The sequence below is a fragment of the Capsella rubella genome, unplaced genomic scaffold (assembly GCF_000375325.1).
Source record: "Capsella rubella cultivar Monte Gargano unplaced genomic scaffold, Caprub1_0 scaffold_6, whole genome shotgun sequence".
Taxonomy (NCBI): Eukaryota; Viridiplantae; Streptophyta; class Magnoliopsida; order Brassicales; family Brassicaceae; genus Capsella; species Capsella rubella.
This window is the reverse complement of record NW_006238918.1, coordinates 11141982-11214070: the sequence shown is the minus strand read 5'-3', so window position 1 is coordinate 11214070 and position 72089 is coordinate 11141982. Positions and strand designations below refer to the sequence as shown.

At 35.4% G+C, this 72089-nt stretch overlaps 4 protein-coding genes, 1 long non-coding RNA gene, 1 other non-coding gene and 1 pseudogene across 7 annotated transcripts; 3 read left to right on the top strand and 4 right to left on the bottom strand.

The window, feature by feature from the left end:
- The first annotated feature begins 25035 nt into the window (after positions 1-25035).
- LOC17881606 (bidirectional sugar transporter SWEET8) lies at positions 25036-48016 on the top strand. 2 transcript variants are annotated; one of them, XM_023780048.1, is made up of 8 exons: positions 25036-25121; positions 25331-25517; positions 46627-46661; positions 46832-46868; positions 46989-47205; positions 47294-47455; positions 47562-47663; positions 47774-48016. In XM_023780048.1, exons 5-8 carry the CDS (start codon positions 47062-47064, stop codon positions 47903-47905), a joined length of 540 nt encoding a protein of 179 aa, XP_023635816.1. In that variant the 5' UTR covers positions 25036-25121; positions 25331-25517; positions 46627-46661; positions 46832-46868; positions 46989-47061; the 3' UTR covers positions 47906-48016. The 2 variants fall into 2 exon arrangements, 1 of the variants encoding a protein (XP_023635816.1); XR_002833198.1 differs by lacking the exons at positions 46627-46661; positions 46832-46868; positions 46989-47205; ... (1 more) ...; positions 47562-47663; positions 47774-48016 and adding an exon at positions 27844-28118.
- LOC17881309 (replication protein A 70 kDa DNA-binding subunit E) lies at positions 28251-30144 on the bottom strand. Its single transcript, XM_023780285.1, has 7 exons — positions 29998-30144; positions 29648-29915; positions 29477-29573; positions 29273-29397; positions 29109-29193; positions 28374-28497; positions 28251-28292 (listed from the first exon to the last, which is right to left on the bottom strand). Exons 1-7 carry the CDS (start codon positions 30142-30144, stop codon positions 28251-28253), a joined length of 888 nt encoding a protein of 295 aa, XP_023636053.1.
- On the bottom strand, positions 41693-43382 carry LOC111829966 (annotated as a pseudogene).
- LOC17881393 lies at positions 43700-45683 on the bottom strand. The gene is made up of 6 exons (XM_023780284.1): positions 45523-45683; positions 45332-45440; positions 45188-45276; positions 44843-45071; positions 44273-44768; positions 43700-44001 (listed from the first exon to the last, which is right to left on the bottom strand). Exons 1-6 carry the CDS (start codon positions 45681-45683, stop codon positions 43700-43702), a joined length of 1386 nt encoding a protein of 461 aa, XP_023636052.1.
- A 1078-nt stretch (positions 48017-49094) lies between the features above and the next one.
- On the bottom strand, positions 49095-52376 carry LOC17881478 (protein EI24 homolog). The gene is made up of 11 exons (XM_006289559.2): positions 52152-52376; positions 51999-52064; positions 51400-51514; positions 51176-51228; positions 50796-50930; positions 50637-50700; positions 50455-50540; positions 50269-50351; positions 50040-50116; positions 49801-49916; positions 49095-49577 (listed from the first exon to the last, which is right to left on the bottom strand). The coding sequence occupies exons 1-11, from the start codon at positions 52241-52243 to the stop codon at positions 49511-49513; spliced, it is 954 nt and encodes a 317-aa protein (XP_006289621.1). The 5' UTR covers positions 52244-52376; the 3' UTR covers positions 49095-49510.
- A 372-nt stretch (positions 52377-52748) lies between these two features.
- Positions 52749-53506, top strand: LOC111830150. Its single transcript, XR_002833517.1, has 2 exons — positions 52749-53008; positions 53240-53506. It is a non-coding gene; the product is annotated as an uncharacterized LOC111830150 (long non-coding RNA).
- A 5731-nt stretch (positions 53507-59237) lies between these two features.
- On the top strand, positions 59238-59344 carry LOC111830287. Its single transcript, XR_002833671.1, has one exon. It is a non-coding gene; the product is annotated as a small nucleolar RNA R71 (small nucleolar RNA).
- Positions 59345-72089: the final 12745 nt, after the last annotated feature.

Genomic DNA, 72089 nt, shown 5'->3' with positions numbered 1-72089 from the left:
TTTTGTAATATTTGCATAATCAAACTCTTGCCATTTGAATAAATAACAAAACTTAAAAGTAAATTTTGTAATTAAATCACAAGCAAATCCCAAAATTGGAAACCAAATATTCATTACATCAAAAAATTTCCTAAAATCCCTCACTAATAAACCGGATCTCTCTCCAATATATTTATATAATCTTATTTGTTTTAAATTTATATTATTACATAAAATATATTTATAATAAAAATACAAAATTTTTTCACCCATTTTTTGCAATTAAAATTTTTGAAAACGGACGTAATTGACTCAATCAATAAAGGAAAAAATATATGTACAACGTCTACATTTTTTTTTCTTTTTTTGTAAACCTATGTACAACGTCTACATAAGATAGAAAATTTTAGATAATAGTTCAAAACCTTTATAAATAAGACTAATATGTTTACAACTACAAATGAGCATGAACTTTGATTTCTCAAGTATCCAAATTAAAATTTTTATTAGCTTAATCCGGTTCTTTATTTAAGGAAAATAAAATTTTTAAAAAGTTTCAAAATATTATAAATTTTAATTTTTTAACAAGTTTAAAATGTGATAAATATTAAAACTTTAAAAAGAAATTATGATATTTTATTTAAGGTTTATAGAATATTAAAATAATTAAAATATTTAAACTCTACAAAAATTAAAAGTATTATTAATATTTTAACTCTACAAATATTAATATAGATAATAATATTGTACATAAATATGATTGAACGGGTTTTAGTTTACATAAATATGATTATATTTTTCTGCGGGTTGTCTATATTTAAAATCTTTTACGGGTTAAGTTAAAATATAATTTTTTATTTACAAAAAAATCGTCTTGCGATGTACCGCGGGTTTACCACATATATCTATGAATCTACTTATAATACAAATTTATAAAATTATATTACATTAAATGAAATAAACATTTACAAAACTAAATTATATAAACCAACTACGAAAATGAACAACCAAAGAAATATATTAAATTATGGACCCGTGGTGTACCACGGGGTAAATCCTAGTACATATACATTAACGTACCTTTTAATATATGAAACCAAAGTTGACCAAGCCAAAAACAACATGTCGTTAAGTCTGAAAACGGAGCAATTAACATTCGAAGAAAGGTCTTCCTGGGTTCTCTTTCGTGCTCGATGTGTAGATGATGACGTCCAAGCCACATTGACACTTCGAAGGAAACCCATGTGAATTGCTCCGTTATCGGACTTAACGCCATGTTGTTTTTGGCTTGGTCAACTTTGGTTTCATGTTTTAAATGGTAAGTCAATGTATATGTATGATTTAAATGGCCTGCCTAGAAGTTAATGGTTTAATTGGCGTAATTGACTCGGTTCATGTATTTAATGACATTTTTCCCAATCATATTTTACATCATATTTTTTTATTGGTTGAATTCATATTAGTTAATGATATTTTTATAGAAAATGGGTAAGTTATATGTTTTATTAATTAGTGTGCCAAAATCTTAAACATCACTTAAATTGAAACAAAGGAAGTATACGTTTTTTTAATGTTTATGTATATTAGTTGTTTGTTTCCAAAAGAAATGTAAGATCTACTTTCATGTAAATCCTAAGTGATTTTCTGGTAGAATTTTTTTAATATATACTATTAAAAGGGAAGCATTTTGAATAACGTAATAATATAGTATACAATTAAATCCTAAAGTTTTGTTTGACTTTCAGATAAAATGGTCAAGTTTCATTGTCCTGACTATTTTGGGCATGACGTTATACATTCACAATAATGACATATATTTTGGTATCTAATAAATGTAATCTCTCTTAGTTATTGACTAGATGATGACCCGCATGTACGTGCAGGTGTATTTTCAAAAGCATAGTTCGATGGGTTTGTTTCCTTTTTTATGGTTTGTGAATTGGCAATTGAGGAGTACAAAAGATTTTAACATTGAAGAAAGTATGTTTGTCTCAGTAAATCCAATGGCAACATATAATTTATAAAACGTTTGAAATAAAAAAATCATTGAGCAAAAGCTGTCTCTGTACCCTATGATTAGTAGTGTAATTTTGCTTGAGTCCATATCACATTAAAATCACATAATCAAATCAGATTTCAAGAGAAAAAGCAAAAACCAACTAAAAGGCTAAAACATATGTGATCAGAATTCCAAAAATATAAAAAGATATGAGATCAGACTAAAATGTTTTGTTCAATGTTTCTTCATATCTCTATATACATACAATCCAAATACTAATAATATTGCTGAAATTTTTATTTACCGAGATTTTAGCTTCAATATGTTGAATCATATATTGTTCATATCTATATTGTTCAATATACTAAATGGAAGCAGAAGTGAAAAATACTATTTCTTGCTAAAAAAACAATTACTATATATAGAGTATTATGTTTTAATGTTACAAACAAAACAAAACAAAACAAACCAAGCATATATTATAGTAAAGGAGATATTGTTCCTTCTACTTCGGTGGTGCTTCTCTCCTCTTCTCTGTTGTGAGCTCATTCTTCAAGATCTTAGAGATTGTTACCACAACTGTGATTGCAATATACAAAAGATTATAACATACATATATATACACGCAAAAAAGAGAAACCGATCTAAACACATTTATCATTTGACATGATTAAGTTATAATAAGAATGATTTACCAAATGACTCAGGATGTCGAGTAGTGTGTTTATATTCAAGATTGGAACCTAGAATATTTTTGGTATTTATTATTTGCATTTATTTAGTTGTTATAGTTTGGTAAGTATTTGATATTCGAAAGTGTTTGTTATGATTTTCTGGTTATTTTTGAATAAAATTTATGTATTATGTTAAAGGAAACTTAGTATTTTTAAAAGGGAATAAACGATTTTAGTGTGGTCATGTTAGGGAATTTTTTCAAGTTCATTGCTATCACTTTGAAATATAGTTGATATGAGTAGATTTTGGAATCATTGTAATTGATTGAATGCTATATTTTAGGAAACAAACATTAATAGTGAGATGATTTTTTTTTTTTCAAAATTTAAGTAGATTATATTGGATTAGGAAATGAACATTATTAGTGATTAATTTATTTTATTGATTTACCATATTTGAGTAGATGATATCGGTTTGTTATTTTGGGTAGTTGTTGTGGAATGTGTATTTAGAAACCAATTAATTGCTTGCTTTATTTTAGGAATTTATTAACTATATTAAATATTAGTCGATGAATCCAAACTAATTACTAAATTGTTTGATATTTCTTAGGAATATATTTTAATGAGTGATTAAATTATTTCAATTTTATGAATTTAATTTGTTTCTACAATTATGGGATTGTTTATTCAATTATGTATGCAAACATGTCATTCGAAAACGTAGTTTATAAAACCACTTTTGATATATCTTTCGAACATACATATGTGGGCCTCGGACCTTATTAAAATTGGCCTGACGACATTTCATCTTTTGTCTAACCCAGTAAGTTTTGTTAACATACTAAATTTGGTTTGGTTTTTAAATCGGGTGGATCCCAAATACTAGATCCGCGTGTTTTTATTTACTAGATTGTGAACCCGCGCGTTGCGCGGGATTTTAATTTAAAACCTCTTTTATCAATATTAATCTTTGGGCATAACTATAATCATACAAATTTTAAAAGATAAAAGCTATATAATTAAACCTAAACTAAACTTTTTAAGCGATATACAACATATATATTGTTGGCGATAGTGTTTTTTGGAAAAATAAATGATTTAATATTATTACATGGTAACAAAGATTACTTGAAAAGATTTGCAAGAAGAGTGAATGGCATTGACGACCAGCTCATGATCCTAATTGTAGATATCATTTACGATTAGATGTTAATACAAATGTAACACCGTTCTATATATAACACAACTTTACGGTGCCTCATATACATCAATAAGTGTAAAGATACATATATAAATAATATCATGTCGCTAGAGTAGGTTTAGCGAACTTGCCTTATCCATCGAAAAGTGCAATGTGGTAAAAGCGAACTCTCGATTAAGTCATGAATGTGTCTATCTTATCTCATTTCTATAACTAACGGTTAAGTCCGACTTTGAATTTCGTAGTATGTCTTGTGTTTTAGAAAAAATTACTTCATTTCACACAATAAATGAGATCTCAAATATTTCAAAATATAGTCATATACATTATCTTTTTATGTTATAGTCATTTATATTCAATCGCTTTTAACTACTAATTCTTTTGTGATCTTGTATGATGCACTCGTTACCTCTCATATAATATATATTAAAGTGTGAGTTGATTTTAAGACATATCATAACAATATTTTCCTTAATAATAATCCATTTTGGGTTATGATGAACCCCCGGGTGCGATGGATATGATCGATGGCACGTCCGTGGGTCGATGACTGGGATCGGAAACCGTCGGAGCCTTCGATGGAAGGTTTGGGGTGGAGAGTACCCTTCGTACAAATGAAGGAGTACTCGGACTGGATGTGTGTGGATCGAATGACGACACGTGAGCTATGGGAAGAACTCACGATACGGTCGGCTTGAAGATCAACAAAACCCGGTTAGAGGATCTTCAAGGATTTTTGATATCTAACCTTCACGGCTCGAGAAAACGAAGAGAGACGCGAGAAAAGGAAACATTTTCGGTAGTTTATTCAAGCGTGTCCTTTACAATCGAGAGACTTGCCCTTAAATAGACAAGTCATCGAGAAAGTGGGCTTAAAGTTGCCCTAGACACGTAGGTCTTTAAGCTCCACACAAAGGAAAAGGGAGAAAGCGCGTTTTCTAACGGCTCTCTCGGTAAAAGGTAAAAGGATCGAGAAATTCTCGATAAAAAGGTAAAAGGATCGAGAAATTCTCGGTAAAAAGTGAAACGACCGAGAATTCTTCGAGAAAATAGAAACGGATCGATAAGGATCGATGGAGAAGGCTTTATTGAAGATGGATGCCTTCTTGGAGATAGGATCTTCACTTCCTCGCCTCCGGAGCTTGTCTACTAACGTTTCCAAGTCGTGAGTCGAGTGGGATCAAAGTGGAGATGCATTAGACTTGCTGCCTCGTTAAAACCCCTTCGGTAAACCCATTGGGACAAACCCAAAGTTGGGAAAAAGAGTACAGCTCACCTAACGTCTTAGGGATGCCTTCACTCGGACGTGGAGGTGAAGGCACACGAGCTAAGCTTTCCCAAAGCTTGTCTCAATCGAAAGTTCCTCGGTGGTGATGCGTTCCACGAACCTTCGGTGAGAAAGGTTGAAGCTCGGCTTGTCGAAAGGTTGATCGTTGAAGAAGACCATGAGATGACCTCGCCTTGCTCGTCTTGATGATTCTTGTTGATGTCTTGAAGGGTTGAGGCTGAATCGTTGTCGTCGGGATGATCGCTTGTCGAAGACTTTGCCCGAACGGTTGATAGATGCGGCTGACCGGATGGTGTTCTCGGACGGACGGACGGCGGCCTTGGTGACTCGATGTCCGGGGACGCATCATTCCCTCCCTCTTATTGAAGTTTTGACCTCAAAACTTAGCTTAGTACCTGGATCAAAAAGAAACCACATCAGCAGCATCAAGAAGGAAGCTACAAATCAATATACTGGGATCGAATGGAAAAATTGAAGTTCTAAGTAAAAAGACTTGAAATTCCCCGGTGAAGCTTGTGGCATTGGTAGCTTCTTCCAAAGCATTGGAGGCTGGTTGAAACTCTCCAGGATGCCACACATAGGATTGGATCGCACCAAAGTTGCAAAAGATTGTGGCCGAGACCCCTTTAGCGAAATCGGCCTTGGTGCGTCGGGTGGGAAAGGTGGGTACTGCCTCGGTAACTCCCAGCTGGAGCATATATTTCACGATGTCTGGTTGAAACAGTACTGAAGCGATAGGACCATCAGTTGTCCTCTCGGGTGGGTGCATTCGCCTTACACGCCCATTTATCGAAAGATGAAGCACTTCTCGATCATCTTCCAAAATAGATCGATAACCACTTGATCTGCCACGACCCATGTGCCCAAAATGCCTCAGTATCGAGTGGAAACGGAAGCCCATAGTCAAAATGTGACTGAAATCCAGGAAGATCGACTGCTCCACTCCCGGTATGTCTCCGGGAAGCATAACTCGACCAACTCCAAAGGAATTTGGTCCATTCGAACTTCTGCTTCGACCCAAATCATCTAAAGACATGGTTTTCGAGTGACTTTCGAATCCCATAATCAATAGACGAGTAGAACTCAATCTGGTTGGCTTCTCCACTCGTTGCTCGTCTCCGGGTGGCTTGATTCGATCGGCCCAGAATCATTTAAACACATGGTCATCGAGTGAATATCGAAGCCCATGGTCAAAAGATTGGCAAGACTAATTCTGGTCGGCAGATCCACTCGTTACGCCTCTCCGGGTTGAGTATCTCGACCAACTTCAAGAGAAACTGATCCACTCAACATTATGCTTCGACCAGAATCATTTAAATGCATGGTTTTCGAGTGATTTTCGAATCCCATGGCCAAATGATCAGGAGAACTCATTCTGGTCGATGACTCCTCTTGGTGAACGTTGCCGGATGCGCTAGCTTTGGCTTCGGCTGGCTGGACTGGGTTGTCTTTGGTTCCTCCTAAACCAATGACTTCTTCCAGACTGATTTGTTGATCCGGTGGTGATGACGTACGGTGTTGGCGCTTGGATGCCGCTTCCCGAGCATACCATTCTTCAATGAGTTGAAGTTTGGCTTCGAGGGAGTCAAAGGAATCCCTCAACCCCGCTACTTCAGAAGTAAGCACCAACTTCTTCGGAGATCGATTTTTTACGACCTCATGACCGAAGCTCAAGTCATCACTATCGGACTCATCTTCATATAACTTTGTCCGTGGCTCATGTTGGCGGATGGCTTGTGAGGATGATGGCCAATAGCTCGGTGATCCATACTCGGTTGGATCTTCTTCCGGATTGCTATCATAGCCTTCATCATGCCATGGTTCATCCTCTTGATCGACATGGTGGTCGTACTCACTCCAAGAATCATCATCGGAGTAGACCCGGACATATCCCATACTTGATCGATGTTGAATGGTGTCGATAGCATTGGAATGCTCTCGGTCGATGGTACGGACGGATTGTACGGATTTCGGCGAGTACGGATGGCAGGTACGGACGGTGGTCGACGATCGACAATCGGTACGGACAGACGGTCGGTACGGACGGCTGATGATCGACGATCGGCAAGCACGGATGCACTGATGATCGCTGGGTTCGATCGATGGATGGTAGCGACAGCGGACGACTGTCAGATGCGAGAGCTGGTACGATCGGACTCCGGCAGCGACTGCGGTTCGTCCGGTCACCGATGGTTGTTCGGTGGAGTACCTCGCAAGACACAAGCAAAAAGAGAAGGGAGATTAGGTATAAGATCAAATTAATCAGATAAATAATCTCAAAAAGCAAAAGGAAAAGCAAAAACAATAAAGCAAAAAGCAAAAGCAAAGACAACTAAGACCACACAACAAAAGCTAGGACTTAAGACCACACAAAAATTCAAAAGTGGCTTTGACCAAGTTTGAATTCAAAAGGAATGGCTAGAAATTAAAGAGCAAAAAGCAAGTGGTAGAAACCAAATGTTTTGACCCTTTAACCTTCACCCAACAAAGGTAATAAAACACACAAACAAGCAAAAAGGGAAAGACACAAATATCTAACACCCTATAACAAAAAAACGAAAAGCAAAGACCCTAAGAACAGATCTAGCAAAAACTAAGCAAGAACAAAAAGAACTCTCGCAAGAAACACAAAATCGCACAAAATTCTCGATGAAAGATGCAAGATTGCAAATCTCGCCGATAATTTTCGAAACGATGCAAAATCGATCGAGAAACGCGAAAGATCTAGAGTCAAACAACAAAAAGAAAGCTAAAATCAAACTATTACTCGACAAAAATACCAGAACTTTGCAAAAATCTCGACGAAGGATGCAAATGTGCAAACTTTACCGAAACTTTTGACGATAACACAAGATCTATCGAGAAACTCGATGGATCCGAACACAAACAACAGAAACAAAGCAATAAACAAGCTAAGACTCGATAAAAAGACCAGAAATTTGCAAAACTCTCGACGAAGGATGCAAAAGTGCAAACTTTACCGAGACTTTTGACGATAACACAAGATCGATCGAGAAACTCGAAAGATCTACACAAGAACAACAGAAAGAAAGCAAGAAACAAACAAAGACTCGACAAAATACCAGAAAACAAGCAAAGACTCGATACAACAAATAAAAGATCGAGAAAATATGCAAAGATGCGACCTTTATCGAAAAACTTTTGAGAGCGATGCAAAGAATCAAAAAACTCAATCGATCTAGATGAAAAAACACGACTTTAACAGATCTTCGGTAGAAGAGATGCAGGCGGAAGCATAAAATATAACAAGACTCGAAACAAGATGCAAAAATACGATTTTTATGGGTTTTTTCTCGATAAAACATGCAAGTGCGAAGAAATGACTAGATAAAAACGATAAAGGATAGATACAACCTAACACAATAAAACCTTTGGCTCTGTTACCAATTGATGAACCCCCGGGTGCGATGGATATGATCGATGGCACGTCCGTGGGTCGATGACTAGGCTCGGAAACCGTCGGAGCCTTCGATGGAAGGTTTAGGGTGGAGAGTACCCATCGTACAAATGAAGGAGTACTCGGACTGGATGTGTGTCGATCGAATGACGAGACGTGAGCTATGGGAAGAACTCACGATACGGTCGGCTTGAAGATCAACGAAACCCGGTTCGAGGATCTTCAAGGATTTTCGATCTCTAACCTTCACGGCTCGAGAAAACGAAGAGAGACGCAAGAAAAGGAAACATTTTCCTAAGTTTATTCAAGCGTGTCCTTTACAATCGAGAGACTTGCCCTTAAATAGGCAAGTTGTAACGCCCGTGTTCTGGAAAATAATATGAGACTTGATTGTGTATAAGAAATAGGGTGGAGTCATTTAATTCCGGTTGATTTCCTAAACTCGTCGATTTGTCAATTGAATCAAATGAGGTTTAATTAATGTCGGTTTAGGTAAATCATGGTTTAATCAGATTAAACCAAAAACCCTAACTTTTATAAAGAACGTTTCATTCTCTCTTTTGTTTTGTTGCTGTTGTTTCTGAGAGTTGAGTTGAGAAAAAGAGAAGGAGAAGTTCACTTGTGAGAAGGAGAGGGTTAGCTTTGCTTTGGTGCTTAAGGCAAGAGAAGCAGATTCGTCACGTCCTGGTAGAATAGAGTTACGACGTATCAAATCTTATCGAAAGGTAATGAATTTTGGTTGGTTTGTTCTTAACGCGTGTACGTTGATTCTCCTTTTTACAGAAGTGGATTCCGATTAATACTCAGTGAGTTATATGCAGTTTGGTGAGACGTGTTTTCTCTGTTGCGAACTGGGATCAGCGGAGTTTATAAGTGCAATCATAGTTTCGTCGTTTCTCCGATCGGTACCAAAGGTTGTGGGGAGCTTCGTGACGTCTGGATCTTGCTTTTCACCGTAGGGATTAAGAAGTTAACGGTTGGTTTATGTTTTAGGGCTTCGTTTCTGCGGCTGTAGTTTTCCTGCTGTTTCTGTCCTTTTGGTCTTAGAGATTTTTGTTTGTGTTGTTTGTTGTAGGGCGTTGTTTGGCTGATGCAGTCGCGAGGAGAATCTTTCCTGGTTGTTTTTGTTATCCAAATCACCTTGTTAAGGTGAGTGCGTGACCATGAGCTTATCTAAGCGATTGGGATTGAGTGACTTGTTTGTGATCATTTGTAGGTGAATTGGAAGTGTTATTGGATGTTTAGCTTGCTGAATGGTTTGTTTATGTTATATATGTGGGTGTTATCTCATAGCTTGTGTGTATAGCTCGTAGATGGGAGGATCGCTCTCACTGAGTATTTGTGATAATACTCACGCATCTCATTGTGTTTGTGGTGCAGGTAAATTGTGATCCGTGGAATGATGGCAAGGAGAGGAGGATGATCTAGGGTCTCGGTTGTTATGCTTATGAATATGTTAATTGTTGTTGGAACCTGGTTTAGAGGCATGCTATGTTGCTGGTGTAAATTGTAGTTATTGAATGATTGATTAATTAATATTATGATTAATTGATGTTGGTTTAATATGTTTCCGCTGTGCATGATGATTTATTGTTGGGTTAATTCGGTTAGGTTAATTAGTAGGTATGAGACTATTAATTAATGAATTAAAAAAACATGTCGGGTCTTTTCAATTTGGTATCAGAGCATTTACGGTTCTAGGACGAGATTTAATTGGTAAAAAATTGTGATGTGATGTGTGAATTTTATTGATGAGGAATGATGATGTGGATTGCATGCTGATTGATTGTGTGTTTAATCAATTGTGTGAGCATGGAGACCTAGATCATCCTCTCGAGCCTTCAATGAGATTCCACGGTAAGTTGTGTGGTTTGGTGATTTGTTTGGTGTTCTTAGCCTTCTGTTGTGTTGCAGATGGTTAGAGGTGGAGCTGTCGGTCGTGGTCGTGGTCGTGGGCGTGGTCGCAGTAGGGAGCGTAGTGTTGCCTCGGGTAGCGACACGAGTGTGGGTCGGAATGCTACGGCCGATTTTCTAAGTGAGTCCCAGTCGCATCAGGAAGGGCCCGTGGGTGGTGAGAGTGTGAGTGCCGTGGGAGCCGGTTTGTCCTGGAACGGTACTAGTGTTCTTGGAAACCCGGTTGGGGGTGTTCCAACAGGTGGAGCCCAGGGTCAGAATGATCGGCTTGCGGATTTGCTGATCCAGCTCTTGGAGTGGTTACCGGATGCGGTACCGCCAGTGCAGGCTCCTGTTGAGCCTGAGGTGTAGGCTCCTGTTGGGCCTGAGTTGTAGGCTCCTGTTGGGCCTGAGGTGCAGCCCGTTGGGCCTGGTGTGCAGCCTGTTGTTGGGGTTGTACAGCCTGAAGGGGTAGGTGCGGTGGTCGAGCAGCCGTACTACCTGCGGATGCTGGAGCAGCTGCATCGGTTCGGGATGTCTTTGTTCTTTGGGGGTTCTGACCCAGCTGTAGCGGATGAGTAGCGGATGCGATTGGAGCGGTACTTCCAGTCGATGAGGTGCCCAGAGGCGTACCGGGTGGACCTAGCGACTCACTATTTGGCTGGTGATGCACACTTGTAGTGGAGGAGTGTGCTGGCTAAAAGGGAGCAGAGATTGATAGTGTGGGGGGACTTCTTGGCAGATTTTAATGCCAAGTATTTCCCGGTGGAGGCACTGGACCGGATGGAGTCGCAGTTTCTGGCATTGACTCAAGGTGAGCGGTCGGTGCGGGAGTACGACTCAGAGTTTAGCCGACTCTTGGTGTACTCGGGTCGTGCGGGAGATCCTGAGCAGATGCAGGTGCGTTGTTTCATGAAGGGTCTCAACCACGACATGAGGGTGCGGTGTAAGGTGCGAGCCTATGCGTCGCGTGTTGAGTTGGTTGAGGTGGCAGCGGGTATTGAAGATGAGTTGAGGAGTCACGGGATGATTCCTAGTCAGTAGCCAAGTTGAAGGCAAGGTTCCAAAAGTGGCTTGACAAGCAGGTCGAGGAGTAGACCGTTGGTCTTGTTTCTTTTGTTTTGAGTCGAGTTTGGTTGTAGCTCTTTTGAATTTTTCATTTTGGTATAATGATTATGACATTGAGTTTAATAAGATGAGTATTTCTTAGATTTGACTTGTTGGTGTCATGTGAAAGAGAAATATGTGTGAGTTTCTAAAAATAGAAAGCGTCGGGTTTGATGGTTCTAGTTTTGGAAAGTTCCAGGATTGTGGTTAGTATAGCATTGCGATGCTGTAGGAGAACCACGGGAGGTATATCTGATCTAGATATATGCTCGGGGGCGTTTAGACTTATTTGCTCGGATGTTATGTGATAGTCTCGGATGACGATTCGAGAGCACGCTTAAGGGTGACGACCCAAGAGCGAGTGTGATACTTCTCGGATACCGTAGCTTGAAGGCTGGAGGCCTAATAGTGAGCCGGTATGACTTGAAGGTTGCGACCTTTGAGCGGGGGGAGTAGTGAGACTTCCCGGATACCGTAGCTTGAAGGCTGGAGGCCTAATAGTAAGCCGGTATGACTTGATGGTTTTAACCTGAGAGCGGGGGGAGTGGTGAGACTTCCTGGATACCGTAATCTAAGGAAGAGGCCTGAGGACGAGCCGATCTGATTCATGGGTTGCGACCTGTGGACGGGGGAAGTGGGTGAATATGAGCAAATAGGGTCTGGAACGTGAGTATATGGATTATATAGGAGCCTCAGAGGAGTCAGTTGTGGGAGTGCGGATCGTTTGGGACGGTTGCACGGAGTCCGACTGATGGACGATGTTGAAGGATTCGAGGACGAATCCATGTTAATGGGGGAGAATTGTAACTCATGTGTTCTGGAAAATAATATGAGACTTGATTGTGTATAAGAATTAGGGTGGAGTCGGTTTAATTCCGGTTGATTTCCTAACCTCGTCGATTTGTCAATTCAATCAAATGAGGTTTAATTAATGTCGGTTTAAGTAAATCATGGTTTAATCAGATTAAACCAAAAACCCTAAATTTTATAAAGAACGCTTCATTCTCTCTTTTGTTTTGTCGCTGTTATTCCTGAGAGTTGAGTTGAGAAAAAGAGAAGGAGAAGTTCACTTGTGAGAAGGAGAGGGTTAGCTTTGCTTTGGTGTTTAAGGCAAGAGAAGCAGATTCATCACGTCCTGGTAGAAGGAGAGGGTTAGCTTTGCTTTGGTAGGTTTGTTCTTAAGGCGTGTACATTGATTCTCCTTTTTACAGAAGTGAATTCGGATTAATACTCAGTGAGTTATATGCAGTTTGGTGAGACGTGTTTTCTCTGTTGCGAACTGGGATCAGCGGAGTTTATAAGTGCAATCATAGTTTCGTCGCTTCTCCGATCGGTACCAAAGGTTGTGGGGAGCTTCGTGACGTCTGGATCTTGCTTTTCACCGTAGGGATTAAGAAGTTAACGGTTGGTTTATGTTTTAGGGCTTCGTTTCTGCGGCTGTAGTTTTACTGCTGTTTCTGTCCTTTTGGTTCTTAGAGATTTTTGTTTGTGTGGTTTGTTGTAGGGCGTTGTTTGGCTGTTGCAGTCGCGAGGAGAGTCTTTTCTGGTTGTTTTTGTTATTTAAATCACCTTGTTAAGGTGAGTGCGTGACCATGAGCTTCTCTAAGCGATTGGGATTGAGTGACTTGTTTGTGATGATTTGTAGGTGAATTGTAAGTGTTATTGGATGTTTAGCTTGATGAATGGTTTGTTTATGTTATATATGTGGGTGTTATCTCATAGCTTGTGTGTATAGCTCGTAGATGGGAGGATCGCTCTCAAAACTGAGTATTTGTGATAATACTCACGCATCTCATTGCGTTTGTGGTGCAGGTAAATTGTGATCCGTGGAATCATGGCGAGGAGAGGAGGATGATCTAGGGTCTCGGTTGTTATGTTTATGAATATGTTAATTGTTGTTGGAACCTGGTTTAGAGGCATGCTAGGTTGCTGGTGTAAATTGTAGTTATTGAATGTTTGATTAATTAATATTATGATTAATTGATGTTGGTTTAATATGTTTCCGCTGTGCATGATGATTTATTGTTGGGTTAATTCGGTTAGGTTAATTAGTAGGTATGGGACTATTAATTAATGAATTAAAAAAAACGGGTGTCTTTTCACAAGTCATCGAGAAAGTGGGCTTAAAATTGCCCTAGACACGTGGGTCTTTAAGCTCCACACAAAGGAAAAGCGAGAAAGCGCATTTTCTAACGGCTCTCTCGCTAAAAGGTAAAAGGATCGAGAAATTCTCGATAAAAAGGTAAAAGGATCGAGAAATTCTTGGTAAAAAGTGAAACGACCGAGAATTCTTCGAGAAAATAGAAACGGATCGATAAGGATCGATGGAGAAGGCTTTATTGAAGATGGATGCCTTCTTGGGGATAGGATCTTCACTTCGTCACCTCCGGAGCTTGTCTACTAACGTTTCCAAGTCGTGAGTCGAGTGGGATCGAAGTGGAGATGCATTAGACTTGCTGCCTCGTTAAAACCCCTTCTGTAAACCCATTGGGACAAACCTGAAGTTGGGAAAAAGAGTACAGCTCACCTAACGTCTTAGGGATGCCTTCACTCGGACGTGGAGGTGAAGGCACACGAGCTAAGCTTTCCCAAAGCTTGTCTTGATCGAAGGTTCCTCGGTGGTGATGCGTTCCACGAACCTTCGGTGAGAAAGGTTGAAGCTCGGCTTGTCGAAAGGTTGATCGTTGAAGAAGACCATGAGATGACCTCGCCTTGCTCGTCTTGATGATCCTTGTTGATGTCTTGAAGGGTTGAGGCTGAATCGTTGTCGTCGGGATGATCGCTTGTCGAAGACTTTGTCCGAACGGTTGATAGATGCGGCCGGCCGGATGGTGACTCGATGTCCGGGGACGCATCAGCTTAAAAGCATTAGATTCAAATGTTGGGATATCAAACTTGTTTTTCTTTTTGATTCTTAGAAATTTATAGTTCTACTTGAGAATAAGTAAACTTTCTTTGAGATATGCTACACAAATTACATATCACTTTACGGCTTACATATCACTTTCTAATAATTTTATTGTAAAACTCATGATTAATACGACAATTAATTATCTATTATTATAGAATATGGAGAATAATGTTTTTTATAATTTTTATATTTTAAATAGAATTTCACGGCATAAAGTGTTTCCTTTCAAAAATTTTTTGTCGTACAGTATTTTAAATTAAGTTTAGTAATAATTTGTTTTTAGTTAAAATTTAATAATAAATAAAAATATGTAATATTTTTTTAGAGCGTATGTTTCACTTTAAAGCAGAACGGGACTGGGTTTCTAAATTTTGATAAGCTGAAGTGGAAACGACAGAAATTCGTAGAAGAAAGAACGTAAGTGAGCGACAACCTAAACCTATTAACTTATTTGAGTTTATATCATATTGGGCTAAATAATGTGTACTTTTTAATGTCATAGAAAATAAACCCAATTTGGATATAAAAGGCCAATAGATAATAACATAATATATAAAAATATGGGTTTAGATTATTTGTTGGGCTTGACACAAAAATTTTAAAAAATGATGATGTGGACAGCTTTAAAGCTTTAGAATGAGAGAGTACTCTGCCATTATATATATAGATTTTTATATTCCCAGTTTATCCTTCTAATCAATGAATCTTATAATCACATTGGTTATGTTTTACTTTTCTTAATTGTATAAACTATGATTGACTTATACAAAATGCTTTCCTTTTAATAGTGTAAATAGATTTATTAGTAGTAAAATGTCACTCATTGATTTATTTAATAATTTTATTTTTGTATTTCATACTTTACTTAGTTTTTTTTTTATTTTAAATAATAATTATTGTATTTAATATTAGTTTAAGCTTTATATTTAATAATCATTATTGTATTTTATCGAATTATTGAACTTAATATTCTTTTAGTTTTATATCTAAAATTTTCTATTTAATCAAGAAATACTTTTTATTTTTGATTAATTGCATACATATATATATATATGTATGTGTGTATTTATGTGTATATATGTGTATATGTATTGATTGTTTGTAATAATTTAACGTCATGCTTGAAATAGTTATAATCTAGGTTTGATATATCCAGGCACATTATCTAATTAAATCGTCCATAATCTTTCTAATAGTAAAGATCATAAACCTAAACATGATTTTTAGTATTTATTAGATATCATATATTTCTTAAAACAAATAATCCCATAATTATAGGGAAAATAATACTTCCCATAAAAAATATTGGATTCATCTACTCTCTCCTTTGTAGAGTAATAACATTTGATTTAATCACTAATTATACTTGATTCTTAATATATAGCAAGCAATATACGGTTCATTCCTAAAATGTAGTATATTCCTAAATGATAGCGGCTAACTAACTACTCAATCATGGAAAAGATTTAAAAATTCAAAACATGACAAAAAAATTTACTTGCTACGACTACATATTACGCAAATCAATAACCAAAAAATCAAAACTAATCAACTAAACTCGGCTACTTTCCTAACTTTTAGAAATAATTAAATTCATATAATAAATAAAAAGAATATTCTACCATCCTAACATATGAATATAAAAACATGATTGTATCTATATTAACATTTTTGAAGTACCTTTTGTGTTCTACCCTTTTATTTTATAATATTTCCATAATTAAACATAAATTTTGTAATTAAATCATAATAAAATTGCAAAATTAGAAATCACTATTTATTACATTTAACAAAATTTCCTAAAATCTTTCCCTAATAAATCAAATATTTCTCCAACATCTTTATATGATTTTATTTGCTTTTAAATTTATATTATTACATAAAACATATGCATAATAAAAATATAAATTTTTCTTTACATATGTTGCAATTTGAATTTTTAAAAACGGATGTATATTACTCAGACGATACAAAAAATGGATGGTCTAAAGTATTATTGATAATTGTGTATCACGAGTCATGTGATGGAGCGGGTTATAATTTACATAATTATGATTATAGATATTTTTACGGGTTGTCTACTATATTATAACTCACAAAAATTTTAAATATGATATTATACTATGTAAAGGAAAAATATTATGTCAATATCATTTCATTATTTTAATATTAGACTTATTTTAATTAATTTGATCAAATTACGATTATATATTAAAAAATTATCATATAATATTCTACGGGTTAAATCATATACTTAACAATCAAAATATAGTAGTACACGCTTATATACCAAACAAAATTAATAAAAAATACATTTTAGAATATCGTCCTGCGGGTCAAAATCTAGTTCTACTTATTTTACTAAACTATCAAAACTTAAACAACGTTATACACAATGTTCTCTCTGACAAAATTGGCAGAACGTACTAGCATCACAAATCTTGCTATGATTAAGCCATTCAAGACTACTTGGGAAGTACAAGCTAAATTGTACACTCTTGGAGGCAGTACACCGTATACAGTGGAGAAACCATTGAGATGATCCTTGCAGATGTTGAGGTCAGTAATTTTATTCATACTTTGTTTATTATTTTTGTAAATGTATTGGTTTTTAATGCTTACGTCACACTATCATTGCGCAGGGAACACTAATCCATGCAACTATTAAGAAGTAACAAGTGAACAAGTTTCACAGAATGATTGTGTCTAGAGAGTAGAGAACTTTTGAGAATTTTCAGCTGACTAAATCAATGGGGAAACACAGAGCAACTAAACATGCATTCAAGATGACTTTCACTAACACGACGGTCATAGGCCGCTCACCATCCCTACCAATGACATGTTCCTGGACGTGGCTGATTTTGAAAACGCTCTTGATGAGAATGGTCTCTATGAAAAATTATTGATTTGTAAGTTTTTGAAATAAATTAAATTCTGTTATAAATTTATTATTTGTTTCACTAAGAGGCATCTTATGCATTCTGTTTTCTAAAAAATGATCAAGAGTATATTGATGACATTTTCAGAAAAGGTCTTTGGGGTTCAAGGAAATTCCTACGTTGTATGTTTGTTGTTATGCTCTAGTCCTTCAGTTTGTCTCAGCCCGAATTGGTTTGGTAAAAACCATGTCATCTTATTTCAGATGATATTGAAAAAGAAAGAAGACAGTACTTCAACCGTCCAGGTACTTATTAATTTTTTTCACGGTTTTTAAAATATTAAATTACATTATACAGTTATATGATTTATTGGTTTCAAATTTCATAAAAATAAACAATGTGTGCCTTCAACTAATGGAATTTTTTCCTTTCAAATGCAAATCTCTCTCTAAGTGATCATGACAAACAGAAATATGCACTTCAAGACATTGATAATATTTTGAGAAGCAATGGTACATCTCTTAAAGTCTTCACAACTATGCCTCAGCTGGCTAATGAAGCATTTGATGATACCAATGTTTTGATACTTGATGAGCAAAATTATGATCGAGAAGAGCAAAAGAGGAACCATGATGACTGGTTGTTGCAGATGACTGACGAACAGAAAAATATTTATACGGTGATAATGGATGTTGTCGACAATGAACTCGGTGGTGTATTATATGTGTACGATTTTGGACGCACTGGTAAAAAATTTGTATATAGTAGTACTCTCTCGGCTACAATACGACGTAGACAATCAATTGTACTCAATGTTGCATCTAGTGGAATTGCTTCTCTACTACTAGCTGATGGAAGGACAGCTCATTCAAGGTTTGGCATCCTGTTAAAACCTCATGACTTTAGCATTTGTAGTATTAAGCGTGGGACTTATCAGGCTAAATTAGTGGAGTAAGCATCTTTGATCATTTGGGTTGAAGCTCCAATGATGAGTAAGCATTGTTTTGAATCATTCGATCATTGTTTGACTGATATTATTGGATCTGCTGAAACCAAACCTTTCGGTGGTAAGGTTGTTGTCTTTGGTGGTGATTTCCATCAAGTATTGTCTATCATTCAAAGTGGTAGAAGAGCAGAAAAATGTATGGCTTCACTCAACACTTCTTATATCTGGGACCATTGTAAAGTTTTGCGACTTACAAAGAATATGAGGCTCTGTTATGGGAATTTAAGTCTAGAAGGCGCAAAAAAATTCCAGAATTTTTAGAGTAGGTGATGGAAAAATCTCAGAGCCTAATGATGGGGAAGTTCTTATAGATATTCCAGAAGAGTTACTAATTACTGATGCGGCTGACCCTATATTAAGTGATTAGCAAACTGGTTTATGGAGATCCTTGAAATTTAAAAAAGGAGAATGATCCAAAATTCTTTCAACATAGAGCAATCTTGTATCCTACCAATGAAGACGTGGGCATTATTAATGACTACATGCTTGATCAACTACAAGGGTCGTAAAAGTTTTCTTTACTAAAAATGAAGGTAACAATTCAATTTTTTCTACTGAGTTTAAATTATTACAGGTGAAGAACGAGTATATCTAAGCTCAGATTTTATAGACCCTTCTGATTTAAGGTCTGCAAAAAAACCAGTGATGACTACGGAGTTTTTAAACAGCATTAAGGTATCATGAATTCCTAACCATCGTATTAGGTTAAAGGTTGGTTGTCCAATTATGCTCTTACGAAATATATATGCCGAAGGAGGCGTAATGAATGGTACAAGGTTGCAGATCACACAATTGGCTAAGTTTGTTATAGAAGCAATCATAATAGCAAGTGATCGAGTTGGAGATTATGTGTTGATTCCACGTATATTGTTTACCCCATCAAACACAAAGCTTCTGTTTTTTATGCATCGAAGACAATTGTCATTAGCTGTTGCCTTCGCCATGACTTTTTAATAAAAGTCAGGGACAATCTTTGAGTAACGTTGGTTTGTATCTCCATAGACCATGTTTTTCACATGGACAACTGTACGTTGCTCACTCAAGAGTTACTTCAAAAAAGGGACTAAAGGTGCTCATCGTTGATAAAGATGGCAAACCACATAAGAAAACAACCAATGTGGGTCTTCAAAGAAGTGTTCAAGAACCTTTAACATTTTAATCTTTTGATTTCCTGCAATTATGACTTCAATTTCATTAGTTTCAGTTGCAGCTTCACGACTTTCTCATAATAAAAAATAATTTTGGAATTCAACGTTTTATATTTTACTAATCGATTTAATCATCCAGGCATTATTTCTACAACTAGATGAAATCTTAAAAACTTATAACTAGCCAATTCACAATACATTATTTAAGAAAACAAAACCAACAAACTATGGTTTGATATGATGCAATATTCATATTTATATAAGTAGGATTTAGCCCGTGGTACACCACGTTTTCATTTTTAAAATATAAATCATATAAATTTAAATCTATTATAACATTTTTGAAGTACAAATTTTTGGCCACTTTTGTGTAAAACCATAATGACATCGATTACCCTCTAATACACATGATAAGTGTTTTATCATTAAGCTTAGTGTTGTAATTAGTGATTAACGGGTCGGTTTTATTTTCAATTTAACAACCCAGTTGGAACACTCGGATCTTTATGTTTTCGAATCCATCTTCATCCCCTTAATCTAGGCGTATCTTCGTCACTCCACCATTGTAGCAATCCAATATTATTCGAATCTCAATAATGTTAAAGAATAATAATTACCATCACATATATATTTAGAACTAGGTTTGGACTCACGCTACAGCGGGGGGAATGTTTTCGGTTTATTTTATTTTTAACATGTTTGATCAGATGTGTTATTATTTCGTTTAATTTAGTATTAACAATTATTATTTCGAAATGTATATTTGGTTTCAATTCATTGGAGAAAGTATCTAGTCAGAAATGAAATATAATATTTAAATAAAAATAAAAAAATATGTATTAAACAAATGACATATTCACAATGTATATTGTGACGAACAACCCCGTAAAGATCCGTGTATTTTTAAAAGAATTATAAAAATTGAGTAATTTTTGAAAATAGAAATATAATTAAATAAATATAATTGAATCATGACATAAAAATGAAAATAATTGAAAATTGAGAAATTTTATTCCCTATAAAAATAGAAGTTACGAGGACAAATTTAAATTTTCCTATGATAACAATAGTAATATTGATTTATAAATTATAATATATTACATTTTTAATTCAGTATTGTGTGTTATTTTTGAGAATAATAATTATATTTTAGAAGTGAGTTTCAATTAAAAGACCTAATATATGAACTATAAAAAATGAATTGCATAATGACGTTCTATTTTACTGAATTTCCGAATAAGAAAATTTAATTAGTATTATGGATTTTTTTAATGTTTAGGATGTTTAATTCCATTTTATTATCATTGCTTCGCAAAAAATAGTAGTTAATAAGTTGTGAAATAGTATTTTAATATAAAATCGAAAAATAAATTTTGATATCAAAAACATATATGATTTCAATATTGTTGTATTGTATTAAACCATTTTAAACTGATTTTGTATTACACTAATTAGAATGACTAATAAATACAAAGATAATTATATATCGAAAAGAAACTATATCTTTTAATTTTGTAAGAAAATTTTCAAAGACATTCCCTAATAAAAATAAAAAGTAAAATTTTCCCTAATAAAAAATATTTTATTTTTAATAAAATATTTTGTGATTAATTATAATAATCATCTTATAATTTTAATTTATTAAATTATTTCATAATTAATTATAAAAATTATCGTCAAATTTAATTATTTATTTTATATTTATATATGGTTGTCACACAATATATTTATTGTTTGTTCCAAATTTTAGAATAGTTATTTTTAGATATACCGAATCTTTGTAATTTTTCATTAATTATGCTAATGTTATAAGATTTTTTCCCTTTTTAGGTAAATTAATTTGATAGAGATATGAGAAAATATCAGAATATCTTTCCAATTTTTTTCATTTTCATTTTACGTATTAGGAAAAATGACAAAAGAATGAAAAATATTTTATATAATTATAGTATTCTCGTTTTTTTATAGCTCTATATATTTGAAATTATTTTTCATATTTTAAAAACTATTTAATTTGTTCCAAATAATTAGGATCAATTTAAGTTATCATATTAAATTAGATTTTTTAAAATGTATAAATCTCTATATTTAATATTTGGAATATTTGTTTAAGATTGAGATCTTTTGTACTTAATCATTTATATAAATTCCTAAAATATAGGAGTTGCTTATTCATAATTAATATAGTTTCATAAAATATAGAAATGATACATTTCTAGTTAATAAGTTTCCTAAAATACTGGAATATTTATTTTAAATATTTTCGAAATTATTCATTGATGGGTTATATCCATACCCAAATTAAGATCCAATAATCTAAATATCCATGTATTCTGAATCGGGTAATTTTGAGTAATTTTTTAACTTGACCCGACCCATTTCATTTTTGTACTTCTCTTTTACTAATATAGGGATACTAGGGATCGGACCCGCACTTACGTGCGGGATTTATTTTTTCATTTTTATTCTTTATTTTAAGTATGTGTTTTTGTGTTTTTTTGTTAGTATTTATATATATTAAATATTTGATATACAAAATATGAATAATCGAAAATTAAAAATCTATACTATTAATTGGGGATCATTTTTATTCTTTGTTGCCAAACAAACCTGAAAAAAAAATATTACAAAAAATGTGATTGCAAACCTATTGCCAAACACATTTAAAGACAGCCAAAAAATATAGTTAAATAAATAAAAAATAAAAACCAAAATTATGAATTATCTATATTTATGGAAACCATATTAAGTTTGTTACCATAAAAAAGTGGACAGTTATATTCAAAATTAAACATATGGAAACATATTTAATATTAATTATATACTTTCAGATATTTTTGAAAACAATAAATTATAATTAATGAAACGTAATAAAAAATGATTATATATTTAACATAAAGAAATATGATATTTTAGGAAAAGAAAATATATGTTAGATTAGAAAATAAGCGACTAATCAAATTCTATATAGCATAAAATGTGAAGAAATATACAACATATTTTATTATATCATCAAATTTTAAAAACTATATAATTTTAAGAAGATAACAAAAAAATGTTTAAATTAAAAATCTGAAAATAAATCAATAAATTTTTTAAAAAATTCTAAAATCATGCAAAGAAACATTCCATATCACATAAAATCTCTTAAACTTATATAATTTCGTACTTGCGAAGAAATTATATAATGTCGTACTAGAAATAAAGGTCAACCATAAATGTGGAGAAACAAACCGTAAAAATATGTCATATTAATTATAAAAATATTGATCGATTCTATAATTTAGGAAACTAACTAATTAGTGTAGATTCATCAATTAAAATTTTCATTTATTAAAATCTTAACAATAAAATCTAAACCAATCTATATTAAATCTACATATTGAAATATATTTTGTATGATTCAAAATCGAGTGTATAACATCTACATATTAAACTATATTTTTAAACAAATCATGATAATGACATTGATCTTTTTGATTATGTAGTGGGTGTAGACATATAATTATATATATTGCAAATTAAAAAAAAGTAAAATAGTAGGAAGATGTAATTTAAATACTAAAAATTATTTTTAATAATATGGAACTGGACATAAAAATAACAAACTATTTTTGGATAGCTAAAATTCTAAAATTACAAATTTTACACTAAATATGAAAAATTATTAAGTTACATCTACATATATTATATCTATAGTATGATAGTTATAAATCCACCTCTGTACATTCAATGTATTATACAGATAGAGGAATACCGAGAGTTGAACATAGCATTATATACTTCGACATATTTCTTTTTGCATATAAGTGAATTACGATTAAGATCTAAACCATTAAAAAATATTATAATCCACGGGTTAATTGGACGGGTTAAGCATATAAATTTTTTTATATAATTTTTTAAAATATATTTTTTTATTATATGTTAAGAAATATAACTATTTCTAAAATATGTTTAAAAACTTAGGAGATTTAATTATTGAACCAGTATCAACATGTCTGTTTTGGTTATCCAATTCACGAGTTTGATAGAAATCTAACTGATCAGTCTAAGCTAAGTTTCAAAATATGAGTGAAATCATAAATATATTAATCAGTCATAAAGTGAACCTAAACCACACGAGTATAAATTTTTATTTTGTAAGTTATACCAAATAAATATCTACAACATTATCCACCATATGGGTGTAGTTCCGAACTATTCTTGATAAACTATGGGACATAAGTTTTAGATAACATAATTGAATAAAAAGGTTGGTAGTGATATTTAATTTTTAAAAATAAAAATATCTAAAATTTTTCTAATAAAAAAAAGGACTAGGAAAAAAAAGTATTGAGACAAATTCACTAATTTGGATAGTTAAATTCAATTTTGACTTTCAAATATCAATTTACAAGTACAATACAGAAATCATGAAATTTAAATAGCTAAAATTTCCTATTTATTTTAAATATTGAAACATGAAATAATGGGTACATGAAGAGCGCGGGTAATTCAGAAAATAATAAAAAAATAGTATCTAAAGTAATGCTGGTAAAATACGAGGCAGAAATTTTGGATAACACAAATTCAACTAAGGGAGATACATATATACTATTCACTCATGCGAATTTCGAAGAACGGGTTTTTGGGGTTAAAATATTGTAGTTCGTTGCAGGTTAGACATAGTGGACGAGTTTGACTCGCTTGACAACTATATTTAGGTCATTTGTTTCAAGAAGTTTTAGTGTTTTATGTTGTTTTTACCTGGTTTGATAGTTCACGATTTACATAGAAATTTAGATTATCACTAATCCGGTTTACACTTTCTCCGGGTCCGCTATCATGTCGATCTAAAGCGATTATTATTTCATACATTCAAAAATTTGAAGAAAGCAAAGCAAACGTATTTGTGGCTCCGAAACTCTTACCTATTCTTTTATATGTTAGACTAAAATATATAATCTCAAATGAGTTTTAAAACCATGATTATAAGATGGAAAACATGATATAGATGGGACATCACGGTTATGAAATATTCACTTTTTGTGACTTTTTTTTTACTAATTTTCTTTTATGTAATGTTCTTAACTTAACGAAAACAAATCTGATAATTTATTTATCTAAATCGAATTAAAAACGATATGAAACTGATACGAATTCTTCTGATAATGAATTCAATAACATTACTTAAAAATACGTTTACAAACTTTATCTTGCACATATGTAATATATTGAAATCAACCTTGTACGCACGTATGTGATACAAACTTTTGAAATTAACCCCGCACGTATGTGCGGGTCCATCCCTAGTGTATTTTTAATTGTATAACATGAATGAGTGATGGAAATTGGGCTTTCATAATTATGAAATTGGAAATATGAGTGATGTCGAGGCCCATTTTCGTTTTTGGATAATAATGTTGTAGCCCAACATTTTTGACAGGCCTTGAGGAAAAAGGAAAAAAAAAAATTTGAAAAAAAGAAAAGATAAACAATGTTTGTTGTCTTCTACCTACAAAACTGAGATCCCCAAATAGCTCCACATTTTTTGCTGCTGAATCAGTTCATCTATGCTTGCGATTATAAGTCCTATTGTTTAGATATTTGAGTCTCATCCTTTTTGTGTCAAGGTAATTTCTATTTGAAATTAATTAGATTATAGCTTTCACGATTTAGGATTTTGTTATGAACTTGTAAATATTGTTCGGGTTCAATTAAGTTTCGTAGTGTATGTTTCGTTCAACGATTCGGATGTCGTTTTCTTTAAATCGTGTATATGGGTTGCTGAATTTTTTTATTATGTTCATTATCTTACTGTTCTTATTATTCTATCTAGCAGAATCGGCCACAGCAAATGAGGAATGATTCAAGATAAGTAATCCAAACATATTGACATGGTTTATTTTGACAGGTACTAAACATTTCTATTAAGTTTATCTAATTACATTTGTTGATGCAGGTCCATTGTCTAGTTTACTGGGTAATGTTATTCATTTCGATTAGAGGAGTATCTCTTGCTATTCATGGTTAGTTTGTTCTTTCCTTCTTTATTAGTCTGAACTTTTTATTTATTGTATAGATTCAATGTTTTCTTCAGTCTACAAATTCCATTTGTATGTGATATATCTCTGTACAGTTCATAGTAATCCAATAAATTTCTGGTTAAAACCGTAAAAACCAAAGTTTGACAAAAGAGAAAAATTCTCTTTAACTATTTAGTCTTTGAAATCTTATAATTTTTTTAAAAAATTGCACAAAAATCAAAAACTAATCCAATGTCTGGTTTTCTTATTGTTTTTTGTACTTCTTTTTCGGAGTTTTGGTAGATCTTGAACTTTTCTCCTCTTGATTGCACTGTCCACATAGTTAAAACATCTATAGTTAGACATCCAGGATATATGAACATACTGGAAACTCATGTAAACATATATATGACCAGGATTGTGCTACCTTGAAGAAAGATTTAAATCTTTCTTCGCATAGGCTTATAGATTCTGGAAAACTTCTTTAAACACCAAATTCATCGTTTCCTTCTGAGGGTTACCTTCTTTATCCACTATCAAAACCTTCAAGCCTTTCTTTGAAGTGACCCTTGAAACAGCGACATATAATTGACCATGTGAGAAACATGGTCTAGGCAAATATAATCCGACATAATCTAAATATTGTCCCTGACTTTTGTTTATAGTCATTGCAAAAGCAACAACTAAAGGCAGCTGTCTTCTACGTATCTTGAATGGTAGTTTAGTGTCTGATGGTGTGATCAATACCATAGGGATTAGAACTTTATCACCAACTCTGTCACCTGTAATAATGATTGCTTCCAAAACAAACTCAGCTAATTGTGTAATCTGCAACCTTGTCCCATTCATTAGACCTCCTCTAGGATCTATATTCCTTAGCAACATCACTAGACAACCTACTTTCAATCTAATTCTATGATTTGGCAAACCATTTGGTTTTAGACTGTTTAAGAAATCTGATGTTAAAACTGGATTATTTTTGGATCGTGTGTCAGCAGGATCTATAGAATCTGAGCTTAAGTATGTTCTTTCCTCACCTACATACAAACAATTTTCCCCATATAATATAACACAGTCGATAGTTAAGTAAATATATACTTGTAATAAAACTTGTAAATAATTAAATAGTAGAGTATTGATAACTGACCTTCAAGCTGATCAAGCATATATTCATTAATAACTCCAACATCCTCGTTTGTTGGACATAGAATAGCTCTCTCTTGATAGAAAATAGCAGAATCTTTTTTATCCTTCAACAACTTAGGATCCCCATATACTTTACTGGTTATAGCCTCAATAGGATTTGCAGTTTCTGTGATTAAAAATTCTTCTGGAATATCAACCATGACTTCACCATCATTTGGTTCATTTATCTTCCCATCTCCAACTGCCAAAATCCACTCAGAGAAGTCCTTTAGTTCTTTTGCCTGTACTGAAGTCAATTTTTTTATCTAGAAGCCTCATGTTTTTTGGTTAACTTCAAAACTTTACAATGCTCCCACAAATTTACATGTTGATTAGTTGTATTTTGCTGCAAAGTAGAGAAGAAGGTTTCTCTCCACATTTGTTTGGCTGAATTTTTGCTGAAGTAGTTTTTCGTGTTTATATCTGTTTATAGCTATAGCTTGTACACTATATATAGCCGATTAGCCTTTTGTTTTGGTTCTGTTTTTTATATAATTTTTTTTTATTATTTGGTGAGAAACAATTAGGTCTGCATTTATGTTTTGCTTTTTGCAGTGTAAAAGCTAAAGTAAAAAACATTGTCAGTTTTGGGAGTAGTTGACCATTAACTTTTAATGTTTGTCATGTTTGCAGTTTTGTTTTGTATTGACATAACTTTTATTTTTTTGTTCTGTTTAGTTTGACCACTTGAAAACATATTTGACTGGTTTTATTTTTCCAATATAAACGTATAGAAAATAGGTGAAGCATCTAAAGTTTAATTTAGCACACAACTATCCATAGATATGTTGCAATATTTTTTAAGTTCAGAAATACTTTCTATGGTTTTCAGATGCATGAATAATGAAAAAGGGTGATATAATTTGTAACTGCAAATAACCAAATACCAAAGTACGGATACAATAATAGTATGGAAAAATGTTTGTATATTAACTTATTGCTTATGCAATAACTTAATACCAAACATAAAAAACCATACTACTTTATTTTGAAAATCAAAGAACTTAAACAGTAAAACTTAAATAAAAAATGACCAATGCTGATCAAATCAATTAATCAGCATTAACCTTCTCCCCTCCACTTTTCTCTGGTTCTGTAACTTTTGTTTCATTTTCAACCAATCCCTCCACTTTTTCGTTTTCAGTGGCATCTTTTATGGATGGTAGACACATTTTCCTAGAAGATGATGATTGTTCAGCCGGTTCAATGGAGTCCTCTTTACGTTTTCAGGAAGGAGTAGTAGTCGCAGTCCCATTAAAATCACCAGTTTCATTGCTATTAGAGATACCTATCTGATCCTACCAAAAAAATATTTGACACAAATTTTAATAGACAGAGAAAACTTAAAAATATTTAAGATGATTTGAGAAACGTTTAATACTTGATAAATAGAAATAGCATCCTTAGGGTCTGGTTGAATTTCAGAATCTTCAATATCATCCACATTAGTTATGGCATCGCCCATTTCTACATATGAGACTTTGTAACTTTCTTTACCTTCGGTGATGTTTGCAGTTGCTATTGTTGCAAGAAACTTAAAAGTCTTTCCAACTAATTTTGTAGTGGCATTGGGACATTAGTCGGGTCTGATATCTGCAGTTTTTTAAATCAATTAGAACAAACTTAATACTTTAGTTTTTTTAACAGATATTAAACTTTGATAGCAAACTGTACCTCTTGAAAATTCCCTTCTAAGAGCTCTGTTATACTATGATTGACAATCTTTTGCGCATTTGTATCAAATAAGATGAATTTGGTTTCCCCAGTAGTGTCCATAACATCAAGACAAAGTATGTACCTGTATTTTTGTTGGAATAGCAAAACATTAATAATAGAGATATATATTATAGTAGTAATAATATTAAGAAAACTGTTTTAAAGCATTAGTTTTGTTTTGATTACATGGGTACAGCCTTGTTGACATCTTGGTTACATGTTTTACAGTACCAAACACGCTTCTTTGTCTTACTAACAGGCTCATTCTCTTTCTTTGGAATCAAGTAGCAAGTTTGTTTACATTTGAGACACATAAAAAAATACCAACCAAATTCCATGTCAATGTGATAAATAGTACACACGATCAACATCTTCCCTTCCTATGGATCCATACATAAGAACTTAATTAATAGAACTATTTCATATACAGTTGAGTAATGCATATAGATGAATAATTACCAAGGTAGCTTCGAATAGATCTGAAATAGTACTCATTGGATATTGGTTGATGTACTCATCTTTCTCCTTTTTCAATATACGTTCTGTAGACTGTTTGGCCAAAAATGTAATCTAAAGATTATCTTTTGGTAAACTGTATCTTTTGGTAAACTGCGAATGTTAAAACAATGAAATGGATTAGGAACACAATGAAGTTAGTTACGGCTATAATATACTATTAATTGTTACACATACTCTGCTATGAAATCTCCAACAATTGGATGGTCTAGATTGATTTCCAAGAGCGACATATCAAATGCATTTGAAACAGATCTCTCTCCTGCAAACCATTTAGATTGTATATCTGTTGTTAATACGTTTCTAAGCTAATTTTAGAAATATAGGGTTAGTTATGTTACCATTATATGTATTGATTTTAGCACATCGCAGCAAATAGACAACCGATCCAGCTGCTAGTTTTTGGCATGCATCCCACATTGTATCTGCAAACTTGCCCCATAGAGTACATGATAAACGTTGGTCGCTGAAAATCAAACAGAATTGTTAAAACATAACCTATTTAACTGCATATAGAGTGATTGATATAGAATGTAGTCGATTACCTAGTGTCTCTCAATTCAACCTCCAATCGTTTTTTTGGTTTGTCATTCTGTGAAGATGTTTTAATCTCACCTACATTGACAACCTGGCCAAGCACATCTGTATGAGGAAGTATTTGTTAAGTCAGAATATTGTTTTTATAAAACAGTTAGAAATAAAAACGCTTGAATTACCAATTAAGATGTGTTCATTCAAGACATCTTCATCTAAGATGTCTTCAAAGGTGGCTACATCCAAATAGAAATCATTTGACAATGGAGGACATTTTGATATGATCGATGAATTCATAATGGACATCTTGTAAGGATGTTTTGTTGCTCTGAACTTTCCAGCAGATCTAATTAGCTGTAGATTTTCAATGGTTCTCCATTCACCATGTACAATGAGACGTTGAAACTTGGTCAACTGTTGCTTCTTGATTGTTGCATGAGTCAGTGTTCCCTTCAAAACATGAGAAATTAAATATTAACACAGATTTTCCAATATATTGTATGAAAAACATTTTTAACAACGTATTACTTACAGATACATCAGCAAGGATAGCCTCAATGGTCTCTCTTGTGTAGGTATTATACTGTTTCCACGTGTGGATAATCTTCACTTTGATTTTCCACGCGGTCTTGAATGGTTTAATGCTTGATAGGTCAGTGAAACCATTGTTTGCGGCCATATTGCTAGCGCTAATGGTTGTTTGTGTTATGTTCACTATAAAAGCATGACTTATATATATAGAGATGTATAAAGAAGGTAGTTTTCATTAGGTTAAAAATTATATTGATTTTAGAATATTTTGTTTAGATATTTCTACGATTTATACGTGACAATGAAGTTTATCAAGTTATAGTAGATACCAAGATTTTAGGAATTTTATTGATTATGTTATATTGTTATTCCGAATCTGTTATGTTGAGTTGGTTTGTAGATGGTAATGGAATTATACCTTACCAACTACTATTGAGGAGGACATATATTATGGTTACTATAATTTAGCTAATTTAAAGTTGATTCAATTTAATGTGTAATTGTTTTAAGAAAGTTTTTAAATTATAAATCGAGTATTAATTGGGTGATTGTTTATGGTTACTATAATTATTTCTTTACCATTTATTTGACAATGTTTAGCTAAACTTTTGGGATATTTTGTATATTATTGTTAATTATGATGGTTTATCCCGCATGATTTAAGGAAGCTATCAGTACTGGAATTTACTTGACGATTTAAAGTGAAGATTGGCAGTTAAGTATGTGGAAGTGATTAGGTAGATTTTTTTTAAAAAAATTCCGACTAATATTGTTTTCAAATAGTGTTTGGTAATAGGTTTTCAATTGTATATTTTTCAATATTTTTTTTCAAGGTTTGTTTGGATACAACTTTTAATTGTGCTCCCCTTTTAATAGTATAGATACTTCCGTTGAAGATCTCAAATTCTCATTTCGAATATCTGAAGAGGGGTTATTGGATCATTGATTTGTAAATCCACATAGAATTTGTGAATCCTCATTATTTATGAAATCAAAATACATGGATTTTGAAATAACATGTTTTATTCTTGGATTTGAATCCTTCTATTTTACACTATCAAATCCTTTCAAATCCATTTAAAACATACTACGGATTTTAAAATCCAAAAACAAATCACTAAATGAATAACATAGGATTTTAACTAGTATTTATAAATAATAAAACCAATATCACATGATTTTGATAGTTATTTTAAAATCAATGATTGAATAACATATGATTTTTGTTTGGATGTCCAAATCCATCAAAATCAATGATCCAATAACCCCCCCCCCCTAAAAATATTTTTTACTTCATCCCCACGGCCATCACAACTCTAGGTTTAAGTCGACGTCTTTCTTCTCCACCACTATATATATATATATATATTACAGTCCACGGGATCCATATTTCTGATTCGTTAACCAAACTTCCCAAATATAACTTAACAATTCTGAGATTATGATATTTAAAAGATATACAAATATACTTCTTCACCAATATTTTTTGTACCCATTCACACAAAACCCTATCATCTTCTTCAAGTACTATAAATACTATAGAATCACAGCACCAAACTCGATAACAATTTTTCTAAAACGCAAACAGTTGCACAAACAATTTTTGTAATTTGTAATATGGTCAGTTTTGACTTATGATTTTAACTACTAGCAATCCTATAATACACACTAAATATTTTTTTATTTGTTACACACTATCAATCCTATATATACGTACACTCATTTAAAATATTTCGATTTATACATATTCTTTGTTTAATAATTTGTGAGTTTTGTTCTATATATAGACAAAAATACATTTTACGAGTGGCAAGCTAATTGGGAAAGGGAGATGTTGACACAGTTTTTTTTGGGTCTTAATATGTGAATGTGGACACAGTTAGGTTCTCGATAAAAGTTTGTTTATGGTATAAGTGGTGATCGGTGTGGTATGTTCGGCTCTTTGCCTATGTATTAATTTCACATTAATTTGTGATTTTTTCTGATAATATGTCATTAAAATTAGTTTCATGATAATATGTTTTTTCAAAACAAAAAAAATGTTTTTTTTTCGTTCGCTAAAAAAACTGAAGTTATTCGAGCTGTAAAAGATAAAATAGTATATACATTAATTATAGTATGTCAGAATTACTTACATAAATATTCAACAAAATAATAGTATTATTATTACAAAAATTGTTCAACTACATTAAACTGTGACAATTTTAATAACAATCTCACAATTTATATGAACATTTAGTAATTAAAAACTAATACTAAATAAACATGACTGACAACTCTATCTGAAAAGAAAACAAATGTTTCTATTTTAAATTATTCCAAATGTTGCCTTCTACCTTCATATTTCTCTGTATTCTCCTAATTGTGTGTCGATTTCGTTGAATCCATATTTTATCTTCTTTGAAAATTTAGGATGATTTTTATAATTAACATATTGCAAAATTACGCACAAGTAAAATTGGAATTTAAAGGGTAGGTAGCTTTTTTTTTTTTGGGTGAGGAACTGGGGTTTCCCCCATACTTTATTAAATTAAAAACACAAAACTATTACAACCGTGGGTCGAGATACTTTGCTTCACTTTCGGGTCCAATCTTCGTGTGGTCGATAACGTATTTCTCCGGCTACGTTCCTTCATAAATTTCTCGACCAAACTGCGTTTCTTTCGGTAAGGCTTCGATAGATCACCATTTTTACTTCTTCTAAGTCTTTCAGAGTTCTTTTCTCACCCGTTCATCGATGATTTTTCATCCGGCTACTAGATCAGGGTGAGGGTCACTACATTCTCCCCTCATAAGAATTCATCCTCGAATTCATTCGCTGGTCTTCGCTCCTTCGCTTGACGTCTTTAACTTCTTCCATGTTTCTCCTTCTTGGGTCTTCGGGTCTTCTCGGTCATCTCAATTGGTCTTCTTTTGGTCACCTCTTTTGGTTTTCGACAATTTTCTTCTCGGCCTTCTTCGATTACTCCATCTTCCTTCTTGCCTTGGACTGGAACGGATTTCCTTTATCTTCTTCGGTATTTACCTGATCTCCATCACTTAGATTTTGATCTCCCCTTCGGTCTTCATCATGTGAACTTGGATTTCTTCTTCGGCTTTGATTTCTTGAGATTTTTACTTCCTCTTCACACTTACCTCGATGCTTTCTTCACCCACTAACAATTTTCCGACTGAATTTTCCTTAGTATTTTCAGACTTGATTTTTCGACTGAATCTTGTTGCCTCACGGCCATCGTAGATTTATTTCCCCACTTTGAAATTTCTCTCGATCGCTTATGGTCTCCGTTTGGATTTGTCTCGGCTACTGACTTCTTGATTGATTCTCGGATCTCTTTTGGTCGTCGAGGTCTGGTCACTTTTTGTTTGTCCTTCGGTCATCTTTTGCCTTTTGCCTCGTTGCCTTTTTGCCTTTTTGCCTCGATAAGTCTTCACGGCCTGTTGTTAAAAAAAACAACACAACAACAAGCACAAGCAACAGAACTAGCAAGCAAACCTAGCAAACTACACGGCCAATCCTAGAGAACAATTCTAAGACAATGCAAAGACTCTGATAGACTCCTTGCCGTGAATCTATACTCCAAGGACCACTTTGCTGGTTTTGAATTGAAAGTGGCGAGATTGATGGTAAATGATGGATAGATCTTGAACAAAACTGCAGAATGACGATGAATGAGGGTGATGACGAGATGAAGTGGATGCATCGGAATGAAGGGGAGAATGAGATGTACTCCCAAGAGGGATGAGAAACTCTTAGACTACAAGCTTGGATCCAACTTAGATATTACACACTAAGAAGAAAACAAGTTGAAAAGATATTAGACACTTTTCGGATCAAACAAGTAAAGTGAGAGTTTTAGAATAAAATGTTTGATGGTTTGGAAATGAGAGATACATGGGGTTTATATAGAGAAATGAGGACGAAGGAGAGGAGGAAAGAGGAGAAGAACATGCTAGAGCATGCACAAGTGTCTTGGAAATTACACTCATGCAAGCTCATGCAAGAGTCTTGGAAATAACAAAAGTAATAAATGCAAAGTTTGAAGAGAAAAGATAGAATGGGCCAAGGCTTTGTGAGTGGGCCTTGGACCACGAATAGGGTTGATAAAAGGGGCTTAAAAATGTTACTTAACCCTTTACCGAACCTCTTGAGCCGTGATCACTATGAGTGAGGATTGAACAAAGTCTTCTTGAGTCTTGTTTAGCTCCTTTAGAAGTCCATTGATGGCTTGGTTGAACTTCTTAGATCTTGATCTTGTTAAAGGACCCGCCCGGATGATCAATGCTTCCTCTGGTACAAGCTGTTCTTCGTGGCCGGTGGTTCCAAAACAGGCAGGATTGGGCGAATGGGTGCTGGTTTGCGAATGGCCGGTTGTTCCAAAACCGGTGGGTTTATGCGGATTGGTGCCTAGATTGAACTGATTAGTGGCCGGGTTGAGAATGGACGACTGTTATGAAACTGGCGAGTTTGGTTGACGTGTGGTCTCGGCTTCAAGCTGCTCCTCGTCTTCGTGTGTTTCAAGTGGATTGGTCATGATCACATCATCCTCTCCCACTTGAAAAGGATTTGACCTCAAATCCGAATCATCTGCAATGTCTCCAACACCTTTGGCCAAAAGCAAGTGTATTATCAAAGTCCTTGAATCATGAGAAATAAATCGAGATGGGAATTTACTTACCTGCATATGGTCCTTGGCATGTTTAGAGCTTGTTATCATCATCATTGGATCTGGGGGTTCTTCTTGTATGAAAATGAAGCTATAGACGTCTTGGTGTTTAAACTTGTCCAGATTGGGTGGCTGGAACCGTTTGGCTTCCTCTCTCGTTTTATTTCTTTTAAAACGCTTCAAGACTTCCCTAACATCTTGAGTTCGTTGCTTTGGAGATTGGTTGTGTATATCCGGTGGATTCTCCTTGATTTGAACATCCCAAATGAGTTCTTCCCCAAAGTACGTATACTTTTTCATGTCACCTGCTTCTTTTAGTACACTCATGGAAAAGAACAAGTGCATTATACTTGAAATAGAAAAGTGAAGAATAAGCGTATTATACTTCATAGTTGGTTTGAAAAGCTCATGGAACAGATTTGATTCATTCATCACGCTTTCAAGCAAATGAAACATTTCAGAAAAAGGTTTAACCAATACATTCTCAGTTTTAGAAGAGTTAAAATCACAAAGCTCATCAAACAACACATCTTTTGGTTTAAAGAACTTTTCAAGCGCAAATGTTTCAAAAGTTGGGATCATATTGTCAAAAACAGATTTTGAAACAAAAACTTCTTTCATATTTTTCAAACCGAAACGTTTTTCATCTTGAGCAGAAATCAACACAAACAAATTAGGACCTTTCCTAACGAAATCAATTTCCTTACAGTGCTTTCTTGGATAGTCACAAGGAAATGGCTTAGGAACATTTTCTGACTCAAAGTTAGATAGCGGTTCCAACTCACAATTCAACGACATACTCCTTTGCGTTTTTCCTAGCGTTGCTTCTTCATGAACCTGTGAAAATGAAACAATGCTACTCGGTTGCTCCGGTTCAAATTTGGTTAGTTTATCAAGCACAAACTCAGATTGGAAAGAGGAAAGAGTACACTTAGCTTCTTCTTGGAACATCATTTTTCTCTCTTTTGTTGCCCCTCTAGCTTTGTCATTCTCATGCTTCGTACCATGACATTGCTTCCGTTCACCGCTTGATTCAAATGATGTTCTTAGACTTTTCTTGTGAATGAAAAGTTCTTCGGTTGAGATGTTGGCTTATCCTTCATTTTTTTTATTTTTATAGTGCTTGATCAACTTCTCAACAAGGTCTGGCTGCGTCTTAGCCTCCACGGGTGTTGGGATTTTCTTGTGATTTTGGAATAAGGCTGCTTTCTTATCATTGGCTTGTGGAGCATATTTATTCCTTAGCAGCTTCTTAAGATCTCTCAACGAGGTGATACTCGGCTCCTTGTAGTACTAGTGATAATCAACTTCTTCCAACCACCATTGGCGAGCGTCTCCAACGAGTTGGCTAACGGCATAAGCTAATCTCTTCTCTCTGAGGATGTATTTGTAGTGGAACCACTCGTTCATACACTCCATGTAGTCACTTTTTCCTGAAAATTTATATGGTTCATTAGCTGGTTGAGAATCAGAATAAAACACATATTTCGATTTAGGAGTGTGAGAGAATTTTTGTGGACTGCTCTGTGTTGATCTAATCGTGTTGTCTGGTGGCTTTGGTTACGGATTGACTTGATGCAAGTGTAGAGCACCAATCTTTTCATCAATCATGGTTTCCATGGCGGTGGTGACTGATTCCAAAATCCTCTTCTCAAGACAAGAAGTAGATGACTCTTCTTCTTCTTCACTTGTCGCCATTGTACCTGAAAAATCAAAAATTTAACAAGTAAACTGTCCAAAAACAGACAAATTTGAACAGATCTGGAAAAAAGCAAATCGACTCTAAAAAATTCCGAAATTAATTTTAACAAATATTAGACTCTTCAATGGTTCAGACGCAATTGGTTTCATAATTTTTAAACGAGCCAATTATTTTATAAAATTCATGCAATATTGAACAGAAGTGGCTTAAAACCTGGTTACAAAGTGGCTCTGATACCACATGATAGACTCCTTGCCGTGAATCTATACTCCAGAACCATTTTGCTGGTTTTGAATTGGAAGTGGCGAGATTGATGGTGAATGATGGATAGATCTTGAACAAAATTGCGGAATGACGATGAATGAGGGTGATGACGAGATGAAGTGGATGCAGTGGAATGAAGGGGAGAATGAAATGTACTCCCAAGAGGGATGAGAAACTCTTAGACTACAAGCTTGGATCCAACTTAGATATTACACACTAAGAAGAAAACAAGTTGAAAAGATATTACACACTTTTCGGATCAAACAAGTAAAGAGAGAGTTTTAGAATAAAATGTTTGATGGTTTGCAAATGAGAGATACATGGGGTTTATATAGAGAAATGAGGACGAAGGAGAGGAGGAAAGAGGAGAAAAACATGCTAGAGCATGCATAAGTGTCTTGGAAATTACACTCATGCAAGCTCATGCAAGAGTCTTGGAAATAACAAAAGTAATAAATGCAAAGTTTGACCGAGAAAAGAGAGAATGGGCAAAGGCTTTGTGAGTGGGCCTTCGACCACGAATTGGGTTGATAAAGAGGCTTAAAAATGTTACTTAGGCCTCATTAAAAACCTTGTCAAAAAAATCCATTGGGACAAAACTTGACGAGGGAAAAAGAGTGCATAAGCAACACTTAACCCTTTACCGAACCTCTTGAGCCGTGATCACTATGAGTGAGGATTGAACGACCACTTCTTGAGTCTTGTTTAGCTCCTTTAGAAGTCCATTGATGACTTGGTTGAACTTCTTAGATCTTGATCTTGTTAAAGGACCCGCCGGGATGATCAATGCTTCCTCCGGTACAAGATGTTCTTCGTGGCCGGTTGGTCCAAAACATACAGGATTGTGCGAATGGGTGCTGGTTTGCGAATGGCCGGTGGTTCCAAAACCGGTGGGTTTATGCGGATTGGTGGCCGGGTTGAGAATGGACGACTGCTATGAAACTGGCGAGTTTGGTTGACGTATAGTCTCAGCTTCAAGCTGCTCCTCGTCTTCGTGTGTTTCAAGTGGACTGGTCATGATCTCATCAGACTCTACCGGGACTCGACAAAAACAATCCTAGCAAGCAATCTAAGCAAACAACCTAGAAACCAATCTAGACTCAAACACAAGGCAAACTAGCAAGCAAGACTTTTAGGACTCCAACACTTAGCCTAAAAGGATAAGGAAACTTCTCCGAGAAAGGTTCTAAGGTTCAAGGCTCCTAGCATGCATCTACAAAAGTGAGGGTTTCGGATATCTTACTCGGATTTTGTAAAAATGGTTAGGCTAAGAAGTGTTGAAAGAAAAGCTTGAATAATCATAAGAATATCCAACGCTTTACAAGTACAACCGCTGTACAAGTTTAAGCTACCAAGGCTCCTAAATTTACAGAATCTAATCGAGAAGACATAGATAAGAAAGCTACCCATAGCCCAATCCTAACAAAATACTTACTACCTTTCCCTTACTAGTCGCGGAGACTTTTGCACTTTTCATAAGAGCAGAAGTTCCTCGGTGGCAGATGCTGCTCTGGTTGTGGGACAATGGGCGGGACAGATGTGGTGGATGCGGTTGTCGATGGTCCAGCTTCGGCAGTCGGCCCTCTAGCGGTCGGATATGGGCAATTAAACGAGTAATGCCCATAACCGTGGCAGTTAAAGCACATGACATACGACGGCGTCAGTGGGATCGAAGCATCAAGTCTTGGACAGTTTACGGTTTGGTGGGCGATCGATCCACACGAACCACAAGGAATGAAACCTGTATGATGGTTCCATGTAGAGTTCCTAACATATTTTTGGGCGAATGCCCTTGTTCTCGGTCCTCCTCTTGTCGGCGACTCCACTAGGCGTGGGACGCGGCCTTCTCTCTCGTCGGTCACTCTTGGGCGCTTTCGGCTCGGTTCTCCTTTGAGTCGGACTCTTGTCTTGACAAGATCTCCTTCGGTCATCATCTGGTCGACCATCTCCATCAAACGGTCTTGGGTCTGATCTTCTTCAATTCTCCTTAGGCGATATAACGAGGCTGCGTTACTGAGTTCTGCTTCCAACATCATCAGGTCGAACCTTGGGATTGGTTCTTCTTCTTGCTGCTCGGGTGCATTGACATTCAGGTCGGGCAATGCAACTTGAGTCTCGGCGGCTGCTGGCTGACTTCGGTCGGACGGTCGGCTTCTTGTTCTAACTTCGATAGTTATCATGGTCGGGTCGCTTGAACTGGCTGCGACAACTTCCAGGATTCCTTCTTCTTCTTCGGGGGTAAGAGACTCGAACGACTCGAACGTCTCTTCTTCTTCTTCTTCCCTGGATCGGCCTTCACTTGATCCTCCATCATCTCCATCGACAACTGGGTCCACAAACGGTTCGGGAACAATTCCTTCTTTGATAGGGTCTACGTCTTGGGCGGCTACTCGGTCATTTCCTTCTAAGTTCGGCAATTGGAACATCCCCATCAGAACTTCGTTAGATGTTCCGGCTGGCTCTCCCATCAATTCGGCGCACAAGGCTGCTGCTTCGGGGTCGATGTTCATGGCTGGAAATTCCATGAACTCAAGTAGGATGTGCTGAATCTGATCGGCAACTTCTGCATCTTGATGGTCATATCCTCCGATCGGGACTGCTACAATTCTTCCTTGATCATCTAACGTGATCTCGATCTCGCTTGGTGCTCTTTGATTTACTTCAACTGACTGATCGTCTTGAATGACTTGGACTTCAATAGGGGCCTCGAGATCTTCGGATGGATCTGTTTCCACCGATGACTCGACTTCGACTTTAACGAATGCGTTCAAGGTCTGAGTAACGCTGAACAAAGCGCTACTACGGTCAGAGTCAGCCGGCAGCCATCCACACACATGGCTGGGTTCTCCATGAATCGGCCTTCGTCCCTCATACCCTTTTCCACAACCAGATGCACCTGTAGACATCTGCACCGGACAAACAAGTAAGCACCTATACTTGGTCTAAAAATAGAAAATCCTATATGCAAAACAAGTAGACAAACGACCGGATCTAAAAAAATTTTTGCGACTCATTTACTCAATAAAATGGTTTTGAAAAGCACGTTTTGGTATGTTCTCGCAACCCTGCTCTGATACCACCGTTTGTAACGCCCTCGAACTGTCCCTACGACCGGACAAGCCGAGAGACGACCCGGACACGCTACTGAGGACATGGCTAAACGCGAGCAACCGAGGTTCCCGCGGTGGGATAAGGGCGAGGCAGGATCCCTGAGTCAGAACGCGTCCGAGACCAGCCGTCCCTCTTTGCCTGGTCGTCGCGTTCGAGACTTTGCAACCCTTTTTCCGGACGACGCGAGCGAGGAGTTGTGCACTCTCACCGGCCCGGACATTACCAATGGAAGTGGAGTTAGATTTATCGCCATGGTTTTTCCCCAAAAACTTCCTTTGAATTACTTATAATAAAGTTTTACAAAAAAAGTTACCAAAGCGTTTATAAGTTGCATTCAGTCTGGAGGAAACATCTTGGTTGCATCGATATGCAACATCTTGGGCTAGTCGCGAGCTAGGGACCAAGCATCCTGGTCAAGAGCTGCGAAACCACAAAGCATCGTCATCGCCAAGGAAACAAATTATCGAACCTAAGAATCAAATCTACAGATCTAAAACTAAGGACTCTCTAAAAGCAAGAAATTCTACACAAAGAAGATCAGTACTAGAAGAGATAATAAACAAGCAAGCAAGCAAGCGAATCAAGCAATCATCAAGTAAACAAAGCAAAACAAGCAAGCAACCATGATATTAGTCTAGGTGATAGTTCTCGGTGATAATTAAGAAACTAGCCTAGCCGGATTAACATGCGGGTTCATTTTAGTTGTTCATATTAGCAAGCATTATCTTGTAATCAAGCTGGATTGTTTAAGCATGCGGGTTCATTTTTGCAGAAATTTAAAGGCGCTATCATGCAGGTTCAACAAAAAGAAAAGGCAAGCAAAACACGCAATAGGTGCGTACACAAGTCCGGAGACTTATGCAGCACCCCACATAATTTGTATCCAACTCATAGTGTTTTTATCGGCGATTTTCCTTCTTCTCTCACCGAGGCAGGCACACGAACACTCCTTCTCGGATCAACCTTCGGTAGCAGATTTCTCGACTTTGGCAACAAGTTTCTCGATCCTTCGCCAGCAACAACTGATCGGAGGGGCAAGTTTCTCGAACGAAACTTTCAAGAGCGAGAGAGAAATTCTTTATAGTGAGAGACTTGTGTCGTTTGGGTTAACAAACACAAATGACGCTTCACTGCCTCTATTTATAGTGTTTTGTTTCGGGGAAAATAGCTAGGTTCGAAAATCGCATGCATTTGTCAGGTCTAGGTTCGGGTTTGGCGAAACAAGCCATCTCTCGCTGCCGGACACGTGGCAGCCATGGAGAAGAAAAAGGATTATGTCTGATTGCATCCATTGAATCTTCTCCCATATCTTTGCAAGATGTTTTTCTGGATTTTCTCTGTTTTTCTTGTTGGAAATTGCCATGTGGCAGAGCTGTCGAGTGAATAAGTTCACTAAACAGACACAAAATCGGATTTCTTGATCTACTTGAGATTTTCTCGATCAAGATCGGACATTTCAGTACTTAAAGAGAATTCTTCGATCATCTGGGAATTCCTTCGACAAACTCTCTTCAAAACACCTTATCGTTGGTTGTACATAAACATTTTACTTTGGTTTGGCTTCGATCGTCACTTCTTCGATTTGGCCTCGACCGACTGTCGTCGCGGATCGACAGGATCGATGGTGTCTCGACCATCTTCGACTATTCTTTGTTACTTTGGCAATCCTTCTCGATAGAACTTCATACTTATCCATTTTAAGACTTTGGGTCGAGATACTTTGCTTCACTTTTGGGTCCAGTCTTCGTGTGGTCGATAACGTACTTCTCCGGCTACGTTCCTTCGTAAATTTCTCGACCAAACTGCGTTTCTTTTGGTAAGTCTTCGATAGATCACCATTTTTACTTCTTCTAAGTCTTTTAGAGTTCTTTTCTCACCCGTTCATCGATGATTTTTCATCCGGCTACTAGATAAGGGTGAGGGTCAGTACACCCCCACAAAAAATCCCTTGAGACTCAATCTAATCCATCCAAAGTACTTTTTGGTAACTTAAAAGTACTTATCATATGAACCGATATGGACGACAAAACAAAGCTCAACATTCTCCCTTTCCAACATGCGAGCCTTGCAGTCGTTCTTGCTACCACCTCCCCAAATGTATCTATATTCACACGCTTTTGAAGGATCAGCATTCTAAGATATTTACCCAAATCTTTGGTCGACTTAATCCCATTTCTGCACTTATCAGCTGTCCTAACTCCCGTGAAACATTCTTGGAGAAAAAAATCGTTGATTTATCCAAGCTCACCTTCTGCCCCGATGCGGTACATAACTTTTCTAAGACACCTCTTATCACATGTATCTGTTCCACGGACGCCTCAGCAAATAAAATCAAGTCATCTGCGAAACAAACATGTGAGAGTTTAGGACCTGTCCTCGACAGCTTATTTGGCTTCCACTCCTTTTCCAAAATAGATTTTTCAATCAATTGGCAAAGATGTTCCATACACAAGACGAACATATACGGCGAGATCGGATCTCCCTGCCATAACCCTCGTGACGGCTTAAACGAACTAGTACGTTCGCCATTCCATAGTAAACTCATCGATGGCCCAACCACACATTGCATAATCCACCTTACCCACTCATCCGTCATAACCACCGCATAAAGAGTATCCTCCAAAAAATCCCATCTTACCCGATCATACGCCTTCTCCAAATCAAGTTTCAACAACATCCATCCCGTACGTCCCTTCTTTCGACGCATAGAATGTACAACTTCTTAAACAATAACTATATTATCCTAGCTAAGCCTTCCCAGAATAAAGCTTGTCTGAGCCGGTCCAATAATACGGGTCATCAACTCCTTTAGCCTTCCCACCATAGTTTTAGTAATTGTTTTAAACAATTACACAAACTAATCGATCGAAACTGAGTTATCATCTCCGGTTTCGTCACCTTTGGAATTATAACCAAGATTGCATCATTCACCCCACTCGGGAGTTATCCGGTTTGAAAGAAATCCAACACAAACCGAGAGACAGATTCCCCATGAACATCCCAATCCTGTTGATAACAAATTGGTTCAAAACCATCTGGGCATGGGGCCTTATATTGGCCCATACTACGAATAGCCTTCTCAACCTCCATACTCGTAAAAGGCTTTCCCAAGCTCTCTTGATCTACCACAGAAATCCGTGAGAACCCTTCCCTTGATATCCCCGTAACCACTGCTTCAACATCATCTAGCGAATATAGACTCTTATAATACGCTACAGCCAGCTTCTCAAGCTCTCCATCATTAGTTACCCATCGACCCTCATTGTTCTTTAACATCTCGATCCAATTCCAGCGTCGACGGATGACCGTAGAGGTGTGAAAGAACTTAGTGTTCCGATCACCATGGGGAATCCACTTTTCCCTTGACTTCTGAAACCATAACACTTCTTCCTGTTCCTGAACCACATCAAATTCACCCAACAACTCCGACTCACGCCGTAGAGGATCATCTGTCTGAGTAATATCCAACTGATCTTGCACCTGCTTGATATCACTCATCAGCTTCTCTTTCCTCTTCATAACATCCCCAAAGACTTCTCTATTCCATGCTCTTAGTGTCCTCTGTAACCTCTGAAGCGCCTCTTGTGTATTAATATTCCCATTCCAAGAGTTCTTCAATAATTCCTTAAACCCCGGATGCGTCATCCATGCCGCTTCAAATCGAAATGGTCATCGCCTCGGATCTCTTCTCAGCTCCGGAGACAATTGCACATAAAGTGATGCATGTTGTGTCCTGCCACTTCAGCCTCGCATGCGCACAACAGAGAACCCGATCCAACCTTTTTGCAACAAAAGTTCTCTCTTCACGACCTCTTCTCCAAGTAAACTTATTCCCCTTAAATCCCATAACAATAAGAGAAAGCTCACTGATCCACTCACCAAACTCCAAAGAATTAGGCGACAAACGCCCGTTACCCCCGATCTTTCATCCAACCGTACTATCGTATTAAAATCACCACCTATCACCACCAGACCATAGCTCCACGGATCACGTGGCTCAGACTAATCCATAACCCACTTCGTCGGCTTGCTGATGGCACAGCATAGACGACAATGACATTAACCATCTCCGTCCCATTCACAACCGTAGCATGAATAAACTGTTTTGTCAAATGTACAACATCCACAGTCCCAATTCCATTTCTCCAAAGAAGCCACAAACCACCACTCTGCCTAGCTGCATCAACCCGAAAGGAATTCTCGAAACCCAAACCGTGACAGATCCGACTTGCCCGATCACCCGCCGCATGGGTCTCAAAGATCGCTAACATATCCGTATGAAACTTGTTCAACATATATCGAATAGCTCTTCGAAAATCGGATTTATTTGTCTCCCAACAAATCAACATTAAGCAATTTATCATTGATTCGTTATAAAAACCAAGAACCGCTCGGAAAACTGCTAAACCAGAGTCATAGCAACCTCATCTATCGACCCACTATCCGGCAGATTTGCCCATCATCGCCCTCATGCAAATTTTCCTGGATCGCCGCCATTCCCGTCCATTGATTCTCACGGTTCGTTGTAAACAAACCTCCAGGTCGACCAACTGTGCCCTTATCCATTCGCAGTCGTTTCCCTTTAACGGACATTTGTAACTCACCTCGTACCAGACCAAAAACCAAACCCCGTGTCGGCTTTGCCAATTTTGGCAAGTTGGGCCTCAGTCCATTACCCACCACATTCTTGTTCGGCCCAGTCCTTATCTCCTTACAACCTCCACTCGGCCCACTTGCCTTCGTGGCTTCTGTCATGCCAAACACGACTAACTTTCCTTGCACGCCATCATCCCCATTAATGTTCTGATTCGGAATAATCTCATTCTCCTTATTTTCCTCCCGAATATCTCCTTCTTGCCTTAGACCTTCGCTTTCCATATCCACCTCCAAGTCACCAAAATTGTTCGATATCGTCACAACCGGCACTTTCTCGTTCCCCAAACTTTGCCGGTGGCTAACACCACCTTTATCCACTTCACCCACCGTATTCATAGCCTTATTAGCCAATGGTACCGCCTTCCTCCTCCGAGGCTGCACTGGCACAAAACCATCCGTCACTTGAGTTTCCATTTTTCCGATGTATCAGCCACATTTGACCGTGAAACGTCAACAATCGATTTATCCTTAGCCCCATGTGGACACGCATGCACCAAATGACCGTACATTCCACACCCCGAACATATGTTCATTAAACCTTCATACGCAACATAGTATCTTTCATCATTCACCATGACTGTTTCTTTAAGTGGACGTGTCAAATCAACTTCCACACAAATTCGAGCGAATCTCGCTCTCACAACGTACTGAGGTAAACCTTTATCGGCCTTCCAAACCCTTCAGCAATCCCCATCAAAATAGTTTTATGATAAAAGTTCACTGGGATGTTTGCTAGACGAACCTAAACCGGAGTTGTCACAATTTCATCTGTCATGGGATGAAACTTCGGAGACCAAGCCTGGACGGTCAAGTGACTCCCAAACACCCGCCACGGACCACCAGTTAGTGCTGCCAAAAACTCCTCCTCCTTCTCAAACCGAATCTTAAAAAATATGCGTGGTAGATCCATCACATACATGGCCCCAGCCGGCTTTCACAATTCTTTCAGCTTCCGAGTCAACACCGGGAGAGAAACATGTCTGCCTAACACCTTCACAGTCATACACTTTGTACACATCCCATTCATAGCCGTCAGAACCTCTGGACCTATCGTGATGACAAGTTCTCCATCTCGTCCAGACGGAAACTTCAGACTCAACCTTTCCAACACAAAACTCTCCTCGACTACCTCCACAGAACTGGTAACCCTCCACCAACACTACCAACCACCTTCTGTACCCATGACCGATCCGGGGGATCGCCCGGTGGTCTCCCCTTCTCCTCACAATCAACCATAGTAGCGTCTTGCTCTCCGCCTCCCAAAACCCTAGCGTCGCCCTCGGTCGTCATTTCTCGTTTTTGTACGTTTTGTCTTTTACAGGGTAGGTAGTTAATATGCTTACTATATAATGAAAAGAATTTTTGTTCAATATTAACATATCTAATTATGGAACAAAAAATATATATATCTAATATGGAAGAGGATCTCCATAGCGTAAACGGTGATTTGGTTTTAATTTGCAAGAAGTTATGATTTAGCTAATACATTATTTGGGAACTTTGTTAGTACACAGAATAAATTAAGGACTGCAATTATTAAAGTTGTTTATTTATGGATATATAGTGAGTCAATAATCAAAATATGGGGAGGATATTTTAGAATTTGGTTAGTAGTTATTGTTTTGTTTTTTTTTTCTGGAAACTTTGATAAATGTATTGATTCAATATCAGTTACGGTTACTATAACAATTTTTGTGATGTTAATGTGGCTGCATTTTAGAAAATTAAAATACTAAGGATACTCAAATTGAAATCAGATTTTAAATTTATGATGTGAACCGACCCAATTTTAAGATATACACAATTCGGTTGGAAAGTATGATCACTTTGACTTTTTCATTAAAATAACGCGTTTAATTTCTTTTATTTGTTTTACAAAATTGTGTTTGAATAACTATGTATTATGTAAACTCTTATGATATAATCAATATATAATTTGTCGTGAAAAAAAAAACAGACATATTTAACTCTTTTTATTAAACTTAATTTTCTTGATAAAAATAAAAGTCATCTAGTATTATCTCGCTCTCAAGAATTGTTTGTGTAATTTTACTAATCATAGGATAAGGCTGTATACGTAATGACTCATCCTAAAGGCGTTTTAAATATTCAATTAGTTTAAGTTGTGGTTTACGTACATATATATATAATAAACTCAATGTCATAAAATTTCCTAAATACACTCTATCGCCGAATTAAGCATTTTTTTGCTTTTGATTTTCACGATGTCTAGCGCAAAAGTACTTCGTACCATCATTGGAATTATTGGTATGATCGCTCATCTTCTTTATCTCTCTCTTTTACAGTAAATATGTTTAGATCTCTATGTGTATTCATACGGATAGAGTTGTGTATTAATACATATATAAAACAATTTACATATATGTATTATATATGCATATAGTTGTTACTCACAATTTGTCTTTGGCATGACGCAGGGATTGTTATTTCAAGTCTAATCTCCCTCTCACAAGTGTAATCTTTCTCTCTTCTTATTCAGTTTTTTTTATGTCCTTTGTTTTAACAAAATCGTGTTGTCTATGAATTAATATGTGTGTTCATATCAATATTTGTCGACGTACACATTATATACAGGCCAAGGTTTTTACATATATACAAGAAGAAATCAGTGGAGGATTATATACCGACTCGTCATATAGCGCTGGTGATGATACATGGTTTGTGGGTTTTGTATGGTCTCCCTCTTTTCCACAAAGATGGTATTCTCGTCACCACTAGTAATGGCATTGGCTGCCTAATCGAAATTATCTACTTGGTTGTCTTTTTGATATACTGCAGCGACGAATCATGCGTATGTTGTTGTTCCGTCTTTACTTAATGCTTAATTATATCTCTCATATCATATTGTATATGTTTTATTGATGTTTGATGTTGTGCAGCGTAGCAACACTTGGTATAGTCTTGCATCTGGGATTCCTTTAGTATTGGTATTACTCTACGGGACTTCTCTTACTGAAAGTGAGAGTTTATCGACTCTACATATCACCATTGGTGTTATTTGCGACGTTCTCACCACAGGTGTGGATATTAAAATTGCTTTGGTATGACTATGATCTCTCTATTATTGATTACTCAGTTACTATTACTTAGTTAATTATGTGTATTTTTTTTTTTTTTGAATAATTGTTTTTGTTCGCGATACAATAGACCTATGAGAACGTACCTGTATGGTTCTACTTGGCTAAATTCATCAACGCTGGAGTTTGGCTTGCTTACTCTTTGATCTACAAGTTAGATATCTTCGTTCTTGTAAGTCTTTCTTTATTTTTTTTTTATTTTTTTCTTGTCCATGTATACTTAAAACTATATGTTTTGATTTGTAACGTTTGTTTCATTTCGTTTGTTTAAATATGTGACAGATAAGTAGTGGGCTTGGAATGTTGTTATGTGCTTCTCAACTAATATTCTGCTCGAATCGGCCAATCAAACCAGCTCAGTCCAATGCCGCGGACACTCTACCCCAACTGTCGACGTACGTCGGTGTTGTGTGAGAGTTTGGTGTTTGGTGTCTGGTGTTTGGTGTTTGGATCACTAGGTACATATATACTTGTGCGTGTGAGGGATCTTTTTTTTTTTTTGGTGTTTTCCTATGTGTTATCAATGAATCTATCTTAACATTTTTGAAGTACATTTTGTACTAAAAACTATTTTGGGTCATAACCTTTTATTTTATAATATTTGCATAATCAGACCCTTGCCAATTGAATAAATAACAAAACTTAAAAATAAAATTTGTAATTAAATCATAAGCAAATAGCAAAATTTCCTAAAATCACTCTCTAATAAATTGAATCTCTCTCTAAATATATTTATATAATCTTATTTGTGTCTAATTTATATTATTACATAAAACACATTTATAATAATAAATATTTTTTTCCCGCATATTTTGCAATTTAAATTTTTGAAAACAGACGTATATAACTCAATCGATAAAGGAAAAAATATATGTATAACATCTACATAAGGTAATTATGTAGAAGATTTTCAATAATAGTTTAAAACCATTACAAATAGGACTAATATGCTCCCAACTACAAACTCCAAATTAAAAAACTTATCGAGTTTCATTCGGTTCTTTATTTAAGAAAAATAAAACTTTTAAAAGCTTAAAATATTATAATATTTAATTAAGCTTTATAGAACATTAAAAATATTTAAACTCTACAAAATGTAAAAATATTAATATTTTAACTCTAAAAAAATATAATAGTATTGTACATAAACATGATTGAACGGTTGTCTATATTTAAATTCTTTAAGGGTTACGCTAAAATATTTTTAATTTATTTATAACAAATTTGTCTCTCTGTGTACCGCATGCTAACCACATATATCTATGAATCTACTTATAATACAAATTCATAAAATTATATAAAATTAAAATGAAATGAATATGTATAACACTAGACTATATAAACTAATTACAAAAATAACTAATTAAATCAATATATTAAATTATGGACCCGTGGTGTACCACGGGATAAATCCTAGTATGTTAATATAATGTTATGGAAAGATCTGCAATTAAGATTTCATTAGTTTGTATTTTTTTTTTGTCGCAACCGAAATATGACCATATCTTCAATATATAGTAATATTGTTTTTAATTTCGAATAAGGATTCAATTTCTGATTTCGGGTTGTAAATTTTAATATTGTGATAAAATTTAAAATTCAATTGGGAACATAATGTTGTTTTTATATTTATTTTTACACCCACACAAATATTAGGACCCCTATCTAATTATTTATAAAATAATTATATGTTTTGGCGCATGACCACCTAACAGTTCCTATCCTATATGGACAAGTAAAATGAATGAAAAAAACTATATATTTGAACTTCAGGATTCTATTAGTGTACAATCAAACACTACATATAACATGGATTTGTTTTCTTCATGTCTGTTGGCTTTGGAGTTTGCAGGAGCATGTCAGCCATGAGCAGATGACCGTACCTCGTAGGCGCAGGGAAATTGCTGAAGCATGAGTCTGTACTTGACAATATCACCAAGAAGACGGTATGACACAGACGCAAATAATATTTTCTGACTTGCCTCGGAGTCTGAGAGATCCAGCGATAATGCTTTAGCTTCAGCCTGTCTTTTCATGTTGAATCTGGTGTGGGGACTCCAACTGGAAGATGGACAATGCCAACATCCTAGAATTCCAAATATTATTAGCAACTTAACCCTTAAGTTTCAGCCAATGAATAGATCAAACATGCTAATAAAATCATGATCCCATGTACGCATTTGATGCAGAGAATAACGAGGATGATTTCTTAAGGTATACAGATTTGGATTTACTAGCTCATAATTTTACTTGGACCAGTAGAGACTTTAGGATTTGAAGTTTGGTAATAGAGAGAGAAATTCGCTTACGAAAAAGTATCAGCTGCATAGAATATTGGAAGCCTCCCTAAACCTGCACACTTCCACGTTCTTCTTGGTGCCAAAATAATTTTTTCAGGTCCTGATCCTGTAGCAGTTAAAACAAACTGCAGACATAATACTATTAACACTGGTTTTTGTTAAGATATAACAGAAAAACATTTAAAAGGGACAAGAATAAAATGTCTGATGCAGAGTTATTAACTTATTTTTAAGCAAACATTATTTACCAATGGAAACAAGATGGCCATAAGCGCTCCGCTGACAAGAGGCGAGAGAAAGAAAATAGCCAACACGCAGGGACTTCCTGAAAACAAAATAAAAAGAAAGCATTAGAGTTTCTTTATATCAATGTTGCCAAAGAAACCAATACATTAGAAAAGTTTACCAAATCCAGTAAAGAAGGTCTCATATAGATATCAATGTTGTCAAAGGAACCAATACAGTAAAAAAGCTTACCAAAACCAGTAAAGAAGGCCCAGTTTGATTCAAAATAGTCTAGCCTTTTCTCCAGAGGAATCCCTGAGAAGTTCCACTTATATCTGCAATAAGAACCTGTAATTGGTGAGTTTCAAAAGTCTAACTAACTCAATTTCCTGGCACCATTGACTAGGCTGAAGTATATGATGAGATATGACAACTTACTCGTAACAATAGTAGGCATACATCCATGAAAGAAGTAAGAAATTCAGTATCTTCCCGATGTATGGTATAACACCAACAACATAAACCTGTTTTGTACAACCCATTAGCTGATCACATCTGTTACCAAATCCAAATGAAGAAACATATTATTCAATGGAGATTTACAAAGGAAAAACATTTACCTCCAGGAAAAAAAATGTCAGGAGAAGTATCGAATACACCTGCTCTCCTATACTGATCATCATCCTGGGAAAGAATCACGTAGCGAAAGGATTTTGGATTCACGCTTACAAACAGTGTTTTATGTTTTGCTTTTGAATTGTAAGAAAGTAAATCAGTACCCTCCAAGACCAGAAGGCCTATCAGCATTTGCCAAGTTCAGTGATGTTGGAGCTTCACCTTGTCTTAATGCTTCTGCTGAACTTAAGTCAGATTCCTCCATTGCTTCGAAACCAAGCTTTGCAATATCATTGTACCTGAAAACTAGATGGTCCTCATGACTCAATGTTCACGGAAAAGAAAAGAGATGGAAATGAAAACTCTAAACGAAGTATATAAATTTGTTTTCGATTGGCGATGTTCAGCTCGTGAAGGACCAAAGGTACAAGATTTCAACCGCTAATTATATATGTGAGTTGAGTGATGGTCAAAGATTTTGTCACAATTCTGAAAAGCGGAGGAAACAAAAGACATAACTATAATAAAGATGCAAGAAGGCTACCAGATATTACTCAAGATGAAGCTGAGCATGTACAGAGGATAGAACCAAAACACCTGTAGCCAAATTAAGAGCATTCTTTCTAAGTCAGAAAAACGAAAAAAAGTTGATATGCCTATTAAGACTGATGATTAAAACAAAAGACAAAATACTCCAACAAGAAGACTCTTCAAACCTTAACCATACACAATAGACTACTTAAATCTCGATGTTAACAGCATACTTACGTAAAAGAGCTGCAAAAGTCCACCACGTAGAAAGGCGTAAAATCCACCATGTGCGCATTGATCAGGTAATATCCACAGCAGGGCTGGATCAATAAACCACTTAAACACACCTAAACTGCACCAATCTCAAAAATAAAACCAAAGGTAACCATAAAAATATCAAATTGAGCTTTAATCAAGTCTCAGACTTTCTTGAGAGCATTGTTCAGGTATTATCCGCAGAAGAGCTAAATCTATAAACCACTTAAACATACCTAAACTGCACCAATCTCAAAACCAAAACCAAAAGGGTAAGCTAAAAAAATATCGAATTTGAGCAAGTTCCCTGCTTTAATCAAGTCTCAAACTTTCTCAAGTAAGATTTCTTATTCTCTGGATCATAACTAATCATAAATTCTTCGTCTTTCTCAAGCGAAATCCGATCACTTATACGGGAATCATGAAATCAAAACAAAGGCTAAATAGACCATTGACCATATCTTGTCCCAAAATCCAATTCTTATTCTCTATATCATAACTAATCACAAAGTCTTCGTCTTTCTCAAGCGAAATCGAATCACTTATACGCAATCAAAAACCATAAAAGATGAGATTTTTACCTTCCTAAGAAAATCAAACCATTCAAAAGAAAACACTGTCCAGTTCGTAATAAGAGCTTTCTCGACCTACCCACCAAATAAAAAACCAAACTTTCGTGAGATTAGTTGAAATTAAGTAACTCAATTATGATTCAGGAAACGAATCAGAGGAACCTGTGACAGAGAATAACAACACGGTGAAGAGAACAAGCTTCTCGGAAACCTTCAAGCCATAGAAGCAACACCTGCTTCGATTTAGGTATCATCTCTGGTCAATTTAAAAGGCTTCGGGGGGTTTCGATTGTTTGATGACGGAAGAGATTTAAGAGAAGACTTTGTTGAATCAGACAAGCAACAATAATTAGGTTTTGGTTTTGTAAAGAAAAAGTTAGAAGGTGGGTTTAATTAAATACATATAGAGTTCAACGCGGGATAGCATATAAAGAAAAAGGAATTATTTGTTTCTTGCAATCAATAAATAACAAAATGATAAAGATAGCATGTACCAGAAAAACATATAAATTTTATTTTATACTATAAAATAAAGTTTAATAATAACAAAAATAATAATAATTATTTAAATATTAATTTTGTATATACTATAAAATTAATTTTAATATAATATAGGGAAATAAGATAGGATTATTTTAGGTTTTTCTTCCAATATTAGCACTCACGCTCGAATATTCCAAATCTAGCATTTGTTAATATATTAATATTTATTTTTTTCTTTATTAGGATTTAACTTAAATAACAAAATCATTATTTTAAATCAACCCATAATTTATCTCCGATGAAGCTTGCGTCAAAGATAGCGTCGAAGTTTCTAAGATCTTCAGTTCTGATATGAGATTTTTCAATTCCTATCTTAGAGTTTCAAACAGATCTTGTAAAGCTTCAATAATCGATCTCCATATTCATCATCTTCTTCTTCTTTTTCGAGAACAGCGAAGACGGGGCGGTAAAGGCGACAACGACGGCGACGATCTCTTCTTCACTAGTCTTCCATCAGATCTATAATTCTCACCTCTGTAAATTTTGATTTTGTTACTGATTCGCTAACTAAATTTTTCTTCTAATTTGGCATTTATTTGGATTATTAGATGCCATTTTCCATTGATTAGTGTTGTTCGTAACGTGGGTTTATCTAGAAACGATTGATGTTCAGGGTTCTCTTTATAGTTTTGGTTTTAATTTTTGTTGGGACTTTAGATGTCAAATTTGTGCGCTAAACTCTTTATTTCTTATTTGCATCGTCAAAGAGGAAGAGGAACAACGATAGAGATGAAGGGGAGACGCAGAGGAAAGGAGTGAGAGATGTGGCAACAGAGATTGGAGCATTTGCTGTGAGAGCTATGGTTATGGGTGGAGGAGAAGAACTTTTGTAAGGAGATGTATCCGAATTTCATAGAATCCTTAATTAATTTTCATATAATCTTTCATAAAGTCCGATAACAGTTAAAATAAAGTGCTAACAGTAACATGTGACATTATTATTATGCAGAAACATCATGCAAGTACCAAAAGAATCTAAAAATATTTCACAAAATATTATACATGTCTAAACAACAAATCAAGTAAAATTGGATCAAATGAACATAGTCCTATGAAATGTCAAGAGACTCTTTAAAGATATACAAATCATACTTGTATCTTGTGTCGCCTGCACATACATCATGTTACTTGATTAAGTACTCAATCCCCATTTATTGTGATAAAAATTGAAATCATGGAATATGTTTCAGGAAAGTCTTCCTGAATTCTCAACAATGCTCCCTGAATGTTCAAAGTGACGAAGAAACACATCAATGCACGAGTATCAAACAATAAACAGTACAAAACAATCAATAAGGATGGTAACATGGTATAAGTAATAAGAAAACCGAGTTCTCTTATGAAAAGTTGCAAACTAAAGCGTACATGATCTTGTGTATTGTTTATTGTGGTAATGTGTGCTAATGTATCAGAGACAGTCTCCTTACAAGAATGCTATAAACTAAACCAATACATACACAACAAAAATAGTACAATAAGATCAAATAAACTACCTAAGAAAACTCAAACGTTAATGCATTTTTACAATGATACTCACCTAAATCTCCAAATAAATTCACTTTTTCAAAATCAAACATCATTAGAAAAACACCAAATCCTCTTCTTTTCATCACATTCAATACCTAAAGAAGAAGAGTCTTAGTATATCTAATTTCAAATCAATATCTACAACATATGATTCAGTTCTCCTATGTTTCAGATTCAATTTCTAGGTAGCTCCATTTTTATTTTCCAATATAGAACCAATTTTGAGAATAATAATCAAATGCTTAGTTATAGGATTCATGATCCCACGCTCCGATCTCCCGTAAGCAATCAACATAAGGCAATATACGAAAATCATATATGAAATTAAGAGTCTTGACGGAAAAAACGTGTTATCAATTGCTTTACGATTGCTTGAACTTTTCTGATAGGCACTTTTCATCTTCAAGAATGTCAAAGGGCTCACCTTTGTGAAATGAGGTGTTCCATCATGATTCCTTATTTCAATATATAGGTACAAGCTTCGTAAATCAGTTCCTTAGATTCTACAAACAGCGGTGAGAAATGTATTTAGGCAAACTCAGTAAAAAAAAATAACACTCATGCATTAGACCAGACGTGAATAAATGTCAAAGAGAAGCAAAAAAGGTCATCCTAAAGCTCACGCAAGCTTTCCTGTATTTTTTGAATTCCTGAACTTTGTCTTCAAGATCCTTGTTAAAGCACCTCAAACAAATCCATTGCTCTAAACATAAGAGATACACACAAAATAACACAGTCATTTGTTACATAGCCAAACTTGGCCCAACATAAGCAATATTGACTGGAGAGCATAGGTTCCATCAACAATAACTTCAATAAACCATAACAAATGAAGCGTAAGAGCCACACCAAAATCATAGTCATAATGACATTTTAGACATACATTAGATGAATTTGGTTTAGTCCCGGTTTAATACCGATTTAGTCATTGTGAGTAAAACTCTCTACATATATAAGAGGGTTCGTGTACATGTCGATTCGATTAAGATGAATGAGAATCACTTTTCTTCTTCGGCGTAACTGAAGTAGCAATTTTTACCCGATCAATTAAATTATCGAACCTCAAGGAGCAATTAATTAACACACCAAGAATACACAAATTTGTTTAATCTAAGCTTAATAAGAGATGAGTTTTGATTTCTAAATGTAACTAACAATGCAATTTAAATCAAGCAATGCAAAACAAGATGAAAGAAAGCAATAATCAAAAGACTAACAAGATTCGAATTGAAACAAAGCGGGAAAAGACAATTACTAAGCAATAATTAAAGACGAATCCTCGGGTTAAGGTAATTGATTAGGAGCGATAAAGAAGCGGATTATGGAGCTAACAACTTCAAACAAGCATTAATCCTTAGGCCATAGACACTAAACTAGACTAATCCATTTTCATGACAGTAATCACTTTACTAATCAAATAATCATCAACTTCTTCCAAAGGCAATTAAATGATCAATAAGCATTAATAACAAGTCTATCTAGCCACTAAACATCCTAATCAACATTTTCCAACGGCAAGGAGTGTAAAGCACTTAAAAGTTTTGGTTCGGGAATTTCATCGAACACCTTCCGGGCGTGAAACTCCTAAGCTCTAAATCAACATTAACAAAGTTGATTTAGCCTTATTAACAACCAATAAGCAAGGATCTTAAACTATCTAGTCCTAAACTCCATAACCCAACTCCAAAATCCCCCTAATCTACCTAACCCAAAGATTCAAAATGACTACTCACTCATGTTCATGAAAGCACAAAGTAATGTGTTTGATCTTTGTGAAATCATGATTAGAGATTGTAGATTAAGAAAAGGAAGAAGTAATTATATTAAAACTTAAAGATTCACTACAAAATCCAAAGAAGAACCTTAAAAACATAGCATAAGATCCATAATTTTAGGCCTTGAAACATTTATATAGTATAATAAATCGATCCTGGTCAACCCGAGATAAACCGGGTCAAACCCAAAGTCTTTATATTCAACCGGTCGATTGCATGGTCGATTGAAAACTTGTTTTGGCGTCTGTTTCAATCCAACCGACCTGTCAACCGACCTGTTGGTCGATTGGAATTCTTGATGGCTTCTATCTTCGTTCTGTATGGAAATACTCTCACTAAATCAGTCATAACTCATGAACCATAACTCTGATTGGCCTGACAACACCACCGTTGGAAAGCTAATTCTATTTCCTATCACTTTCGTTCAGAGCTTCAAAGCTAAATCACAAGTTCCAGCCTTCATCTGAGTAGATCTTTGAGGGACTTCAGACTGGATCTGCATCATCAATCCTCCACTTTGCATTCAAACATGTGTCTTCTATTATCTTAACCTGAAATAACTTAAAAGACACCCAAAACACACTCAAAGACACTATATGACTTCTAAAAAGCAAGAAGACTCATTTAGACACTAAATGCAACAAAACACAATAAAAATACAATTGAAACATGATAAAAATGATAATAAAACCCCTAATAAAGGTGTAAATATGATGTGTATCAACTCACCCAGACTTGCCTTTTGCTTGTCCTCAAGCAAACAATCTAAATAAAGGCCAAGAGAGAAGCTTGAAGGTGGAATTCAATGAGCACAAAATATCAAGCAAATGATTCAAACCAAAGTCCTCAAAGATAGTTCAAAGGTGCTTCAATAAATCATCGTACTCTCAAATATTTTCTCATGCCTAAGTTAATGCAATCTTCTAGTTCATTCTCATTCCATTAGCAAAGACTCACAATCAAGTTGAAACATCTCTTTAACATTCATTAAAGTGTTTGGCGCGGTCTCGCAAATGGTAAGTGAATTAATCTCAATCGGTTTAGGGTAAAGGCTTTTTGAGGTGGCTTTGTTTGTTTGTTTCTTTGGGTGACTAACTCTCAACTGAAACGAATGCTAGACAATCATGAAATTCATCTAAGACCAAGAACAATTTATGCATACAAAGATTAGCCCTTATTGTTCTACCCATCTTAGATATAGGATCCTAATTTCTACCCTTTGCAAACCTTTTTCTTTTTTTCTGTTCAAACCACACCCATTGGACACTTTTGGTCTCTTTTCTTATCAAAACACAACCCTCATGATCAAAACCTTATTAGTCATTAGCCACCTAGGGAACCCTTTCTTTAAACACTAAACTCTTATTTAATCCCACTTTCTTTGTCAACCTTTGCAAAACTTTTCCTTTTTTGGAGACTATCTTACCCAATTCTTTCTTTTACTTAGGTCTAGAGCTTCCTTTCTTATAACTTTAATTCCCTAGGGACTCCTTTTAAACTCAATGATCAAGCCTTTCACTTCTTATTCCATCCTTTTATTTTTCTTCTTTCTCCCAAACCCAACCCAAATATATAATCTAACCACCTAACTCTTTCATTCCCTAACCAATAGCTAGCTCATATTGTTCCAAATACTAGCTAAAACAAGAGCTAATGCCTTGTCGTTCTCGATTCTATCAAGATTTCACAATCTATAGCATTATCAAGAAGAGGCCTCAATCACAAAATCAATTTAAGGGTTGAAATGAAAGGTAAGGGTTAAGGGTAAAGGGACTTTCGAATCATTCAAGAGAGTGGTGAAAGGGTATATGATTCGATTAAGAAGAATTTACCATGAGAATGCATTCAAAAACCATAAGCGAGAGAATTAGATTCAAATTAAGTCCAAATACATAGAGATGCTTCAAAGATCATGTAAGTTTCACACAAGAAGAGATTTCTCTCAAAGAATGCAAAGGTCTAAGCATGAATTTTCATTTCTTTCCAAGATGATCAAGCAACAATGAACCATGATCGAGGGCTTTAATTTCAGTCATGAGATTGAATTTCAACAAGGCATATGAATCATCACTTCCAATGCTTGTCCAAATGCAAGCTATATGCTACTAGACTCAATCCTAAAGATCGAAATGACTATGCAAAACTACATGCGTGTTTTTGAAATTTTCAAAATTTTCAAATTTTTTCGATTTTTCTCAAAACAAATCTATTAACAAATGCAAGACTCAAGATAATGAAAAACAAAACAAAACACATCATTAGATACCTAGTCCCTCCCCCAAACTTAATTCACACCGTCTCGGTGTGATAAAAGGATGAGGAAGAGACTAACAAAAAAGAAATTAAAATAAGACTTAAAACGGTATATACAATGAAAGGTGAAGCCATACCTTGCCCCTAGTTGTGAACCTTAGGGAGGAGAATGAGAGGAGGAGCGGAACTCCTTGGTAGGCTAGTTGGAGGGGTTGAAAGAGTGTGGAGATTGGAATGGTTGGACCGTGTTACACCATTGAGGTTGATGGTGATGACCCTTGAGAGGAACTCTTGAAGTCTATCTTGGTCGTTTTGAAGTTCGGGTTGGATTCTTGATTTGACACTTGCAAAAGGAGTAGAAGAACCCTTACACTTCACCTTATACTCAATTTTTCCATCTATTAGCTTCACGGGATGCAAGCTCATGGTGTTAGAGGAAGGAACAAAGTTGGGAGGGTGGGTTTGTTTCTTCTTCCTCTTGTTGGCTTCAAGGCATCTAATAGCTTTACCTAAATACTCCTCTTCACCATTGTCTTTAAACTCATCAACTAAAGAGGCTAGACACTCACCATCCATGATGTTTTCATCAAGCTTTATGGTCTCTTTATTCCTCACATTAACAACTTTGATCTCTTCAAGTTGATAAGTCAAGTCTCTAGTCACTTGCTTACTCTTCATATCTTCATGTTGAGAAGCCAATCTAGTGATCTTACCATTAAGAGCATTGTACATCTCATCTATCTTATTGTGCATATCGATACACCTCTTATTAAAATCCATATAATCCTTAGTTTGGCCTTCTAAAACTTGTTTCAACATGGAATTCACTTCATTATCTTGAGGAGGAGCTTGAAGATAAGATTGTCCTTGGTTTGTGAATTGAGGACTTGGTTGATATCCTTGCTCTTGTTGAACTTGGCATAATCTCTCTTGTGAATATCTCCATGTGTAGTCGTCTTGTGGTATCTCTAGAGACGATTGATCACATATCTCATTGCACCTTTGATTACTTTCCGCCAAATTCTCAACAAGTAACTCTCCTTGTTCGATAATGAGATTTACAAAACTTCCGTTGCTAGCCACGTCCAATCTCCATTTTAGCTCCTTACTAACTCTCCTATATAAAATACTAAGGATAGCTTCCTTGTTGAATCCATGATGAGGACAATCTCGAGTATATCCCTTAAGTCTTCCCCACGCTTCATAGAAACTTTCATTGATACCTTGCTCAAAGCCCATTATGTCTTTCCTCACTTTGGCCGTTCTTTGCTTAGAGTAGAACTTGAGAAGGAATATCCTCTTACAATCATCCCAAGAGTTGACCAAATGTGATGGTATTGCTCTCTCCCATCGGCTTGCTTTTTCTCCAAGAGAAAATGGAAACAAAATGAGCTTGATACTATCATCGGGCACACCTCCAATCCGAAATGTGCTACACAACCTCTCAAAGGAGTCCAAATGATCATATGGATTCTCCATAGCTAGTCCTAAGAATTTAGAGTCTTGGATCAACCAAATCAAACTTGGCTTGATTTCATAAGCATTGGCTTCTATTGGAGGAGGTCGGATTCCATATCTTGACTCATGACAATGAGGAACATCAAAGCTTCCTATTGTGGCTGTTTCCTCTCTAGCATAAGTTGGATTTACTCTCAAATCTTGAGGTTGTGGAGCTTGAATAGTGTTAGTATGATTGTCCACATCCAACACCTTAAATGACCTTGTCTTCCCATTCTTCTAATTTTGATTTGAGTACCTTTGAAAGCACAAGAGAATCAAAGAAGACAAGTTAGTAACAACAAACAAAAGAGAGCTCATCATCTCAACTAGATGTGTGAAGCTAATCATAAGCGCGAAAATTAAATGGCTTAGTCTCAAGCAAAAATGAAATCATAATGGCTAATTGATATTGCTCCCCGGCAGCGGCGCCAAATTGATGTAGCAATTTTTACCCGATCAATTAAATTATCGAACCTCAAGGAGCAATTAATTAACACACCAAGAATACACAAATTTGTTTAATCTAAGCTTAATAAGAGATGAGTTTTGATTTCTAAATGTAACTAACAATGCAATTTAAATCAAACAATGCAAAACAAGATGAAAGAAATCAATAATCAAAAGACTAACAAGATTCGAATTGAAACAAAGCGGGAAAAGACAATTACTAAGCAATAATTAAAGACGAATCATCGGGTTAAGGTAATTGACTAGGAGCGATAAAGAAGCGGATTATGGAGCTAACAACTTCAAACAAGCATTAATCCTTAGGCCATAGACACTAAAATAGACTAATCCATTTTCATGACAATAATCACTTTACTAATCAAATAATCATCAACTTCTTCCAAAGGCAATTAAATGATCAACAAGCATTAATAACAAGTCTATCTAGCCACTAAACATCCTAATCAACATTTTCCAATGGCAAGGAGTGTAAAGCACTTAAAAGTTTTGGTTCGGGAATTTCATCGAACACCTTCCGGGTGTGAAACTCCTAAGCTCTAAATCAACATTAACAAAGTTGATTTAGCCTTATTAACAACCAATAAGCAAGGATCTTAAACTATCTAGTCCTAAACTCCATAACCCAACTCCAAAATCCTCCTAATCTACCTAACCCAAAGATTCAAAATGACTACTCACTCATGGTCATGAAAGCACAAAGTAATGTGTTTGATCTTTGTGAAATCATGATTAGAGATTGTAGATTAAGAAAAGGAAGAAGTAATTATATTAAAACTTAACGATTCACTACAAAATCCAAAGAAGAACCTTAAAACATAGCATAAGATCCATAATTTTAGGCCTTGAAACATTTATATAGTATAAGAAACGATCCTGGTCAACCCGAGATAAACCGGGTCAAACCCAAAGTCTTTATATCCAACCGGTCGATTGCATGGTCGATTGAAAACTTGTTTTGGCGTCTGTTTCAATCCAACCGACCTGTCAACCGACCTGTTGGTCGATTGGAGTTCTCGATGGCTTCTATCTTCGTTCTGTATGGAAATACTCTCACTAAATCAGTCATAACTCATGAACCATAACTCTGATTGGCCTGACAACAGCACCATTGGAAAACTAATTCGATTTCCTATCACTTTCGTTCAGAGCTTCAAAGCTAAATCACAAGTTCCAGCCTTCATCTGAGTAGATCTTTGAGGGACTTCGGACTGGATCTGCATCATCAATCCTCCACTTTGCATTCAAACATGTGTCTTCTATTATCTTAACCTGAAATAACTTAAAAGACACCCAAAACACACTAAAACACACTCAAACACACTATATGATTTCTAAAAAGCAAGAAGAATCATTTAGACACTAAATGCAACAAAACACAATAAAAATACAATTGAAACATGATAAAAAGGATAATAAAACCCTTAATAAAGCTGTAAATATGATGTGTATCAGTAACAATCTTTCTTTCTAAGCTCATTCCTCTAACATGGTATCAGAGCGAAGACTCAACCTCATCGTTTTCGATCTCTACTTCAATTCTTCCGCTTCTTCAACCTTGATTGATCGGTTCTTTCTGTCGATTGATTTTTCTCTTCACGCTATCAAGATGGTGACTCTTCGACGAACTTCAAAACGATTAGCTCGCGGTTCAAGTTCAGCAAAAAAATTGACAAACCCAGCTCGATCGGAGACTACTCGATCTATTCCGACGACATCTGAACCTATTCTAGTCACGACTGCACCTATTCCAGTGCCATTCTCTTCTATTTCGGTCAATTTGCCTTCGCGATCATCCATTCCGGTGATGAACGGAGCTACTCTACCTATTCCGGTGTTTGTGGAAGCTACACCTACTTCATCATCCGATCCGACGCAATCCTTCGCTGTGCCAAATCTCATCTCTCCTCAAATGTCTCAAGAACAGCTTGATTTTGACGGAATTCAATACTCGCCATACTTCTTGAACAGTGGTGACAATCCAGGCTCCTCCATCATTTCTGAGGTTGATGCGGACATCGATTATCCTGTCCAACCCGCTGAACTAGATCAGGTACCACATCCTGTACCACATCCTGTACCACATCCTGTACCAGTCGTCCCAGTAGGTCCCATGACTCGTTCAAAGTCTAAACAACTTAGAATGAGGTTTAACCTAGCTGTACAAGACATTTTGAGCTCACTAGAGCTGAACTACGTCAACTGGTCTGTACCACCTTTACTCCATCACGACGGATATGATCCCATCGCCGAGGAAGAGCTTGCTGAAGCATTCACCCAAATGAGTCTTGAACATACCATTTCCCCAGGTATGAATTCTCCTTTGACAGGTCAAGAAACCTCTAGAATCCAAGAGAAGACAATGGAGTCACAAAAGACGAGCAAAACAAGTTTCACCTTCGAGAGTGATCGAGAGAATGAAGATCAAGAACAAGACATCAAGGACTTGGAAGAGCTTCGAGAGACTGATCAAGCTACCCAAGAGAAACAACAAGAAGCCATTTACTTCAAGAAACCACCAACAAACAGGCACCTGACAAGACCGCTGAAGTAGATCAAGACGTAGTTCAGAGAACATCGACTGGGCCTAGATCGCATCCAGGTAAGTTCTATTCAGTATTTTCGATATTTGCAGGTCCACTAAGCCCTAACAACGGCTAGAATACGTGCCCTTCAAGTGAGTTTAAGTGTGCACAATTAGTTTCTTTATTTTGTTATTTTCTTTCCAAAAACAATGAGTTTTGTGTTTGCTTTTTATTTGTTTCCTTTTGTATTTCTTTGCATTTATTTTTGGCCCTAAGGCTAGCTGATGGACTCTTATAAAGTCCCCCTGCAGCAGTTGTACGATTTTCACCCTTGATTATCAATAAAGAACCAAACTTTCTTCACTTCTTCTCTTTAAGTGTTCTTAAGAGAATAAGCTTGTTCTTTGTCTTGTGTGTGTGATTCCACAAGGCTAAGATCGTGTACTGTATCAGAGACCAATCACATCTCTGTGGTGTACTTCAATCCGCCAGCACTTCCCCTTCATTCGATCCCACACGAGAGAAGCGACCGCCATCGTGTCAGATCTACATCAACGACCATCTTTCCTACACAAGAGAGAAGCGACCGCCATCTTGTGTAGCCATCATATATATCCTGATACAAGCTCACCACCGAGTCTTGTATCAGAGGTACTTGATGGAACAAACTATAACACCTGGAACATAGCTATTACAACTGCCCTAGATGCTAAGAACAAGCTTGCATTTGTGGATGGATCTCTTCTTAGACCATCGGAAACACATCCGCATTATACAATCTGGTCACGATGTAATGCTATGGTCAAATCTTGGATTCTGAACTCTGTGACGAAGGAAATTTATGGCAGCATTCTCAGATTCAAAGATGCTTCTGCGATTTGGAAAGATATATTGGTTAGGTATTGCATTACAAATCTGCCACGGTCTTATCAACTTACACAACAAATCTGTCCTCTTCACCAAGGGTCCACAAATTTATCCACCTATTACACAAAATTGAAAACATTATGGGATGATCTTGATGGAGCGGATTGCGTGAAGACTTTTCAAAACTGTAACTGCTGCCAAGCCATTTCAGTAAAAGCTGAACACACCAAGATAATCAAGTTCTAGCTAGTCTGAATGAGTCATATTCTAGTGCATGCAGTCAAATCATCATGAAAAAGAATGTGCCTAGTCTTGCTGAAGTTTACAATCTCCTGGATCAAGATCATAGTCAAAGGAGTATCAATCCAGTCCAGAATGCTTCAGCCTTCCATGTGGCAACTTCATAGACATTTACAACTCCTGCTTCTATAAATGCAACCTATACTCAGAAGACTAGGAGACCTATTTGCTCTCATTGTGGTTACAAAGGACTTACAGTTGATAAATGCTACAAGATACATGGTTATCCAGTTGGTTTCAAGCATAAAGGGAAGACTACTCCTGCTCCTAGTAAACCGATTATTGCTCAGCTGGCATTCATAGAGCATACTGAAAAATCTGCTGGTCCTCTTGCTACACCTGGTTCATTTCCCACAGTTCTCACACAAGATCAGATTCAAACTGTGATAGCATACTTCAATTCACAACTAGCTCCACCACTTGATCAGACCTTAGTACCATCAACCTCAGGAGGAAATATTACTGCCTTATTTGGTATGGCTTTCTCATCTTCCACGTTACATTTTGTAGGGATTTTGAGAGCTACAGATCACACATTATCCTCTAGGTCTATGATTATAGATAGTGGTGCAACATATCATGTTTCACATGATAGAAGTATTTTTGTCAACATGACAGAGAATGTTTCTGATAAGACTGTCACACTACCTACTGGTCCAGATATAAAGATAGCAGGGATAGGTCAAATCAGATTGAATGAGTGTTTAGTGTTGAACAATGTACTCTACATTCCTGATTTTTGTCTGAATCTTCTAAGTATTAGTTAGTTGACCAAAGATCTTCAGTGTCGTGTGATATTTGATCAAGCATCTTGTGTGATACAGGATCCCATCAAGGGCCTGACGATTGGAACTCGTGAAGAAATCGCAAATTTATATGTCCTAGATTGAGCTTCTATTACTGTTCCTGATAGTAAAGCATTGAATTGTTCAGTAAACGTTGTTGTTAATGCTACCCTGTGGCACAATAGACTAGGACATCCCTCTGTTGCTAAGATTCAGTCTATTACCAATGTACTTGGAATCAAACAAAATAATAATAAAGGTTTTCATTGTACCATTTGTCCTATTGCAAAACAAAAACATCTTTCTTATATTTCCCACAACAATATATCTGAAAGTGTTTTTGACTTGCTTCATATTGACATTTGGGGACCTTTTCTGTTCCAACAGTGCTAGGATATCGATACTTCTTCACCATTGTAGATGATCATAGCAGAGTAACATGGGCTTATCTGTTGAAGATAAAGTCGGAGGTATTAACAGTATTTCCAGATTTTCTAAAGATGATTGAACTTCAATATAAAGCTAATGTCAAAGGTGTCAAATCAGACAATGCACCAGAACTTCAGTTTACATAATTATACAAATCAAAGGGGATTCAGTCTTATCATTCATGTCCAGAGACTCCAGAGCAAAACTCAGTTGTGGAAAGGAAAGATCAACACATTTTAAATGTGGCTAGATCTTAATTGTTTCAGGCTCACCTTCCACTCGAATACTGGGGAGATTATGTTCTTACATCAGTTTTCTGATTAATCGCCTACCTTCACCTCTTCTGAATAACAAGTCTCCTTTTCAAGTTTTGACTTCAAAGAAAGTGGAGTATAAGGGGTTACGAGTTTTTGGATGTCTTTGTTACAGATCAACCTCTTCTAAAAACAGACACAAGTTTCAACCAAGAGCAAAAGCTTGTCTATTTCTTGGATATCCTACTGGTTATAAGGGTTATAAACTCTTAGATTTGGAGACACACACTATTCACATTTCTAGAAATGTGTTCTTCCATGAAGATATCTTCCCTTTTGCCACGGGTATGTCTGATTCTCCTCCAGATTTTTTTTCCATGTTTGACTCGTCCCGGTTTAATAATCATGGTGTAGACAGTACTGATATTCCTATAGAAGCTGAGGAACCTTCTTTAGTTGTTAATAAATCTACTGATGCATGTGTGACTATAGCAAAAGATAATCATTCCAAGGATATAAGGAAGAGAGTATCTAAGTCTCTAGCATATCTACATGATTATTACTGTAATATGACTGCAACAGATACTCCTTACCCTTTGGCTGCTTATATGACTTATGAAAACCTCACAGACGAGTATAAAGCATACATTTGTGTTGTGACAAAGTTTGCAGAACCCACTTCCTTTAGTCAAGCCAAGAAATTTGATGAATGGATCCAAGCGATGAATGAGGAACTTATTGCTCTAGAAAGCACTCATACTTGGTCCATCTGTTCACTACCTCCAGATAAGCGCGCTATTGGTTGTAAATGGGATAATAAAACTAAACTTAATGCTGATTGGAGTTTGGAGCATTACAAAGCGCATCTTGTCGCAAAAGGATACACACAACAGGAAGGTGTGCATTTTGTTGATACTTTTTCTCCTGTTGCAAAAATGACTACAGTCAAGACTCTCTTAGCTGTTGACTCTGCCAAACAATGGAGTTTACATCAGCTAGACATTTCTAATGCCTTTCTAAATGGCGATCTCGACGAAGAAATCTACATGAATCTTCCTCCTGGATACACATCAAAACCAGGAGAAACATTGCCATCAAATGCTGTTTGTAAGTTACATAAATCACTCTATGGTTTAAAACAAGCATCACGGCAGTGGTTTCTGAAGTTCAGCTCAGTGCTAATGAAGCTTGGTTTTCAGAAATCTTATACACATCACACATTGTTCGTGATAAATGTAAACGGTAAATACATTGTCATATTGGTTTATGTAGATGATATTATCATCACATCAAATGATGATGATGAAGTTAGCAAGCTCAACACTGATCCGAAAAAATCTTTCAAACTCAGAGATCTGGGAACTTTGAGATATTTTCTTGGTCTTGAAATTGCTAAAACTAGTAAGGGGATATATGTCTGTCAACGCAAATACACTCTAGAATTGCTTGAAGAAACAGGGATGTTGGCTTGCATGGAGGCTCCTGTGCCATCGGATCCATACGTTCCTCTGGTTCAGGACAGTAAAGAGCCTCTACTAGATGATCCAATGCAGTACAGAAGATTGGTTGGTAGGATGATGTATTTGACCATAACAAGACCTGACATTACTTATGCAGTAAACAGGTTATGTCAGTTCACATCTGCCCCAAAACCTTCTCATTTCCATGATGCACACCGAGTTTTACAATATCTCAAAGGCACTATTGGTAGGGGATTGTTCTATTATTCTACTGCAGATCTCACTCTCACAGCTTTCACTGATGCAGACTAGGGTTCCTGTAAAGATTCACGGCGTTCAACCTCTGAATATTGCATGTTTCTAGGCACTTCTTTGATATCATGGAAATCCAAGAAACAACCCACTGTCTCTATGTCTTCAGTAGAGTCTAAGTACCGTGCAATGGGTTTTGCTGTCAAAGAGATTCAATGGCTTGTCAATCTGCTGGGTGAATTGCAGGTTCCTCAAACTAAAGCTGTTGCCTTCTTTTGTGATAACACAGCAGCAATTCATATTGCTAATAATGTTGTTTTTCATGAAAGAACCAAACATTTGGAATTAAATTGTCATAAAGTAAGAGATGCAGTCACCAGTGGCCTTGTGAAGACTCTCCATGATATATTCACTAAAGCTGTGCAACCGGGTCTATTTCATTCTCTCATTAGCAAGATGGGTCTGTTATCAATATATATGCCATCTTGAGGGGGGGGGTATTAGATGATTTTTTTAGTCCCGGTTTAATACCGATTTAGTCATTGTGAGTAAAACTCTCTACATATATAAGAGGGTTCGTGTACATGTCGATTCGATTAAGATGAATGAGAATCACTTTTCTTCTTCGGCGTAACAACCTTTCTTTCTCAGCTCATTCCTCTAACAACATACCAAATGTCTTCTCCATCTTGGAATCATCACGCCTCTTTTCTGGAAATCAAAAACATGAACAAGAGTATATTTTCCTTTGCTTTGTTATTTAGTCTCCAATTGATGGCTTTGTTCACTCCTCTTTCACTCATTTCACAGACTCCATCATATCTAATCCAATTCAGATAAGTAAATAAGGCGAGGCGACGAGATCGGCGACGAGATCGACGACAAGATCAGCGACGAGATCGACGACGAGATCGGCGACGAGAACACGGTGGCGAGAACACAACATCAATGACGACGACGTGTCCGCGATGAGAATCAATTGGCTCTGAGATTTAGGATTCTTCAAGGTATTGTGGGAGTAAGGACTCGATTAGCTCATGTGAATCATTTCTTCGTCACGGTTCAAGGTTTCTACCTCATTTGCTTTGAAACTCCTTCCCCGATTAGATCGTCGTCGGTATCAATTTCTGCAGAGATAAAACAATGAGATTTTAATTAAATAATTAAATTAATTATTTAAGTTAATTTAATATTAAATTTACTGTTTATGTGCTAAATTTGAAATAAATGAGAGTGTGTAGTAAATTTGGAACAAAAACTTAATTCCTGTCATTTTTGAGAATCCCCCTATAATATATACTATAAATTTTATAATATAATATAATATAGATAAATTCCTCTCAATACCATTAAACATAATTTTTGTTCCTAATCTACCATCCACTACTATTTTTTCCACTAATACCATATATATTAACATTTTTGAAGTATCTTTTGTGTTCTACCCTTTTATTTTATAATATTTTGATAATTAGACCCTTGCCATTTGATTAAATAGAAAAAGTTTTACGTAAATTTTGTAATTAAATAATAATAAAATTGCAAAATTAGAAATCAATATTTATTACATTTAACAAAATTTCCTAAAATCTCTCCCTAATAAATCAAATATTTCTCCAATTTCTTTATATGATCTTATTTGTTTTTAAATATATATTATTACATAAACATATGTATAATAAAAATATAAATTACTTTTTTGCATATGTTGCAATTTGAATTTTTAGAAACGGATGTATATTACTCTAACGATACAAAAATGGATGTACTAAAGTATTATTGATAATTATGTAGCACATATCATGTGATGGAACGGGTTATAATTTACATAATTATGATTATAGATATTTTTACGGGTTGTCTACTATAGTATAACTCACAAAATATTTTAACATGAGATTATACTATGTAAACGAATATTATGTCAATATCATTCATTATTTTAAATATTATACGTATTTAATTAATTTGATCAAATTACGATTATATAAAAAATAATTCATCCTAAAATATTCTACGGGTTAAATCATAGAATTAACAATCAAAATATAGTAGTATACTCTTATATACCTGACAAAATTAATAAAAAGAATATATTTTAGAAAGTCGTCCCGCGGTGTACCGCGGGTGAAAATCTAGTTACTAATTAAACATAATGACTATTTTATTTCTGTGTTATAAACACTTATTTGTGATATTCTTCTCATCAATATTAACTTCCGTCATCAGCGATCTCACGGTTTCCATCGCTTCCGGCGAATTCTAATGGCTCTTTGACTGCTCCGATCTCTTCTTCTTCATCTTCCTCTTAGTAATCAATCGATTCTACTTAATTGATTTAGTTTTGATTAATGTTAATCGATTTAGTTTTGATTAGTGCTCTAAGTATTGAATCGATGATACCCAATCGCACAAATAGGTGCTGCTTTGATGGAGAATGAACTAGCTTCGTTGGATAATCATTACGAATCCAAATTTTCAAGTTGATTTCACATTTGATAATTTTTAATTTTTGTATCTCAAGCTCCACTAGATCTGAGGTTTTTAAAGCTTTGTTGCTGATGAATCTATTGAGTTCGAGCTCGTTATCAACAATAATGGGCATCCCAAGGACATTGGTGTTCTAGACCGACGACGCTGTTGTCAGCAACAACGGCGGTGGTTCATCTACCGTTCACGGAAATTTTGGTGAATAAAGAGGTGGCGTTCGTAAATCTGGGGTTATTATGGTATGGCTATTGTTGTTACGAAAGAGGACATAACGGCTGTGGTGGTTGTGGGGGCATTGTCTGCTACAAAATGGATGGATTGATTAACAATGTAAACTCTTGCTGATTTTGTTGTTTTGGAATAATGGATAAAACATAGCTTGCGGAAAGCTCAAGAAGAAGAAGGTTAGTTTCCTCGATTATGTATTATTCTATCTTTGAGCAATACAATCAATGTGTAGCTACTGTAAATGTAGGTTTAAAAAGTCATATAGTGATCCAGTTCTATGTTTATGTCTAGAGTTTTTGAGAAATTGATTTAGGGTTGTCCATCTTGGAGAGTTATCTATCTTATTCCGGTAAATGAAGGTTAATTATATGCAATTGCTGAAGATTTAGATATATATTTTGAACTGGAATATGTGATTCATTTCTCGAAAGAATGAAGTACTTTAACTTTGGTTATGTAATCATTGTCTTGCTTTATGTTTTTTGTAGCAGTCTTCATGATCCTAGTGTTTAATTGTTTCTACTTTACCTATAGATGTTTGTTTAAATTATACAGAAGTACAGCAAGGGAAAGCAAAAGGAGAAGGTGAAAAACGTGAAGACTTACGAAAAACTTCTCACTGAAGCACCAAAGTTCAAAAGCTCATACTCCATTGATTCTCGTTAAGTGAGTACCTACCTAAATTCAAAGATGATTTCCTAAACGTAATGGTTGCCTTCCTAAATTTTTAAAAATGATTTCTTCCATCTCTTTATTTATGTTTTACCTCAATATGTGACATATTAGTTCATCTAGTGAGGGTTAATGATTTGATTTTGTGTACATCATGAGTTATGATTTGATTTTTTGTCACCCTAATTTTCAAAAAGTCCTTCCTAAATTTCAAGAAGTTCTTCCTTAATATCAAGGAGTCCTTCCTAAATGATAATTAGACTACCTATTTCATATAAACTGAATGATTAATAAGTTTGTGGTGTAAACATAACATTAAATTCAAGTTATCTCACAAAACACTCCACCCAAAGTATCTTTAACATAAAATCCTTATGAGAAAACAACGACCAATTTTATAACTAATGGTATGCTATCTTTGAATGAAACATTTAGCTTATTGGTTGCACATTCTTATATAATACATAAGGTTGCAGGATTAAATCCTGGTGGGTTTGTATGCCTAACTATTTTTTTCTTAAAAAAACCCAAACTTTATGACAGCCTTCCTAAATTAGAAAAGTCTTTCATAAATTTCAAGGATTCTTTCCTAAATGGTGGTAATTAGACTTTCTATATCATATAAACATGTAACGAATAATAAGCATCATATTGACAATAAAAACCACCCAAAATATCTTTTAAAACAAAGACCAATACAATGTGGTTTCCTAATAGATTTGAGTTCAAAATGGTGGACTAACAGCAAAAACCAATACTTTGAAATTAAGAGGGGTGTATTGAAAGTAGAATTCTAGAGGATTTTGGATTTTTTTTAAAATTCCCTGTTATTCAACTAGTGATTTTTAAATCACTTTTCAAATCCACTGTTATTGAATATGACATTTGTAAAAAGTCTTTCAAAATCACTTACAATCTTTGTTATTCAATCAATAATTTGTAAAAATCATATCAAATCCACTGTTATTCAAAACATAACTCTTTCTTTTTTAGAAAACCATAAAAAGTGATTTTGGGAGACTTTGATACAATTTTACAAGTGAAAACCAGTTAAAAAAATCACACCTCTCAAGGTGTGATTTTGAAAGATTGGTTTAAAAAAAAAACAATTCACAAAAAAAAGGCACTCAAATTCACAAACTTATGGGCTTCACGTCTATTTCTTTATTATTAGGGTTAGTTGTAAGGTATATATATACTCACTTTAATCAATATTTTTTTGTTTAGCAGCTTACACAAACAAGATACGTAAGGTTATTTCTCTTGCAGTCAAGGTATTCACGTCTGTTTACACAAACAAGCTTTCACGTCTGTTTCTCTTATGTTGTTAGTTTACAATTGACTATGATTAGAAAGTATCATCATCGTTCTTAAATTATGTCATAAAAATATGGTTTTTTTTGTGTCTTATGTTCTGTTCAAACTTGTATCATCGTTCACATGTTTGAGTCCTATGTTTTGTAAATTCTCTTGGTTTTCTGATTTTGTTAGTTGCTGTTGTAGACTGGATTGGTTATACAGTTCATAAGCTGGACTTGATTGGGACATAGTGATCTGTGGATTGTTTAGCTCTTGTGTCTTTACTTTCCTGTGTTCTAAGTTCTGTTTCTTATTATATTAGTTACTAGTTCTGATTATATAATGTTTGCCTTACATATTTGTTTCATTGTATGATTAGTTACCAAGGTACAATGGGAGATACACAAGATGTGAAAGCTAAAGGTCAATATAAACAATGGTCTGAGCCTGAACACAAGTTGTTATTGCGGCTGCTA

Excerpts from the sequence above, each read along its gene's own strand:
- LOC17881309 (XM_023780285.1), bottom strand. The coding sequence starts at position 30,144 with ATGGCCGCAAACAATGGTTTCACTGACCTATCAAGCATTAAACCATTC. Across the intron at positions 29,916-29,997 it reads CTATCCTTGCTGATGTATCT|GGAACACTGACTCATGCAAC; the intron begins GTAAGTAATACG and ends CATGTTTTGAAG. Across the intron at positions 29,194-29,272 it reads TAAAATCAATACATATAATG|GAGAGAGATCTGTTTCAAAT; the intron begins GTAACATAACTA and ends AATGGTTTGCAG.
- LOC17881393 (XM_023780284.1), bottom strand. The coding sequence starts at position 45,683 with ATGACGACCGAGGGCGACGCTAGGGTTTTGGGAGGCGGAGAGCAAGAC. Across the intron at positions 45,277-45,331 it reads ACTCGGAAGCTGAAAGAATT|ATTCGGTTTGAGAAGGAGGA; the intron begins GTGAAAGCCGGC and ends ATATTTTTTAAG. Across the intron at positions 45,072-45,187 it reads CACTTGACCGTCCAGGCTTG|GGTTTGGAAGGCCGATAAAG; the intron begins GTCTCCGAAGTT and ends GGATTGCTGAAG.
- LOC17881606 (XM_023780048.1), top strand. The coding sequence starts at position 47,062 with ATGATACATGGTTTGTGGGTTTTGTATGGTCTCCCTCTTTTCCACAAA. Across the intron at positions 47,206-47,293 it reads ACTGCAGCGACGAATCATGC|CGTAGCAACACTTGGTATAG; the intron begins GTATGTTGTTGT and ends GATGTTGTGCAG. Across the intron at positions 47,456-47,561 it reads TGGATATTAAAATTGCTTTG|ACCTATGAGAACGTACCTGT; the intron begins GTATGACTATGA and ends GCGATACAATAG.
- LOC17881478 (XM_006289559.2), bottom strand. The coding sequence starts at position 52,243 with ATGATACCTAAATCGAAGCAGGTGTTGCTTCTATGGCTTGAAGGTTTC. Across the intron at positions 50,931-51,175 it reads TTCATCTTGAGTAATATCTG|GTACAATGATATTGCAAAGC; the intron begins GTAGCCTTCTTG and ends TCTAGTTTTCAG. Across the intron at positions 50,541-50,636 it reads TGACATTTTTTTTCCTGGAG|GTTTATGTTGTTGGTGTTAT; the intron begins GTAAATGTTTTT and ends TGTACAAAACAG.